This window comes from Balaenoptera musculus, chromosome 3 (assembly GCF_009873245.2).
Source record: "Balaenoptera musculus isolate JJ_BM4_2016_0621 chromosome 3, mBalMus1.pri.v3, whole genome shotgun sequence".
In the NCBI taxonomy this organism is placed as follows: Eukaryota; Metazoa; Chordata; class Mammalia; order Artiodactyla; family Balaenopteridae; genus Balaenoptera; species Balaenoptera musculus.
In genome coordinates, this window is record NC_045787.1 from 64,670,419 (window position 1) to 64,742,507 (window position 72,089).

The following is a 72,089-nucleotide window of genomic DNA, read 5'->3' on the forward strand; positions in this document are numbered from 1 at the left end:
AAATATATCACAGCTTCCTCAAGCTTAACACCTGAGACACTGAAATTCTTTCTTCTTTCATGACCTTCCCCAAATCCTCACCTCCTTCTATATTCTTTCCTTATTTATCATGCACTCAATCAATAATCCAGTTGTTCAAGGTATCCTTCTCTCCTTTTTTCATTTCCCTTTATCCTAGCATTTCCTATATCCCATCAATTTTCTCCTTCTGGTAAAATCATACTTTCCTGTATAATAATATTAACTTATTTAGCACTTGTGTTGTTCCAGATCCTATTCTAATTGCTTTGTATGTATTAATTCATTTAACCCTCACAATGACTCTAAGAAGCAAGTACTATTTTAATCCCTATTTTACAGCTGAGGAAACTGAGGTACAAAGATGTTATATAACTTGCCATATAATATCATACAACAGGTAACTAAAGGAGGAAGGGCTCGGACCCAAGTGAGTAACGCCAGGGCCTATGCTCTCAATCCGAGTGCTGTTCTGCCTTCTCAAATTATTTATTATATACATTATATACATATGTATTTACATATACACACTGCTCTCCATCCTCACCACTTAGACAAAGCTCTGACCATAATGTATCTGAATGATTCCTCCTCCAGAGTTAAGTTCCTAAACCACAAATGTGCCACACTCCTGCTTAATCTCAATGGATTCTTAGGAATGATTCTCAATCATTTTCTCAACTGGTCATTCTCACAGATGTGTTGCTGAATTTGAGGCAACGTGCACGTGTTTTGCCTTATTGGTTCACCAGGGCTAATACTGTGGCAGTGACATCTATCACACGGAACACTGAACTGAGGTGATCATGAAATGATGGAGAAGGGGTGTGGGTTGCTAAGTAGCCTAGAGAAATGTTAAGTTGGGCCAAGGAAAGCACATGTCCATGGAACACGAGGGAACTTTTCCATCTTTGTATAATCAAGGCAGGATGCAGTTCTACTCAAACAGTTGGCAAAAAAGATCTGCCATAAATATGGATGCAAGTTCATTTCTCTCAGGTGCCACCAGAAATCCAGTATACAGACAGATGTGAGAAACTCAGACCTGTTAGGAAAAGCAAGTCTAGAGGATAAAGTTCAAAGTCCTTCTCACATCGACAATGCCATTTGTCTATTCTCTGGTCCCATCTACCAACACCCCACTTCTCCCTTCACCCCAAACTCTGCTCCAGCTGTAAGGACGTTATGTCTGAGCACACATTCCTGCTTCATGCCTCCCCGCCTAAAGATTCTATCTCCTCTGCCTAGACGGCCCTTTCTTGTCTTTCTGGAAGGTGTGTTTTTGTTTTTTAGGGTTTCACTCAAAGATCATCTCCTGTGCCTCCCCTACGCTTTACACTGCGTAGATGAGCTACTATTCTCCCCTATACTGTGTTCATATACTCACCTAAATCAAATTCTATTACAGTGTTTCACAGAACATCGTAATCGTTCATTCTTATGTCTCCCTCACTAGACCGGGAGCTCCTTAAAAGTAGGGTCTTTGCTCTGGTCATCTTTATATAGCAATTCCAAGCATACTGAATAACATATTGTAGATGCCCTATAAATACTGGAATGAAGGAAGATACACTGTTTCTAAACTATTTAGTGAATCAGGTCACAAGTGTGTTGTTTTGGCTGAAATGACCTGTATAGCACATTCTCTTTGGCTTTATCATTTTTATGCTATGAAGGAGAAAACACCAGAAAGCTTTATTTCAGCTAGTTGTCCTTTTTCCTCAAATAACATGGGAATACCTATTATAAAAAGTGCCAGTAAAGGGCCAGAGATGCTTTAATGGAATCTGAGGATGAAGGAAAGGAGTTTCCGTGTGCCAGCAACTTAATATTTTCCTGCTTCAGCTGTTCTGCCAGAGATTATAATTTGGGAACTGATCTCAAGCTGAGCAGAGGAAAAAACGAGGTGCTTAACGAAAATGGCCAAATGTCATCAACAGCTATTTTGTGAGAGGAGCTGTGTCAGGAGCCATCCCCAGGTAAAATGGACTTCTGCTGAATTCCAGCCATCTGCAGGCTTATGAAGCCTCACAATACATCTCCTGAGGGAGCCTTTCCAGTTTTGTGCTTTTTCTGATGCTAAGAAATCAGACCCTTGTGATTTACTACAGGGCAGTTATAGGGATGAAGTCAACTATTTCCTAGGAAATCTAAAGACTGAGATGAGAAATTCAGAAAATAAAAATATTTTCTATATTAGAAAAATATATATCAGAAAGCTTGAAAAGTAGAAAAAAAATAACTCTGCTTAATAAAACGTAGAGTAATGAGAGTCTGAAAATCCTTTTGTTTCCAGTATATTTTTGAAATATCTAAGCTATATTAGTTTCCTTTTTTGCCTGGGGAATTACAATATTGTGACTGTGTGAAAGAGTATCATTCTAAATAAATATTGTTAATTTCATTGAATATATCTTTGAAGGTTTAGTGTTTTGATGTTTGAGGTCTCCATAGCATATTATAGAGAAGGAATGTAACACAGAAGAAGGATTAAAGGGCTCCAGGTAAGAAATGCTAGAGTCTGGCTTTATCATTTACAAATTCTGTGACCTTGAGCAAGTCATTTAGTCCCCGCAAAGTTTCAGGTACTTCATCTATAAAATAATTTTTTAATAGTGTTTTAAAATTAATTTATTTAATTTATTCATTTCTGGCTGCACTGGGTCTTCGTTGCTGTTCATGGGCTTTGTCTAGCTGCTGCAAGCGGGGGCTACTCTTCGCTGCAGTGCGCGGGCTGGCCATTGCAGTGGCTTCTCCTGTTGCGGAGCACGGGCTCTACACACGCGGGCTTCAGTAGATGTGGCACGCAGGCTCAGTAGTTGTGGCTTGCGGGCTCTAGGGCACTGGATGCATAATTAACTGGTAATCTCCAGTGATTCGCAACAGTAATACTTGTGATGTTAGTTGCAGATCAGGAGGGCAGAACGAGCAACAAACCTGCCATTGCTCTAAGGACTCGATGGAAATCCCAGTGATTTTAAGATATCATACAGCAGTACAAAAAAAAAGATTAATCTTATTAACAGAGAAGATAGTGAGGGGTTAGAGGTGGTAACATCAGAACAGAGACTCTAACAAATTTTTGAAAATCTGAAAGGGTATTAAAGGCAATTGACATATGAAATAGAACACAGCAAAATGCAGGTCCAAATCCACTAATCCCAGACTGCAGTAGAGATGGAAGTGGGAGTCAGTTTTCCCATTGGAGGCCCCAGGCTGAAGGTGGCAAATAAGGAAGAGTGTGGGAGAGAGAAACAGAGCAAACAAAGATTATCTGGAGGTCTGTGAACCAAATCACTGCCCAGTGTACCTCTCATCTCTCCTTCCTCACACCAGAAATAGAAGGTCAAGCGACCTAAATTGGTTGAACTGCTAAGGCTTATGTTGTGGTATACAAGTTTGAAACCTCTTTGTCCTAGCATTTAGAGAAACTACAACCTATCAGCTGATGTCCAGATCACTCACCCTGAAGCAAATCATTTTATTTGACACACCCTTGTCCACATACATAAAACTGTCAGTCAAATTTCAATGTAGTGGAGGGTACTTTTTGGGAAAAAACCTATTCACACACCAGCAGATGACACTTATACCAATCACTTAAAATAAAGAGCCTCATTCTTTTTTTTTTAAATAAATTTATTTATTTTATTTATCTATTTTTGTCTGCATTGGGTCTTCGTTGCTGCACACGAGCTTTCTTTAGTTGTGGCGAGTGGGGGCTACTCTTCGTTGAGGTGTGCAGGCTTCTCATTGCGGTGGCTTCTCTTGTTGCGGAGCACGGGCTCTAGGTGTGCGGGCTTCAGTAGTTGTGGCATGCAGGCTCAGTAGTTGTGGCGCATGGGCTTAGTTGCTCTGCGGCATGTGGGATCTTCCTGGACCAGGGATCGAACCCATGTCCCTGTATTGGCAGGAGGATTCTTAACCACTGCACCACCAGAGAAGTCCAAGAGCCTCATTCTTTATTCTTAAAGTGGTTGAATAACAAAACATATAGGAAAACTAGAAGCACAGAAGAAAAAGGACAAAATAATAAAACAGAAAAATCAACTTGGCAGAAAACAGAAGAGAGTTTAATAACAGCACTTTATAGCACTTATTTGATGTCAGGCGTTGTTTTAAGGACTTTATATATATTAACTTACGTATTCCTCACAACTACCTTGCCAAGTATGTATCATCACCATCCTTATTTTACAGATAAGGAAACTGAGGCACAGAGAAGTGCGGTGCGTTCCCAAGGGCGTCCAGCTGGTACGTGGTGGAGGCATGATTCTAACAGGGGAGCCTGGCCCCAGAGTTTGCTCTCTTAATCAGTCTGCCTATTCTAATTAATATCCTACTGTGATGTGAGAAGACGTTATATTCATGTAATAACAATAGAATGCAGTATTTTAAAGGAATCTCCCCCAAAGTTGTTTAAAGATACAGAGGCAATCATGAGCAAGAGATACCGCAGCTCCAGTCTATTTGCCCAGTTGCCAAAGTGAATGTACAGACATTTTAGAAAAATTTTGAAGTACTCGGTTTAAACCATCCTACACAAGTGGAATCCATCCTAATATGGAAAGGTTGCCACAGAAGGAAATACCACAAATTTCCTTTGTAAACCTTTGCAATATTTAACAACCCACATTATTAAGAAATTCTTCTTTATATCTAACCTAAATCCCTCTTGCTACATTTTTAAACATTTCCTTGTTTCCTTATTTGGTGGAGATGGAGAACAGCTGGCCAGCATTTTGCATATTTCATCTTTAGGCCAAAATAATGGCAGTTGTTTTAACTCTTCCTGGAAAGCTGTGCTCTCTATCCCTGGAGTCCATTTTCTTAGATCTCTTCTGAATCCCCCTTCCATCTTCTCTTCAGTTTCGATTCACATTTAGGGCCCGTCTGGGAATTGAGCAATGCGAACAAATTAACTCAGTCCTTTTTCAACATTATCAACACCAATTTCTAATTTGGAAACAACACTGTTAGAAGTACTTGAATTCATACTGAGTCATAGTGAGTAAGTTACATCCTGAGAACACTGATAATGAAAGAGAAATTATACTGACGCCTCCAGGACATGGGAACATTATTAAGGGGCAACGCGGACAAGAGGGCAGCAGGAAAGAGCAAACCGTGGGTGTAGAGCAAGGACAATGAGTTGTGTTGGATGGGGCTCTGCTGAAAGGGGGAGCAAAGCTACACTCCTGTGTCCTGGGTGTGCGTGCTTAGGGAGGGAAACTCTGTGTGTGGTGAGGCAACTGGGTCACTTCCCCGGGGTGAGAGCGTCTGCGCACAGCAGATGGGAGCTGGCGGAGGTGGGATGAATGAGCCATTTGAATGGGAAACACCAGTTCTGAGGATGACTCTGTCTTCCGGCTGCCAAGGAGAGGGCTCTGCTGCTCTGATGGGGTGAGAGCAGGTGTAGACGGTGGTGGTGTGGAGAGACTCGGCCAGGCGAGGGCCTCCGTGGAATCCAGGACCAGTAACACCTTGTGTTTGCCCAGCACAGGATGGCCAACAAAGCACTTCCACATTCTTTTTTTTTTTAATAAATTTATTTATTATTTATTTTTGGCTGCTTTGGGTCTTGCTGTGCGTGGACTTTTCCTAGTTGCAGCGAGCGGGGGCTACTCCTTGTTGAGGTGCCCGGGCTTCTCACTGTGGTGGCTTCTTGTGTTGCGGAGCATGGGCTCTAGGTGTGCGGGCTTCAGTAGGTGTGGCATGTGGGCTCAGTAGTTGTGGCTCGCGGGCTGTAGAGCGCAGGCTCGGTAGTTGTGGTGCACGGGCTCAGTAGCTCCGTGGCATGTGGGATCTTCCCGGACTGAGGCTCAAACCCATGTCCCCTGCACCGGCAGGTGGATTCTTAACCACTGCGCCATCAGGGAAGTCCCCCACATTCTTGATTCATGTCACACTTCGCCCTGTGATGTTAGCAGGCCACACATATCATCACTGCTCTACTGGGAAAGAGAGGCATGCACAATCACATGACCAGAAAAAAAGTGAGGAAAGCCCCTTGCCTTTTTGCCTCCTACTCTGGTGCTCTTTGCTCCACACCACCCTACCTTTCCTGTGAGAGTTCTCAGGGCAGGTATCAGTGAGCATTTTGTTGAGATTCTTCTGTAAGGAAGAGGGTGCTGCTTAATTAGCTAAAGACTTCCGGTACCTGAACCCAAGATGTGCACAGAGCATGCTCCATAAACACTGAAAGGAGGTAATAATTAATATGATGAAATGGCAAGGAGGAGGAAGTTGTTTCATTGGCACGTTGAATGGTAGCCTGTAGACTCCCCTCAAACAACTGATTACCCTCAGGAGACACCGTTTTCTCTGGTTCAGGATTGGACGAAGCTACCTTAACCACTGTTATACTCCTTGGTGAATAAACACTGAACAGAAAGAAGACAAGTTCTTTAAATACATGTGCTCTTTAATCATGTAAAAGAATATATTCAAAGTATTATTAACGTTGTTTCCTATTCACAATACCCTAAAACCAAATATTATCCCCATCAGGGTAAGCTGTGTACATTGAATTGTTCATCAGTCAAATAAGAACTGAATACTGTGTTGAAACCAAAGCAAAATTAGTTTTTTTTTTCCCACGGTAAGAAAGAGCTTCTTCTTCCCACTCCCAGAGTTTCCACACAGATTAGAGAATGGTCTATTTTATTTTAACAAAGCTTTTGGCAAAATGTTAGCCAACCACAAATGTGGCCTCCAAGCCCAGGCACCAAAGAAACTGATACTGTTCCTTTGAGAAATACATAGTTTGTCCAACAGATGAGAGAAAGTAGAAAACCCTAGTTGTGTAACACCTAGTAAATTAGTAAATCCAACTATCCCAATTATAGTGTGAAATTTCTCATAAATCAGCTGCCATTAAGTCACATTACACAATATCACTTTTTATTTTTACCATATTTTGTGATGCTTCCCAATATAAATTAATGGCTAGCTTAGTGTGCTCAGTTGTTTATTCATTCAATACTCTTACAGGAACATGGAAACATTCGGCCTGTACAAGTCAGTTAGACCACATGCAACCGCCGGTAAAGAGCAAGACAGATACAGCTGGTCCCTGCTCCACAGGGCAGTCATATAGGTGGCCAGATCCAAATCTTCCTGACCAATCAGAAAGAACAGCTATTAGACATCTTGGAACCAACCATGGAAGTATAACTATGAGCAACAGAATAGAAAACTCATTCTAAATCCCATGAGGCTATCCATGGAAAAGTACAGAAACTTTTTGTTTTGTATTTGACTTCATAGTTCTGCCATTTTAATCAAAAATGTATTCTTGGTCCTAGGAATATAACCTCTCTAAATGATATTCCTTATTCTGTACAAATGTTCTTTATGTATTCTGATTACTGTAGGCTTAAAACTTCAGTCATGAGATGACGGTGTTTATGGTGGTTTGTGGACCTACGTTCTCCATCTCATACATGTGTGAAGAATATTCAATCTTATTTGCTCAGGGCGTCAGTAGTTATAATCTGTCTACACAGTGTATCAAGACATTCATGTATCTTAGTTCATGGTGTAAATAAGGCCAGGTAGTATGTTTGGTCCCTCTAAGAGTCATGCATTTTACACAGTGACAAAATGCTGCTTGGTCACCCTTGAATAGACCACAAAGGGAATTGGGCATCTTTGGATGGTTCATTCCAAGACCTATTGCCTGCCAATGAAAAATGAGCTCTTGGGATCCACTAAATGGGGGTTCTGTTCCATTATGTTCATCTGCAACCTTCTAATCTGCTTGTGTAGCCATTGAAATGTTTGTCCATTTCACACAGCCAGTGACCTCACAAGGAAGGCCCTTGGAGGGACCAGGAAATCAGTGTGGGTCCAGAGCTTCCACAAAGAGCCATCTTCACTGGCTGCACCACTCCTCTGTCCTGGCCTGGACTGGGTACCCTTTTTTGAACTTAGGCTGGGATGGCAGATTTCTCATCCCCTGTGATCATTTTTCTACACAGCTTTTATTAACTGAGCAGAGCAGAGAAAAGCAACTTGCATTACAGCCAAACTAACATGTGGTAGAAATTCCCTGAGGGATTAAGGTGAACATGCTGTCCCCTCCCTCTGAGAGACAAAGTCAGGAGAGTGACAAATCTGAGTTCTGCTTCATTACGCAAAATATACAATCCCCAAGGGCTTTATCTGAAAGGAATCTAAAGACTAATGAAATATCATAAAATTCCACCCTATAAATGAAGAAACTGACAAACCAAGAAGTTAGCAAAGTGATTAATGTAGGTCAGTGGTGGAATAATGTATTAGCTTCTTATTACCATGAGCTTAAAATATAAATTTATTTTCTTAGAGTTCTGGAGGTCAGAAGTCTAAACTGAGCTGGCAGCGTTGTGTGCCTTCTGGAATCTCTACAGGAGCTTTTAGAGGCTACTGGCATTCCTTGGCTCATAACCCCACAGTCCCTCTTCAAAACCAGCTATGTAGCATTATCAGGTATCTTTCCTCTCTGACCTCTGCATCTCTTGTCACCTCCCCTTCTCTGAGTCATCCTCTTACAACGACCCTTATGGTTAATAATCTCCCGACTCAAGATCTTTAACTTAATCATGAACGCAAAGTTTCTTTTACTGTGTAAGGTAGTATATTTACAGATTTTGAGTATATGGGGTGGGGGTCAGGGGGGAGGCAGGATATTATTCTGCCTACCACAAATAACAACCAAAAAGTTTAAACCTCATTAGTGGCTAAGGATCTAGCAAATACATGTGTTAATTTTGTTTTAAAAAGTTTAATAATTATTTACTAGATCTGGGATACTGTGATTGACAAACATGGCAAAGCAAATAATAGGCCTGAAATTATCTTTATTTACTTTGCAAAGGTATATTTTAAATGTAATTCGCAAGTAGAGAAGCCTTCTTAAGATCCTTAGAAAGAAAAAAAAAATTAAGAATAAAACTGTGCTGACATATAGGAAACAAAGACCTCATAAGCCCAATATTTTAAAAAATGATCTTACAAATCAAAAAGAATGGGATGAACAACACAATAGAAGACATGGATAAAATGAGCAATTTACATAATAAAACACACAAATGGAAAATGCATATATAATAAGAAATCCTGTTTTACTTCTCAGATTGGCAAGATTAGAAAGATAGGTGAGGGCTTCCCTGGTGGCGCAGTGGTTGAGAGTCTGCCTGCCAATGCAGGGGACACGGGTTCGAGCCCTGGTCTGGGAGGATCCCACATGCCGTGGAGCGACTGGGCCCGTGAGCCACAATTACTGAGCCTGCGCGTCTGGAGCCTGTGCTCCGCAACAGAGGTCGCAATAGTGGGGGGCCCGCGCACCGCGATGAAGAGTGGCCCCCGCTTGCCGCAGCAGGGGAAAGCCCTCGCGCAGAGACGAAGACCCAACGCAGCCATAAATAAATAAATAAATAAATAATTAAAAAAAAAAGATAGGTGATAATAATCTTTCCAGTGGCCTACAAGGCCTGCATGACCCGCCTCCTCTCCCTCTCTGATCCTTCTCTCTCCCTCTCTGATCTGATCTCCTTCTCATCTCCACCTCACTTGTTTGCTCCATCCAAAAAAAGATGCCCTTTCACACACTGTAATAAAACAACCTTGCAACATCTACTGAAACTCAAATCTATATACCATTTGACCTAGCAATGCACTTACAGGAATTTAACTTTCATAAATATTTACACAATGAGGTTATATTACAAAAGTGTAACTAAAAAAACTTGGAAACAACCTAAATGTTCCTAACTAGAGATTTGGTTAAATAAATTAATGTAGGTTCATAAAACAAAATACTATGTGACAACTAATTTGAATGTGTGCGTGTGTATGTGTGTGTGTGTAAAATATTTCTCAAATATACCGACACGGGAAGATTTCTGAATTGCGTCATTTAACACTAGTAACGTGTCTATTTTAGTCCTTCAGGCTGCTGTAACAAAAATATCATAGTCTGGGTGGCTTATAAACAACAGAAGCTTATTTCTCACATTTCTGGAAACTAGAAGTCTAAGGTCAGAGTACCAGCACAGTTGGGTTCTGGTGAGAACCATCTTCCAGGCTGTAGGCTGTCCGTCTTCCCATTGTCTGCTCACACAGTGGAAAGAGAGATGAGAGAGCTCACTGGCATCTCTTTAATAAGGGCACTAATCCCATCCATGAAGCCTCTGCCTTCTTGACCTTATTACCTCCCAAAGGCCTCTCCTCCTAATACTATGTCATTAGGGGCTAAGATTTGAAATTATGAATTTAGGAGGGGTACACAAACATTCAGTTCATAACAATGTATGTTATGTATTATATACTTACTCATTATACTTTGTATTACTTATAAAACAACTGTATCCTAATACATGTCCTTTCCAAAATACCTGAAAATGGCTGTAAGAGGAATGAATATTGTTTTCCATTTAGCTGATTATTGACATATATAAACTGTCTTAGTCCATTCGAGTTGCTCTAACAAATTGCCACAGAATGGGTGGCTTATAGACAACAGAAATGTATTTCTTACAGTTGTGGAAGCTAGAAGTCTGAGATCAAGGAGCCAGCATGGTCAGGTGAGGGCCCCCTTCTGAGTGGCTGATTTATCATCATATCCTCACGTGGCAGAAGGGGCTAGAGATTCTCTGGAACCTCTTTTATAAGACACTACTCCCATTCATGAGGATTCCACCCTCATGACTTAAGCATCTCCCAAAGGCCCCATCTGGTAATACCATCACATCACTTTTGGGGATTTGAATTTCAACATGTGAAGTTTGAGGGGACACACACATTCACACCATAGCATAAACCCAGAGGAAACATTTCTTCAAATCATTTTTTTTATTCTCCCAGTCAGAAAGAAAAGACCTAGCAAAAACTGGCTTTGTCAAAATATTGGAAAATCTCATTCCTTGTAGTCTCTGTTTTACTAGTCAAAGTCACCACCGTCTGTTATACACATTATACTCAAAGCCCTTTGGATGTTTTCATTACATTACATACTACATAGAGAAGACTTAGGCATCCTTAGAATTTTTATAAGCATATGTTCTTCCTTCCTTATGAGGAAATGTAGATCTCATTAAAGTAAATTTTTCTAAAATGAAATATTTTAATGTATAAGCTTAGTGAGACTGCATCTGAAAGCCACAACTTTTGCTACAATCTTAAGTATGACCAAATTAACCTACAGCAAATTTTATTAAAGACAGAGCAATAACAACTTTGTCTTATTCTTTAAGAAAACTCAAAGACAGTGGTCTCTGTGTAATTTCTTCTAGTTTTCACATGTATATTATTTTTGCTCTCACTAAAATGGTTTCTAATCATTAGTGTCACCAGTTAAAATTATTTTAAATAACCAAATTCTCTAATTTTACATTTAATGGAGTCATTTCCAAACAATCATTTTCAAGGTTGTTTTTAACTTTTTTTTTTCTGCAAATCCATACATGCAATGTTATAGACAATTTCCCTCTGGACAACATCCTCTTAGCCATGCATGTTCAGTTTGGTCTCAATGTCCTAAAAAAAAAAAGCACTGTATAAGGTCAAGTTGAAGCAGATTAAATTTGAATTAGAAGCACTTCTGTGTTAACATGGAAGTGTTAGTCATATTTTCCCCCTTCTACTCTTGGAAATCAAAGAGACAAGACATATAAAAAGAACCCACAAACTCCATTTTGGCAAAACAAGGTAGCAGATTTAAATTACAGTCTCAAAAATAAATGTGAAGGCTACCAAAAGCAGCCAAGACCAGGCAGAAGCCACACATAAAACATGAGGAAAATAGCAAAGAGAGTCACAAGATGATCCAATGGCAGCAGATTTCAAAAAAACACACTTCCTGCAGGCGAGAGGTTCATTGAGAGGTGAGGAAGCTGTATCCATGTTGGCAGCAATGGATGTAGGACCTGTGTGAGCAGGGCTGGCAGCAGAAGTTTTCATGAACACAGTTAATTAGAGAGAAACAGAGAAGGCGGGGTTACATAAAAAACACCCAGCTAAGCCATATTAGAAGGAAGAAGTCTGTCTCTGAGGAAGCAGAATAGGAGAGAGCACTGCATTAGGAAGCCTGAAAAGCTACAGTTGTGTTTCTTCTCCTATAGGAGCTTTCTATGAAAAGTTGCTCAGGAAAATTCAAGTTGTTCATTAATAAAAGGAATTGATACAGTATTGATACAAAGGTTACATAAGAGAAGATATGGAAAATAGCACTAAAACCTTCAAGTACGAGTAACATTCACCAGAAGATGTTGCCACAAAGCAAATGAAAGTTGTAGCCAAATGCTTCATTGTGAATTTAAAAATTTAATAAATCAGTTTTCTCTATGAAAGAAAATCATAAAGCGGAAATAAGTAAGTAAATAATAAAGATATGGAAGACTGAAGTAACATGATGAATAAGACATCTCGTCAAATCAACTGATAAAGTGCTATGCAAGAAGAAATTTCTGACTATGGTAAACAAATGACTAACCTTTCTTTATATCATTTAAACATTTTTTCAAACATCTGTTTATTCATTAGATTATTTAGTTTTCTCAACAAAGAGAATTATTTTTAAATAGTTAATATTTCTGTTTGGTTTACCATCACTTTGAGGAATTTGGTGCACCTAGGTCAGTGTTTCTTGAATTTCAGTAATATAACATTTTAAATGAAGAGAAAAGTTTTTGAAGCATTAATGTTAACTATAATTTTTATTATATTCTTTAATTGTACATATACCAAAAAATTAACTGTAAGCTCTGTTGTCTCACAGTTGTGCTACAACTATAAAACCAAAGCAGACAAATCAATGTAAACAAAATTACAAAAATGAAAAAGTCAAAATTGAAATTAACAGTTTATGTGATAAAGTACATTGTGTGGAAATGAAGTCACCATTCACAAGACCAATGGAGAGTTCACATGCCAACACCTCTGCGGGCCTTTTGAAGATTCAAGTTTCCTTCCAAGTCTTTTTCAATTTCAAATCATGCCTAATGATGTAATTTGTTCTTTACTTAGTGGGAAGCCATCATTTCTAAATTAAGTTATCTTTTGTTCTTTTTCTAACTAGCACACAACAATGACAAAGTACTTTTTGGTGCCAATAAGAAAGTTGAAAAAAATGCAACTGTAAGCACGAAAATCAGATGGTGTTATTCAGCTATAGTCATTCAGAATAGCAAACTAAGCTTCTACTAATTTTATTTTAGCTTTTTGTTGAATACAAAACAGAACTTTGAAAGTTATTTTTAGTGTTCTTTCAAACCCCTGTTTGAGAAACATTATTCTAAATTTTTAGAACACTAAACATTCCCTATAACCATCTCTAGATAACCATACTTGGTATGTTCTTGGCAAGCCAAGTGTGATTTTATAACATCCCAGAATTCTTGCTGCCTGAGTATCACATTACACACAAGAGTACTGTTTTGTGGCCTCGTTAGAAGACTTACATCAGTGTGGAAATCTCAGGAACTTAATGTTTCACCTTTTCTGAGAGTAATAAAGACTCCAAAAACTCAGGGTATGATTCTTTAGATTTAAGGGGGAGTCAATTAGAAGACTTCAAGATTCCAGAATACGTAGTTAGGGGTCAGAGTCTGAACCCAGTGGACAGATGGAGAACTTTGGAGCTGGGAAAGAATGAGAACATTAAGAACTATAAAGACATATAGTTTCATCTTCAGTACATATTACATACTATAGATGTAGAAGGGGATATATGCAAATAATCAATGATAGACTCAGAGTCACCCCAAAAAATAGATTGAGATTCCACCAGTCTCTTCTCCAAGCACTGAGGCTATAGAGCCTCTAGGCTTTCACAAGGTGCCCTCCACATAGAAAATTCCCCTGGATACAGGAACTCACAAATCACTTGCTGGTCACCGTTAAGTTTTCAAAGATGCCTCTTTATGAGAATTATCATACCCTCTTCTTTACCTCCCATACTTTCTCTGTCCACTTGTTCTAGAAAGAACTGTTCTGGAAATCCCTTCAAGGTACTGTCTTTTCTGAAGGAAAATGGATAGCAGCAGGTGCTTGAGAGGTGTTTTCCCCATGAGAATAGACGGGAAATATTCCAGGTCTCTCTTCAAAAATATAATAGAATTAAGTTAACATTTAAGGTGTGACTAAGAGCTATAGGCAGAATCAACTCGTTCTTGACCATATTCTACATGTGCTTGTAACTGACTATAAAAAAAAAAAAAGTGTGCTCAGGTTAAGAGTTCCAGGAACTGGTTAGTCACTGCTTTCCATGCTTTGTCATGGAGAACACTTTTAAGCAATGAGAAAAAATAAAAATACTGATCCTAAACCATATTGTTTTTATCATAAAAATATGGTAAAAACAGAGCCAGTGCAGTAAAAGTGAAATAACTATACAAATGTTATCATGTGACTCTGGTTTATTGAAGGAAAACCTCAACAAAACTATCATGTCTAGATCCAGAATCTAGGTTTCCTAGTCATAATGCGCTATAACTAACAGAAGTGAGGATTTATCCCTGAATTTGCTTAAATTTGCTATACTAACTTAGCTTTTTTTTTTTTTTAATGGTGTGTCAAAGATAGGTTTACTCCCTTTGGGCTTTATCCCCAAATTATGGTATTTAGTTCAGTGCTATTCCCAGCCTGTAATACACTAGCAATAACGTGTGATGTACTGCTAATATCCTGGAGAATTCTACTGGCTGTGTCCTTGAAGCAATGTAGCAGCTTAGCACCATGCATGTTGCATAGTTATGGATCACACATGGGAGCAAATATTATCCTGTTATCTTTTGTTCTACTTTAAGTTTTTTCATCATGATGTCTCAAGAAATTTTACTATGAACTGCAAGTTTTCTTCTTTTCCTATTCTAGATGAGTAGATATTATATGAAACAGGTGTTTTCATATGCATAAGTACACACATATACTTCTCATCACCACAATCATTTTAAATGTCTGGACGATATACTCCCCCTGCACTTTACTCTTGGAAGTGGTCCTTGCTAACTAAGAAAATAGCTTTGGTTCATGTATTAGTCTGCTAGGGCTGCCATAACAAAATACACAGACTAGGTAGCTTAAACAGCAAAAATTGACTTTCTCACAGTTCTGGGGGCTGGAAGTTTAAGATCAAGGTGTCTGCAGTATTGGGTTATCCTTCGGCCCTTTTCCTTGGCTGGCAGATGGCCATCCTCCTGCTGTGTCCTCGAGTGGTCTTCTCTGTGCATCTCTGGTGTCTCTTCCTCTTCCTGTAAAGACACCGGTCCTGTTGGATTAGGGCCCCACCCTTATGACCTCATTTAACCTTAATTACTTCTTTAAAAGCTTTGTCTCCAAATACAGTCACATTGAGGGTTAAGGCTTCAACATGTGAATTGTTGGGGGCATACAATTCAGTTCGTAACGGTTCATAACCTTAAAGAGATAATGGGCAGGTGTCTCAGTAATAGATAAAAACAGCCACACATTTCTCCTCTAAAGTCTCCAGATCTTTTCATGATATGTATAATCTTAACCCCAGGGTACCGCATCATGTCATGTGACTTTCCAACCAACGTTATAATGGACACAAACACTTCCAGATGTTCACTGCTGGCTGAATCAGCCTAGAGCTGGATTCATGAGCCCTTTTCATGCCAGAGATTGGAGAAATAATTCTGTTCTGTGCTCCAACTGGATCAATGCATAAGTGGCTGGAGTTATTTCAACTGGTATCATTTGGTCTAACCAAAAATTAAAATATGGCCTCATGAAACCAACAAACAAGCAAAGAAAGTTGAAATTATTCAGGTTAGAGGCTATAGACCACTTTGGCAGCATGATCTCTGATGGAAGGAATGCTCAGGCAAGCAGATAGAGCGTCTCTAATTATGAGGGTGTTATAATATCACTGTCCTAACAAGTGTCCTTTAAGTTACAACTAGAAAGTCTCCTCTTGTGAAAATGGAAAGTTTGCTGGGATTATTAAATTTTCATAACATGGTAGAGTTAAGCCACTTGTTCTAGAGGGCAGGGACTGGGTAAAACATGAAGACAAGGATGGAATCACTCAGTAGCCTGACTGAAGTCAGGAGAAGAAATCTGTGCTCTAAAATAAAAAATTTTCTCTGAGTACCCAAAAAATGTAAACTCTGTAGACTCTTTCTATCCCTTATCAAAGTCCACTGGAAGATACACAGTGGACAGACCAGGTCAGGAAAACAGAAAAGAACAAAGGCAAGACTTCAGTTCCTCTTTATTAACCACCTGAGTTTCATTTTGAAGAAGAAAAGAGAAGGAACCTCCTCCAAAACAATTTCACCATTGTCGGTTACTCTTCAGATCTCAGCCTGATTCTCTCTTCAGTTCTCTGAATCAGAAAAGAGCCACATAAGACGTGAGTGCAAATAAAGTCACACAGACCAGTAGGCTGAATGTTGATTTGGTGTAATTAGGCAGTCCTGAGAGCTCTCAGTAGAAACTGCTTTGATTTTTGACTTTTAGAAAGTTGTTCTACCAGAGGATTATTATGGTAATTGAAATTAGGAATAGAATTATGGTTGGACCCTAAATAACACGATGTGGATGCTAAGGCTGCTATTTAGCTGTTACACTGAACAATTTGGAACAATGGGAGGGACAGGGTGTACTCGTGAGGGGCTTTAATTTTAATTGTGGGATTGCCAATTTGTTAGCCTTTCACTGTTTCCTTAAAGGAAATGCAGGGTCTTAAGGAACTTGCTCAAGACCTATATTCAAGTAGAAAATTATGAGCTTCACTTCCTAAGGAGGAGATATTTAACTTTTTCTTTCTTTGAGGGTAGTTCACATTCACAGTTCTCAAAATCTCTGCTACAAAATGAGAGATACTCTATGATGGATCAGTTGTAAGAGCTCGTTACTTTGGGAGCAATCCGTTCTACAAGTGTTTGTGTAACCCATTTTTCTGCAAAAAGGGGGTACGTAGGGTTGCTACTATAAAGACATGATTTATAGGCAAATGTATGATAGAAGATGAAGACTAAAATTCGCTTGTCATAAAGCATAATTCTGACAGTTAATTTGCTCTTCATCTGCAGACATTTGAATGAATGGATATCAATGGCAAAGAGTTGTTATATATCTTCATTAGATGATAAAGAGGATTATTATGATAATTGAAATCAGGAGTCACAAAGAATCAGATTAGAAATTAGAGTCACAAGGAGCAAATCAGTGAAAAGTAGGGAACATTTGTTTTGAAAAACAGAATAGGCGTGGCCTGTTATGTTTTCCCCAAATTGACAGTGCATCTCACTTTTGTCCCTACCTTTTAAAATAATAAAAAAAAAATACATGCATGTTGTGATATTAATACACAACAAAGCTAGGGGAGAGTCCTTGTTATCTCAGCCTCTGAGAGAGAAGCACTATTAACAGTGCAGTGTGTTATTTTTTCAAATTTATTTTATGTACATACTATCATATTACTATTGCTGTAAGAATGGGGGTATATATAGTACATGTTGCTCTGCAATATTTTGTCACTAAACATATCATGGGTGACTTTCTATGTCTTTTGATGAGAGAGAAATGTACAAATCACAAGACACGTGCTAATAAATACATTAAAAGTTTTTTGGAACAAACACAGGAAACTATAAACTGTGCATTGCTCTACAAAGTGAAAATAGAGATGAGGACAGTGACCGCAAGACTTTTAATTCTCCATTTTGTTTTCTTTTAAGTTATTAAAGTTTTATTTATAACCATGCATTATTTTTTATCATGGAAAGCTAGAAAAGCAAATGAGCAAGAAAGGGAAAAAGAGAAAGGCTAAATTTAAAAGGATAAAGTAGAAAAACAACCCAAGTTGCCTGGTTGTGATTTTTGTACTAAAAAAAATAATGAAAGATCAAATATTTAATCTATTAAATCTTTGGCTACTTCTAGAAAAGTCCATAAGCAGTAAAATTTTATCCAAACTCCCAGCGCAAATCGTTAGCTCTGGTACAAACTAAATCGACACCCCTCTCATCCTCTGAGATGTGTTTTCATCGTGAGCTGCCCGATCGTGCTTTATTCATGTACTCTCCATGACAGGGAGGGATAATTCTAATACAAAGCATTGTTTTTTTGTGGCCAAGCTAACTAATGACTCTAATGAACGGAAGGCCCAGTAAATTCCCTGAGAAGTTTGATTTCTACAGCCTACTTTTGGGTTCTTTTTTATTCCAAAGTAATGCCTGGACCCAGTGGAGGGAAATCTTTGTTTATTTCCTTTGATCTTATTAAGAGCTCATTTAAAGCAAAGGTCCCAACTGGGGACCTGCATGTGAGGACAAATATACTAAAAAGTATGATTTCTTGGCATTGCGCATCTTTCCCGTACATTGCACAGCGTCTCCTCTATGAAGACTCCAGGGAGAAATTTCCTTCTGGTCTCAAGAACAGTTGAAAGCACCTGAGCAATTGATTTGTTTTTACATTATGGACAATGTGGATTTTCCAATAAGGCCTGTTTCTGGTTTTTATATTATTTAAAATATGTAACCTAGATGTCCCTAGATCACACTAGCCTAGGGGCACAAGTGAGTCACATTAAGATTAACTCCCAAATACTACTGGCTGATGGGCCTCAACCCATTGCAGAGAAGACCCCATGCTCCAAGCATTTCTGCATATCCCTCAGGGGGAATCACATGCATTTACATTCATTGATTTTTAAGTAGAAGAAACCAACTGTGTTAGTTTAAGCAAAGAATAACAAATTTATTACAAGCATTAGGACATGACCCGTAGAACCTAAGGGCAAGAATGCATCCTTGCCTCAGAAAAGACTGGAACCAGAGATTCCAGTGTCATCAGGATGTTCCCTCAGCTCTGTTTCTTGCTGCCTAATACTCTCTCTCTCTCCCTCTCTCTCTCTCTCTCCCTCCCCCACCCCCAACCCCTCTCTTTCTCTCTCTCTCTCTCAGCTTCTCCTGCTGATCCAACTCAGTAACAGAAAATAAAGACAACTGAGGGCTCCCAGGTTTATATGATGCACGCCCAGCTACCTGGAAAGAGACTGAAACATATTTCTGGGTCCCAATTCTGAATTTCTGGGGAAGGGATTGAGAGCTGATAGTCACAGCTTGAAGAGAGTACTCACCTTTGTTTGCTCCAGCCCACTGTGGCAATGGTGACAAGGACATGTGGCCTTGCAATGGCCTTGTGGCTAGGTGGGTGGGAGAGTAGTTCCCAGAGAAGGGGATGAGCAGAGCTATGGTGACAGCAGAAGACAGCTTCAGGGGAAAGAGACTGCCCTCTGGGTATGGCCACCCTCCCCCATGGCCCCAGAGTGAGCTGCCGGGCTCATGCAAAACTCTGCTCTGCATTGCTCATCTGATCCAATTGCTGAGCAGTTTTAAAAGAGATTTTTTTAAATGAAAGCAATATTTACTGAAGATGTGACCTTTGATACTGCTGATTGGTGAAAAATCTTTCTGGAAGAAAATTTGGAAATAGGTATTTAAGAGCCTTAAAATGCAAAGATCTTTCGACCCATTTCTGGAAACTTATCTAAGAAAACAGACAGATGTATGTAGAGGTTTATCACATAACGAAATTGTTTATAGTGGAAAATTGATATGATGTTAAATTGTTATAGTAGTTGGATAAATTATAGCACATTCGTATCATGGACTATAACATCCATCTAAACATACAGTGTATTTATTGACCTGGAAAGATGGTTGTGTATAACAATAGATATGAAACAGAACAGAACACCCAGCACAATGTTAAATAGTCATTTCTGGTTGAGCAAGTATACTTGATTTCTATATATTTTCTCCAGATTGGTTTATTTATGTTTTCTAATTTGTCCTCAATAATCATGTCACTTGTATAATATTTTTTTAAGCTTTTGAAAAATCACACTAGTGATACAACACATAAACATTACCCCAGCATTAGAAATAAATATGTTTGTACATCCTTCTTTAAAAAACAGAAAGGACAGCTCTCATAGTTATAGAGACTATGCTATGTAGCCCTCTGTATATTAATTTCATAGTCAGTATTCAAAAATAGGAGAAGGAGGGTGAGAATAAAGAAAAAGTGCACAGAGATCTAAGGAAAAATCTCTCTTTAACACCTTTTTCAGCTCTCCATCCTTTCGTGGTTCTCCAGCAGGGGTGGTACCACTCCTAGGGGCTGTTGGGAAATATTGGGCAGAGGACATTTTTGGTTGTCCAGGGATTAGTGAGCATGACTGACATTTAGTGGGTCGAGGGAAGAGAGGCTGGCTACCCTACAAGGCTTGGAAAATCCAGAACAAGAAAGACTTGTCCTGCTCGAATGTCAATCACACCCTCCACGGAGAAACCCTGCTAAACTAAACCTCTCTGAATAAAATCCAAGGCCTTCACTCCCTAACCCCTGCCTATTTTTCTAATCTCCTCTCTCCCAGCTTCCCTTCCTGTTTTATACCCTGCTCTGTCCCACTTTAATTCCTTTTTCCTCTGTCCCATGCCTTAACCATATCAAATTTCTGGCAATTCTCACAGAGTGCCAAGAAGTATTATGCTTCTCAGCTTTCATTTGGTTTAGATTATTTGCTCTGCCTAGAATACTCCTTTCATAAAGTCCTACTCATTCTTGAAGATTCAGCTTAATCATCTCCTTTGTGGAGCCTTTTTTGGATCATAATTCTTCCCCTTTTTTGCCCTCATTGTTACCTCTGTGCTTCGCTATTGTAACACTTAAAACACCGTAGAGTATTTCATCTCCGTATTCTTCTACTAGAGGTACAAGTTCCTTGTGGGCAAGGAGGGAATACTTATTCATGGCTTAACCCCAAACAAGAGGAAAAAATCTCATGTTGCTCAACAAATGCTTGTTAGCTAAGGGAAAAAAATGGAAATCAGCTTGTCTTTCTGTTGCCATTGAAAAAAAATAGAAAATTAATTCAATCAGTAAAAAAAAAAAGGTTTGATTTCTGCCTTCAAATTATTTTCCATTTCAATAAAAATAATGTTGACATCTGCTTCATTACCATCGCACAAAATGATTGGGGGAAAAAAAGGCAGGAAAATATATTTATTGGCTCCAAATGTGTCCAAAGGCTTAAATGCTAAGAAATCCACATTTGTGTATTGGTATGTTATATATATGTGTATCATTCTATTTGTAGTACAGTTTATTCTATTATAATGTAGACCTGCTGGCAAATGCAAAGCAAATTTAGGCTAAGAAGAAATTTCAATAATCTTTATGATTGAAGTTCAAGGAACTCCGAGGAGATTCATTTTTACTGACAGTTGACTCTTTTTGCTTACAGAACATATGCTATGTTATTGTGATCACTGAATTTAGGGAACTGAGCTATAAAAACATATTGAGCAAATTAAAATTAAGAGTCAGGGGCCAAAGAGAGTGATCTCACTTTTGTTTTACGTGTCTTGATCTTTAATGTTAAATGTTTTCCCCCTTCTATTAATATAAAGTGTTTAGAAATATATTAGTCATTTATTAATAGGGCATCTATGTTCATATTTTAGGAGACAAACACAGTTCTCTATTCTAATTAACAACTTGAAGCAATTAAAACATCAGATTTGTGAAGGGTGTCATAACCATCTAATGTTTCAACTGGCTATTTTATTCCACATCAGACATCACTCTTCCCCCTTGAAAATGATATAACTACAATGTACTAAGCACTGTGTATGTTACTGTGGCAGAAGCAAAAAAATAAGAATCTGAACCCTCCCTTCTAACTGTTCAAACTTTAGTAGAAGGAAGAAAATAAACACATAGATAAAGTAAAAAGAGTAATGGCAAATCAGAGGAGAATCTTCTGGTTGCAGGAAACGTGAGAGCATCTGAGGTAAAAATTGAAAGGTGGATAAGTTTTGGACTGCTTCATTCATGTGGATGAAGACTATGACAGATTCAAAAGAAACAGTCCTTGCAATCATAAAGATTTCACAAATAGTAAATTATTTTATTTGAAAATTAGGATGTATCTGTTCTTTATTTTAAAAATTATGAGTAGGATTTTTGCTTCAGGTCAAAATGGAATAACAGGGACTGGATCTACCCTCCTGCCTGAAACAACCAAAAATCAGAAAATACCTGAAACAATGGTGTTGAAGACACTGAACATCTATCAATAAAATACAATGATTCCTGAGAGATGGGAAAGAAATAAAGTGAGCAAATTGCCCCAGTTTCCTGCCAGGGACCACAGCACAGAGAAGGAGAACTTGGGCGGAGTACCGCAGATTCCCTGAGTTGAGGAAATAATGATGAGAGTCTGGGAAAATAAAAGCAGCAAGAGCTTGAAGGACAGAAAAACAAAGGAGAAAATGGCACAGAAAAAGAACTCCGGAGGCTCTTCAGAGTATCTCCATTGAGTATTCAACAGAGTATTGATAAGTGCATGCATGAGGAAACCACCCGGAGCTAGGGAAAAAACTACCCCCAAAATAAAAAAGAATAGTACATGGCACTCACCCAGGGCAAGACATATTGTCTGTCCCACCAGTCAGACAGAAAAAACTCATAATTCAGAGGGCATCACAGAATACTTAGAATAGTCTTACTTCATGAGTGAACAATTAGTCCTAGTTTAAACATGGATCTAGTTCTGTTAACAAATCTTAAAATCAAGACCCAAAGGGATCATACTGTTTCCTAAGTAACTTAACAGCACCCCAGAACAAACTTCAAGAATATTCATAGGGGGCTTCCCTGGTGGCGCAGTGGTTGAGAATCTGCCTGCCAATGCAGGGGACACGGGTTCGAGCCCTGGTCTGGGAAGATCCCACATGCCGCGGAGCAACTGGGCCCGTGAGCCACAACTACTGAGCCTGCGCGTCTGGAGCCTGTGCTCCGCAACAAGAGAGGCCGCGACAGTGAGAGGCCCGCGCACCGCGATGAAGAGTGGCCCCCGCTCGCTGCAACTAGAGAAAGCCCTCGCCCAGAAACGAAGACCCAACACAGCCATAAATAAATTAAAAATAAATAAATAAATAAAGTGAATGATTAAAAAAAAAAAGAATATTCATAGGAATATAAAAATGTCTAATGCCAAACGCCAACTTGACCTAATTAATATATGTGAGATGTTGCTAAGGAAAATATATACCCCTAAATGCCTATATTAGAAAAGAAGAGAGGTCCATCTTGGAAAAAGAAAAGCAAATGAAACTGAAAGAAAATGATAAATACGAGAGTATGAGAGTGGAAATCAATGAAAACCCAAAGCTAGGTTTTTAGGGTTTGTTTGTTTTTTTAGGAAGATCAAGAAAAGTGATAAACTTCTATCCAGACTGATTAGGGAAAAAAAGAAAATATAGATATTACTGCTACAGATATTACCAATATTCTGACAAGATTTGCTCTTCTTTTTCAGTGAAACTGTTACTTCTTACTTGGTATTAAATGCTAAATGATCTTTGAACACAAGTATTTTCCTACTTGTCTTGCCTCTTATTGAAAACAGAAATGTCTTTACGTTTGTGTGTACGAAAAACATTTAAAATATATAACAGATTGTCTTATCAAAGAAACTGAAATCTCCCAGCACCAGGAGATTATGTCTGAAAATGAAACTGCTTATGACTACCATCATTTCAAAAAATAATTGCTCTTCATCAAGTGACAGTAGTTGAAACCTGATTTTTCTTTGAATGTACATATGCTTTACCTCAAAAATCTATGACATGTTACTGTGAATTGAAGAAAGTCTTTAAGTGCTCAGGGCTCAAGTATAAAAATATGTCCACATTTTCCTCTGATCTTGAGATTGACCTGTATATCTTCTAACTGTGCTCTAAACATTTCTATCCATATTTGATTGCTCCAAAAAAAAAAAAGAAAGAAAGAAATCCTCTGAGATTAGTTAAATAACAGGCAATCTGTTTAGGGTTTATTTCCGTCTTTTGGGCTTTATGAGGATGGAAGAAGCTTGTGATGTAAATTTCTCAAGTAAATATTCCTTGATTAGCAAAATGAGATTTCTCACCAGCATTTTGCTTTTAACATCAGAAAGAAAGATGAAGGGAAGAAAGGCGATGTTTATACAGGGAAGCTGGGCAGTTGTTCAGGAATGAGTTCCAGATGCTATGGCCTTGAAGACCTTGGCTTCCATGGAAGGCCTTGTGTCTTTCATGGTACGAGAAGCTCAGGAGGATAAATTTCCTTTCAAAACCAAATAACTCAATCTCTTCAGTAGTTGCAGCTTGATGGAAGAGGGTTTATTTACCCTGTCAGGTAATGTCAATACACCTAACAGGACCATGGTGCAGGCAGGTTATCAGAGAAATTGGAACATCTCCAAGGAATCTAGATGTATATAATATCAATTTATTATAGATTCTGCTGCTATTTTCATTCTGCTGCTATTTCATTCATGATGCTAATTTATCACAATTCAAAAGAATGAGAAGTTTTCTGTAAGCTTATGTATGAAAAATGGGAAAATCCAGAATTTTTTGGATGATGTAAATCTTCAAAAAATTTTTGAAGATTTTTTCCTTAAAGAAGAGTTTAATGGCTCTATAGGTGCTTGTTAAATAAAAGATTATAATAGATACAAACACATTGAAATGGCAAAGATTTAATCCTATGAGAAACTTTCTGTGAATTACATCTTTTCTACTATGAATTTTGTGTATATTATTAGGTTTATATGAAACATTCTTTGTGTGACTCTATAATTTTGTTAAGAAGGCTTTCTGTTATCAATTTTATAGACCTGCCAAATCATGACAAATTTACTGAGCAGCAACTGTGTGCAGCACTGACCCTTGAACTTGTAGCTCATCCCTCATCTCTCAGTTTCCACCACATCTCCCTGACAATCGATTCTCCAAACAAAAACAGTCAGAATGATCTTTTCTAAATGTAAACAATTCATATCTTACTCCTGCTCAAGACCCTCCAATAGGTTTCCATCACATTCAGAATAAAACCCAAACTCCTTATTGTAGCCTTAGAAGTTTTTCATATTCTAGACCCTGCTTACCTGCCCAAAGTCCTTTCATTCTTCTCCCCATTCACTCACTCTGCTCCAGCTACCTGCACCCAATCAGCAGTGGGAGCAGAAGTTTCTATTTTTTGTGCGCAAACATGGAGACTTGGTACATATTGCACATTAACAAATAACATACATTCAAAGGAGTTATTCTGCAGGTATAGAATTTAAATATCCCTGGAGAGCATTCTATCCAGCTTTTCCTTCTAGGTATGGACAACGTACACTCTTGCATTCATTTCCTCTTTATAGATCATTGTTATGATGGATACTCTGAAGAAGGAGATAGAGGGAAGAAGGAGATAGCTAAAAGTCCTCCCTCAAAACAGTTTTTAAAAATTGGTTTATTTCTTATTTTATGTTACATAGATCTCTTCTCAGTGGTTTATGTCTGCCTTCACAGATTGAGATTCATTCCATAGGGGAATGGAAATAGTGATTTTGAGAATCCTGGCCACATTACTCTCATATTATTTACATTCTGACTGGTTTGCATTTGCTTACATATGGGGCCAGGAGAGGAAGGGGCAGTGTCAATTTGCCTTTAGGTTCATTTCTTCCAACTGCAAATATGAAAGATACCTGTCTCCACATTTGTATTTTAACATGATCTGTTTTGTTATTTTAAGTTTCCTATACATTAAACAGCAAACTCCATTTTTCAGTTCAATCTCCACCACCACTTCCAACTGTCGATTATTGGGTACTTGCTTAGAACTGGAATCTGATCTACGTGGTTTAAATGAAGCAGCTCACAAGTGTCCTGCAAGGTCAAATCGTGGTGGCCCTTTTACACTTGAGGAAACTGAGAGTTTAAGTGGTTTATCCAAATTCATGCATCCTATAAATACAACTGGACTGAACAACCAGGGAACTTTCTTTTATCTTGGCTGGTAAAGTATTTGTGGCTGGTTAACTGGTTACCTAACAGCTGGTTAGAGGTTAAAGTGCAGTGCTAATGAGCTGAAAGTCATAAACGGGAAGTTTAAGTGCAGGCTTTCCTGTGATTCACAACTGAAAGTTCAACATTTAACCCTAGACAGTCAACATATACTGTTATTCACAAGGAGGACAGAGTGAAGGATGGGTGGCTTAGTATAATTCCATCACAAATACAGGAAGCAGTACTCAGAAAACATGTTTCCTGATGAATAGCCAAAAATCATCCTCTTTTTCCAAAAACAACAATAAGTTACATTTAAGCTAGGAAATCATTAATAGTTTTCACTCTAATAGCCAGACAATGGAAAAACCAGAGAATGGTTGAGCTGGATGCTATCAGCAGATCTCTCTGGTACAATCCCTTCATTTGACAGATAAGAAAACAAATTAAAATTCAAGAGCAAGGACAGGGGCAGGGATTAGTGGATTATTTCCCCAATGTCTCTAAACCAGAAGTACAGAGCAGAGAGTAGAACTTGATTTCTCTGACTCTTGGTTTATGGTTCTTTCTACCAAACTAGGGAGAGGGTATGCTGTAGCCCCAGCCTGAGCCTGAGAGAAATTATTTTCTGGCTACCTCCTGAATGTGAAGAACACATAACTAACCTGCCTCCAGATGTAAAAGAGAGAATGGAATGCATTGTTTCCCTTAGGGAATGGCCAAATCTAGAGAACAGTTTTTTTTTTTTTTTTTTTGATTCCCATCGAAAGCCTTTACTTTTCCCTTAAAGCTTATTGAAATTTACATTTCGAATTTTTCTTCCTTTGCCTCATTAGTTCCCCTTTCTTCTGCTCAGAATCCTAAACCACACCATTCTCTGTGGGCAATGATCCCAAGGTTGTCTTTCATGGATAAAACACCAACCCGCCTCTCCTAATGTCTGTGGACACTTCAAGAACAGTGCCTGTTCCTTGTAGATTTCTTCTCTCTCTTCACATAGAAAATAAAAGAAATTCTCTAGAAAGAGATTGACTTTCATGGAAATACTGATTTCTAGCATATGTCTCTCTGTGTAGGTAAATTCTCCTTTCACCTTTAAATTGTGTAACTTGGCAGGATGTTGACAAAATAGCAAACATGGAGACCAGGAAATTGTATAGAAAGAAAAATAAAGTAAAATAGGAATCTAAATATTTAGTATACATATATGATTCACCCTGTTTTCAGCCAGTTCGAGTCAACTTTTTATTCTTTGACTAAATTGAAAACGAGTGAAAAGAAAGCAATGTGATGGTGTAATACAGTTAATAAAGTCTTTTGTTTACATCACCATCACACTTTTAAATTATACTTTCTAAATTTGACTTCACATCTCCATGATACCTAATGAAAGCTGTAAATCAAGTAGTTGTGTAGATTTTATTCAGAATTATAACACTGTACTCTTAATATTACTCGTGAGCTTAAAACAACTATGATGGAATTCTTTGTGATTTATTTAGACCAGTGGTTCTCAAATGTAGTGAGCATCAGGGTCACCGAGAGGGCTTGTTAAGCACAGATTGCTGGGCCCCCATCCCCAGATTTTCTGATTCAGTAGGACTATGTGATATCTGAGAATTTTCATTTGTTAAGAAGCTCCCCGGAAAGGCTAGTCCTGCACATTTTGAGAACCACTGATTTATACCAATACAAGTCTGAAATTCTTTCTTTATGTTGGTGTAAAGAGACACCTTAACACACAAGCAACCTCAGACACAGACCATTTGGCAAGAATCAGATTTGGATTTTTCAAGTGTCTGGAGAAAATTATTGTGGACAATTTCACTTTGCCTCTTTTCAGCAAAGTCTCTTGATCCAGGTGAGCCTCAAGTGACTCCCAGCCAGACTGTCAAATCTAATCCCAAATCCTAGGGTACTTGGAAAATACAGTAAAATGTTTGTAAATGCAATTGATCTTGTGAATACATAACAAGTGTCCTTAGAAACTAGCAGTTCATAGCTCAAATTATGTAAATGCTGCTCAATGTTCATAATGTGAAAATGAGAAATACTGAAAGAAAGAAACCCCACTCAACAGTTTGGTTATTAGGAACTACCTGGGTGGCACCCTTCATTCAGCCTTGTTCTCATCCTGAATGAAGTCAGTCCCTTTGCCCAGTCGTCAAAACAAACATTAGCAAGACAAGAAAAGAAGGAAACAATGAGGAAAGACGTAAATAATTACCTTATAGCTACTTGTAACATCGCTGCAGTTTTTATGCACAATAGAAATAGTCCCAGTTTTTCTTCCATTAAAAAAAAAAGATCTGAATCGTAAATATAAATCGTGCTCATTTACTTCCTCCGTGACAGGGTCAGCTTCAACAACACAGCTTGCCGAGATTTATTGCGCTAGGCAACTGTTTGAGATCCGTGGAAGGCGTTTGGGGAGCAGATAAGCACAGCCTAACTAGAGAAACACTAGGTTTACTTCGGTGTGGTCTGGTTGGATATTCATTCTTCCTGGACTATTTCCTGAATGGAAGTAATCTATTTTGCAGTGGGTCTGAGTACCTTTTGTGAGAGACACTCTATGTTCTGAACCGTAAGTGGGAACTTCAGGCTCCACTGCCATCAGGCCTCCCCTGAAAGGCCAGTAACAGCTATGAAAGGACTTGATAATTTAAGGTGAAAAGGCATGATTATGAGTCTCAAAACCCTAAGTGCCAAAAAGCATTTAAACAGGAGAAGAGTGACAGGCTTGTCAAGCAGTAATGCATCTGTATTTGCATCTGACCTGAAAGCACTTTCAACATCTGCAAAGAAAAAAAAAAAAAAATCAACTGAAGAAAAGTTTTTTTGGAGCAAAAGGTCACCTCAGCTCTTCAGTTGTCACCCAAAATTAGACGTTGTTTGGAATAAGCTCTGTCTTTAAGGTTATATATTTGTTTTCTTGAAGGATAAAGTAAGAGCAGGAGGGACAAAAAGAATGCATTTCATGTCCTTTTAACTGCAGTGAATCCACAGGCACTGGTTCAAAGATGGAGACTGAGCTGTCTGTCAACTTGGGTAGACATCTCCTTTGTCAACACTTTTGTCACCAACTTCCGTCTGGTCTGCTCGTAGCATTTGTAATCATTTCTTAGTATAAGGGGTTGGAAAAAGTTCTCAGTTTCATTACATCAACCATAGGTCAAAGTCTCCGTTGATAAAGTGTGGATGGTAGAAGCCAAAAATATTTTAACCTTGGACTTTTTATTTTGTTCCAGCATAATAAACCTATGTATGAAATCAATCGAATGGGTCTTGCAAAGGCCTATGCCAATTAGAGAAAAAAAATTAAACGTTTCTCTTACTGTTATCTGCCCAATATTCTCAACTGGCATTGTGTCTGTAACATAATGTGGATTCACTGGGTTTAACTGGGAATTTGAAGGTAATCTTATTACACTGTATATTGTAAATGTTGTAAATTGATCAAATATATATGCCTTTGAGCATATATATTTCTCTTAAGAAAGAGAACTTTAGAGTGATTTTACACTATTTTCCAGATATGCTTAAGTCCATTTTCTGTTGTAATTAACATAAGGAGAGCTCTCTTGAAGCTATTTACAGAATGCAGTGTCTCTAGGGGTTAGTAAATTGCATGCTTTTGAAGTAATTTCCTAAGGAAGAAGCTTTTATACCTTACGATGAAATCTCTTGGACACCTCCCATGGAGCTACAGTCGACTTTCATATACAACATAATGACTACATGTCAAAGAAAGAGTGATAAACTGTACGTCTTCAAAGAAATAGGAGCCCACAAGCTTGCTTTCTTTCTTTCAACACATTTAACATAAAGTTAGCCCACAAAGACATTTGAAAATATATTTTCTTTTGCAAAGATGGGCGATTGTTTTCAACATTACAAAGCAACTGTAGCTTCCTTGTTTAAAATGTTTTGTTTATTACTGTTTTGTTGGGGAAGAAGAAAATTCTTCAACAAAGTAAGGATTTTGTAAAATATAGACCTTAATGAAAAATCATATTATGTTTTATGAAGAAAACAAGCAAAAAAAAAATCTCTTGTTCAAAGTTCCCAGGAACTTAATAATTATAAGCTATAATATATATATATATATATATAATATATATATATATATATATATAATTTATATATATGAGCCCAGATCCTATATATCAGAACTTTGGAAATCTTAGACATTCTTCATGTTTTCAACTAGCATCATGATGCAGCTCTGTCCTATCTTCTATCTGTCCTTTCTGCAATGCTTTTTAATTTATACTCATTAGTATAAATGAGTGTCACTGCTATTCATGAAATGTTTCAATATCTGAGGGTAGCTTAGTGTAGATACATATGTATATAGTTATATTACAGGTCTGAGAGTTTTGTTTTGTTTTTTAATTACTGAGCTATTCTAAGCATAACCAAATACTGTAAAAGAAGGTTTTAAGAAATAAATTATTCTGCTAAAAGCAATTTATATAAAAATATAAAATATTTTGAATGACCTTGCTCAATAGTAAATATTTCTAGCCATAATAGGAGCCAGAGAAATAATCATATTTTCTTGGGAAATTAAGTCAAAATAGGATAGGTTTTAGCTTCCTGAAATTTAAAAAGAAAGTTATATTTGGGAAACTGGGCATCATAATAATATTATATTAACTTTCTGTAGTGCTTTTTGAGTTTGCAAAACACTTTCAGATATATTACCTTTTCTATCTTCATAATAGCTTCATAAGACAGACAGTGCAAGTCATCATTTTCCAGATTGGGAGATTGATGCCCAAATTAGTTACTTGTCCAGGTTTATGCAACTCTCAGCCATGCCTCTGATTCCAGCCAAGTCATGGTGAACACTTGAGTATAGATTTTGACCCATTTCCTTCTGCCAGTGCCCATCCTCAGATATAAGCTCCTGAATGCTAGCTTCCTTCCAGGGACTTCTCTGACTCTCGTGTGGGATGTCCGTTTCAAGGGAGTCCACCCAGCATTGAGTTGAGCCACGAGAAGCATGAGGGAATAAACACCAAGTGGGGCAATTCTCAAAAAATGGGGAAAGGCAGACAATGGATAAAGCCTCTTCCTTTCATGCTCTGTGTGGACAATTCTGAGAAGCCTTTTGGAAGTTTTGTGTGAGCCTTTATAAGGCTCCTGAGAAGACCAACGCAACATAGCATTCTCCAACACCCTTAAAATAGCATTCTCTCCTTCCATTTCCCCTCTGCCTGGTCTCCAACTTCTGTTCACATCCCCAAATAAACTACCCTGTCTCAGACTCTACTTTCCAGAGAGAATTCAAGTTAAAATAGTCACCTACATAGTCACAGTAGGTGGTGGGAAGTAGTATGGTTTTGGACCTCAAGAGAGGAGTAGACATTTGAGATACGTAGTTGGAAATAATTGTTTAAAAGTAGTAAGTAAGGAATTCCCTAGCGGTCCAGTGGTTAGGACTCCGTGCTTTCCCTGCCGAGGGCTCGGGATCAATCCCTGGTCGGGGAACTAAGATCCCGCAAGACGCGCATCTTGTCTAAAAAAAAAAAAGTGTGTAAAGCCTTAGGAGTACATGGTAGAAGAAGAGAAAGAAGAGGGAGAATCCTGAAAAGAGAGAAGAGCTACAGACAGAATGGTAGGGAAGAGCAACATCAACAAGAGACATAGAGGAAAAATATCTAGCAAAAGAGAAAGAGAAAGAATAGTCAGGGAAGTAAGAAAACCAGAAGAAGGTAGTCATGGAGGCCAAGAAAAGAATTTCTACAAGGAGCCATTTTCCACCTGGTTCAGTGCTGTGTTCCAAGATGCCCAACATGAAAGACTAAAGAAAAGTAAGAAAGATACAGAAAGGGGAAACAGTGTGCTATACTGGACACATGTTTAGTTTTTGTTGCACTACAGAGTATAGCACATGAGCACACAGACAATTCCAGTGCTTCTTCCCAGTGGCTGGTAGATGACTTTCTAATTGTGACCTCCTATAGCCTCAAGCTGAAAAACACACTTCACATTGGGTATCTCTATGTATTTTCCTGAGCATGCTTTACAAAATAAAATGCCAGTTGTCCAGGGAGCTTATCATCCTATCTGGATAACCATAAAATGATCTAGAATACCATAGCAAAATAATTTTTCAAGATTATTAGTTTTCTTCTTAAAAGCATTTGCTGCAATCCTACATGTGTGTATGTGTGTGTGTGTGTGTGCATTTAAAAAGTTTGGAAAAACATATGCCAGCATAACAGTGGCAATCATAGGGTGTTGGGATTACTGGAATTTTTTAGTTTTAAAAAATATTTTTATTTTCTGAGATTTGTGGGAAAGGTATGTTTTTCTCTTAGAATTAATACAAAAACTATCAAAAAAATTTTTAACCTAAATTGAATTATGTAAAAAATGTTTCCTTCATAAATTGTTGGCTACTTAAACCATCTCATCTTCAATATGTTGTCAACTCTTCTATTTGCAGCCCAGATAAATGGGGTTTTCTTCCAAAGCAGTTACCTGTAGATGGAGGTAAAAGTGGTCCAGAAATGTCTCCCTGCTGGCTTAGTGCAAATAGATCAAGGCAGGAAAACTGCACACTAATGCAGCTCTTGTTGTCTGTGGATTAAAAGATATTAGTCCTTATTGTAAATATCTGGGACATCAACTGTGTATTAATTTTCCCCTTTAAGGAGAGGTGTGAAGGGAAACTGACAAAATTTAATCCTAAAACTACCTAATTCTGAAACAGAGGTATTCTCCTTAGAAGGTGATGGTTGGATTTATTTTGGGTTTTTGGTTTTTTAATTTCATTTCTTTAGGCTAACAGATGTGTCAACTTTCATGCTATCATATGAAATGCTGAATGGATTCAGCAGAAGTTAGTTGATTTTCTCTGATAGGAACCTGAAATGTTTTCTCTTTTGAGGGTTTGGAGTATATAAAATTGATTATAAGAAGGAAAATTCTTCAGCAAAAGGCTTTAATTTACAAGAAACAACTTGCATCTCCAAAGACATAACTTTGAACCCTGCTAAAGATTTGGTGTTGGGTGAGCCCTGAGGGCAATAAGAGTCTTTCTGGTTTACTGTGCAGGGCACCAAATCCCTTCCATCAGTGGTTTCCAACTCCTCAAGGTTAAGAACTCATTCTACCAAAACTAAAAAAAAAAAAAAAAAGACAAAACTCTCTGTAATAGTTGCTGATTAGGGAAATATATAATGTCAGAGAGCTATTATAAATTCATTATGTCTTAGAAATAAATGTTTTATTTTAAAAAATTCCATCAGCATCCACACACATTCGAATATATAAGTCATTTATCTGGGAGTCTAAACAAAGAAAGCATCAAAAATGGAAATTTCCAATTTTTCTCTATGACCATATTTTTTTTTAAATCTCCATTATAATAGTTGAAGGAGAATTTGTTATAATGCATAATATGCAAGGAAGACATCATGCTGTAGGAGCAGATGAGCAATATTGACAAATGTGGTATGATTCAAACAGGTGAAATGCCCACACATTGGTCTTGCTGTTTGTATATTTTGGCAAGTAACAAATGTTTTAAAGATTTAAACTGCAATGGTTAAAGTGCTTATTTTTATGCATCTTCTTTCTTAATCTATATAACAGAAAGAAAACCCAAAAGAATACATCCAGAAAATTTGGGGTATACTTGTTTTGAATTGACATATCTAAATTTTGGAAATGTCATTAATTTGAAAGTGGTTATTTCCATCTAGTCTGAATAAACACCCTTCTACTGGGAAGATGTATGTGGAAGGGTAATTTTTTGAGATCTTAGCATCTGTTTTGTTTACTTTTTGATCTTTCCCTCCCTTGCATTGTGATCATGAAGCACAGTGTATCAGTAAAGACCATGAGTAAGGACTCTCAGTCACAGTGCAAAGTGAAATCACCACAAAAGCTTACTGATTGGCTTCCCTAGGAAGTCCAAGCATGGCTAGAACCAAAGCTCAAATGTTGCTACCTGTCTCTGCCTATCTCTGCTCTGCTTTTCTTTGGACTGTTTCCATTGTCTTGTGGGCTCCCGCCCCAGCTCTCAGCAGCTCCAGAAAAAAACCCTCTATCCCCATAGTTTCATCTATCCTAGATTGGGTCTTACTGGCCTGGCTTGGGTCTTCTGTGCATCTCTTACCAATCACTATAGTTAAAGGGATAAAATACTCTTATTGGTCAGGATTGGGTTATGTGTCCAGCTCAGCAAAAATTCTTCCCATATAAGCCAAACAAACTAATAGTGGGGAAGAGTTGTATTCCCAAAGGAAACCAAGGTGCTGTTACCAAAATAAGGAAAAGTTACAGGGCAGACAAAAGCAAATATATTCAAATCTCCCTGTCTCAGGAATTTTTACAGAGATGAAAGCAGATGTTGCTTGAAGACCACATTCCGGCAGGTCCTGAGCCCTTAGGGATCCAGGCAGCCTGGAAGCCAGACAGCAGTAAGCCTTGCAGGGAGACCAGTGAGAAATGCAGGGGCCTCCTCAAGCTTCGGTGCTACACAAAGACTGAGGACTCTGATACAACCAAGGGGAAGGAAACCCAGTGATGATTATGACAGAATTTCCCATCAGCCTAGTATGTTGGGTGCTTGGTATTTGATGACTAAGATTTATGTGACCACCCATATTATTCAGGAAACAGAAAGTACTTAGAGCGTATGGACTCATGCCATCTTTGAAAAACTATGACACTCTAGGAGCCTGTGAGCTCTGCGTTGGAAAGTACATTCCAGATCCACTTCAGCAGTATTATGCATAAACACACTGTTGTGAAACAGATCTCCAGAACTTTTTCATTTTACAAATCTGAAACTATACCCACTAAACAAAAACTCCTCTTTTCCTCCCCCCAGCCCCTGGTAACCACAATTTTACTTTCTAGTTTCATTCCATTGTGATTGAAAAAAATACTTTGTGTGATTTTAATCTTCTTGAGTTTGTTAATATTTGTTTTGTGGCCTAACATGCGGTCTATCCTGGGGGATGTTCCATGTGCACTGAAGAAGAATGTGTATCCTGTTGTTGGATGGAGTGTTCTGTATATGTCTGTTTGGTCTAATTGGTCTTTCCTATTGTTTAAGTCCTCTATTTCCTTATTGATCTTCTGTTTGGTTGTTCTAATTAACCTTTATAAGTCTCAGTTCCTCATCTGTAAAATGATGAAAAAATCAGTACCTACCTCACAGATTGATATAAGGATTAAAGAAGCTACTCCTCATTAAGTGTTAATACTTGACATGTAGTAACTGCTCATTAATGTCAGTTACTATTATTAATCCCAAAGAAAGCATGAAAACGTCAGAGTATATCCATCACCATATTTCAAACATCAGTGCAAGATGCTTAGCCAAAAGACCGAAAGGTACAGTTAGTTGAATTACTGAAGGACAGATTTGCCAAGCAGTGGAAAAGAGGAATATTACAAATTTTGTTTGTATTTATTGTAACCCAGTTGTCAGCTGGATGCCTTCCTATCTCCACCTTCAGCCATCTACCTGATCAAGAAGTCTCCCTGCTCTCATCTATATGCTCTCATCACAAGATTTAGGAATACTTGACATAAACTCCTAATTTTCATGACCCAGAAGGGTCCAGAGCCCTCCCCATACTTTCTACCAATTTGTAACAATTTGAATTCTAATATTTTCCCTGAAACTGTATAGGATGCCTTGTTTCAGCCTCTGCTGACCTAGATCCAAAATTCAGTTTCTTAGCTGATGTCCACAAAAGATCAATTTGAGCTAACAATTTCATGCATTCTAAAACTTTCCTAAAGTTTCACAAGGTCATGGGAAGAGGTCACATCCCACTCTGCCATTTTGCTAGACCTACCCTGTTCATTCTCTCCTTCCTTTGCTCCAACCTCTCTAGAGTAATAAGCAATCCTTACTCATATCCCTTGGAATGAACTTTTTACTTTCAAGTACAATTATCAAGATATATTTTCCAAGCAAATGTAGTTTTCTTATTGAGGAATTCTGTTGCAAATGTTAGACAAATAATATTTTTAAGCCCATGACATTCATTTAGGCTCCATGATATGCTCCCATTAAGGAGACAGAAATTGTACCCATTCTTCATAAAAGTTATAGTGCAGGAGCGAGACCTTTTTTTTTTGGCCACACCGCATGGCATGCGGGATCGAACCCATACCCCCTGCAGTGGAAGCGTGGAGTCCTAACCACTGGACCACCAGGGAATTCCCAGGAGTGAGAGCTTGAGCAGAAATGCTACTACCTAATCTACCGCAAATGAAATAATATTACATCACAGTGTACCAATAATGAACACCAAGAATGTAATGAATCTGCAAGAATTTTAAAGCGAAATATTAATATGTTTAAAACTCCAAATTATTACAACTATCTAAGTGTTTATAATTGCAGACTTACTTTTATCTCTATTTTCAATGCTGATATTTTGTATAATTTGTATTTATTTCATTAAACTCTGGGGATTGCAACTAAGACAAAGAACGTGATTTTCTGGCCTATAGGAGATTAAGATTCCTTCAAATTATCTGTGTTTCCAAGAGAAGATAACTCTGAGATTACAAAATTATTTACTTAGAAAGTTAATAATAGATATAAACTCCAGGAAGGCAGGAACTTTTGTTCACTAAAGTATCCCAAGCTCGTAGAATAGCATCTGGCAGGAACTCACTTCACTTTGGAAAAATTAATTAACATGTAATAATTTATAGAACTTCATTTATCCAACTTACATTTATTATGTGCCTATTTTATGCATGGCTGCTTCTAGGTGAATTAGACTTTCAATTTATCCAATTTTATTTTATTTTGTTATTATTATTTTTATTTATTTATTTTTGGCTGCGTTGGGTCTTCGTTTCTGTGCGAGGGCTTTCTCTAGTTGTGGAAAGCGGGGGCCGCTCTTCATCGCGGTGCACGGGCCTCTCACTATCGCGGCCTCTCTTGTTGCAGAGCACAGGCTCCAGACGTGCAGGCTTAGCAGTTGTGGCTCACGGGCCCAGTTGCTCCGCGGCACGTGGGATCTTCCCGGACCAGGGCTTGAACCCGTGTCCCCTGCATTAGCAGGCAGATTCTCAACCACTGCGCCACCAGGGAAGCCCCCAATTTTATTTTTAAGGTCCCCAAATATTGAAACTTCCATCACTTTCTTAGAGAGATTAACAGCTCTTATAGTTAGGAAGCTTTGCCTGACAATTAAATATTTTATTTTTCTTTTTATTCTTTCACACAGCTCAGTCCTTCAATTTCCTTCTCAGGTGATCTTTACTAACCTACGTGCAGCATCTTTTCTGCACTGTATGACTTGTGCTAAACAAAGCATCATGTTCCAGATGTGAACTCTTGAGTCATTTTGCAAGGAGCTATCAGTTCTCTGTTAAGCACAATAATTAAGTGTAGTTTTCTGTGGCATTCAATTTTTATATTTTTATTGACATAATTGCTACTGAGAATTACCTTTCCTTTTTTCCCTTCATTTGGAACTTTTTCAGAATGACTGTCTTTTGTGTTTTCATCAGTATATTACTAAAGCTAATATCTAAAAAACTTCTACAGCTAACTTAGAGAGTCATTTTACCTACATTTTCTCATGTAATTCTCCCAATAAAATCTCAGTGACATAAATATTATTATTATGGCCACGATATAGGTGGAGGATGGGGTCACATAGCTATATTGAACTGAGATTTGAATCTGTCTGTTGTGACTCAAACTCTTAACCACTCTGCTATTGTTGTCACATGATAGATCGAGTTTATTTACACTTAACTACTTTTGGTTTAATATTTAAACTTTCCTTAACTACTTTTGGTTTAATATTCAAACTTCTGTGCTTAGTTGGTCTATATCTCAGGACGAAATCTTGGGATGGAAAGGTTCTTATTTTTCTCCACGCTCGGTACAATAATACACGTTCAATTTGGAAGTAGATGTTTGTTGGTAGCCTATCAGGTATCCATTCCCGTCTTTCCCCTTCCTAAGAGCAACCAGATTTTCCTCTGGGGGATCAATCTTCCCCCATTGTGCAGCAAGCATATGGTTTGAATGGAATTGACCCCACTTCCTGCTCCAGGTGTGGACTGTGGTATCAATCCACCTGTTCATCCAATCCCTGATGGTTGAGGAAGGAACAGTCCTTTAGATTAAAGTCAATCAGAACATGACATTCATTTGACTTCAGAGACTGGTTTAGCTTGGTCCAGGATGAAATTCAGGTGTTTATGATATGGTGGAGGGAAGAAAAACCCCTCTTGCTTTGGATAGTGTCCCGTATGCCAGTGAGACCTGGAATTGCTGCAACTGTTTGGTTATCATGATGGAGGCCAGTCTAGACAAACCAATGCATAGAATGAGACTGAGCCAGGTGAACTGATGGGAATTTCAGCCAACTTCCTGGTTAAAACATGACTGAAGCCCACTCTGTACACATGAACTAATAGTTATATATGCCAATAAATTTCTTCTGTCTTTTGTTGCTTGGAACTGACATCATCCAAACTGATAGAACTACTCTCATTTTTATTTCTTCTTAATTTTCCTTTTCTTTTACTTGACCAAGAAGTTTCTCTCAAATTTCTACTTTTGAAGGATATATTCTGTGTTGAACTTTGTCCTTGGAATAACATAAATTTTAAAAACTCATTTAAATTAGTTTCTAGATTTCTCTAATTTCCTAGTCGTTTCCTTTTTTGGTGCTTTATTCACTTGAAATTCTTTCCCTGAAGCCCATTTATTAGTGTACTGAATTATCACAGTTCAAGGTCACCGTAACAAAGTTGCCTCTTAATTTCACATTGCCAATCAATTAGTTCCTGCCAGTAAGCTGTAAATATAATATAAATATTCCTGTCAATAAGCTGTGGATACAATATGGCTTTGCATCCATTCAGACCACAAAAACCATATAATCTTAGTGGTGGAAGGAACCTTAGAGGTCATCTAATCCTGCTTAATTATTTTACAGATTGGAAAATTAGAGCCAAAAGAAATTAAATGACTTGCCTAAGGTCACACAGCTAATGGTGGGTCTCCTGTGATTCCTGGTTCTTTCCATTAAATCATGCCTCCCCATGTGCAATGAAGCCTACCAAAATTAAGTAAATATAACCCAGTATTTCAGGAGACTAGTATAATTCCGTAATGTCTCATGTAACCAGTGTGCCATAAACCTTGGAAGCAACATAAAAAGGGCACTGAATTGAACTGAATTGATTTTCAAGTCTCAGTGGAAATTAATATAATTTTCTGTGGTTAAAACTCTATTTGAAATTTGATAATCACTGAAGATTGATTTTTAATACATTTTGGATCATAAAGTTGACTTCTTAGTGCTAAAAAATTTCACTGAAGATACAATGTAGATTGTTTTCATAAAACAACAGAAATTTTAAGTATGAAAGAACATGATTTTGGGTGGACTCTTCTTTCCCTACTTGAAGACAGTGATATTTATATATTAAAATTATTTTTCACATATTTCCTATAGAGCAGATACATTCCTCTGTTGTTCTCCTCATCTGTAGCATGGCTCTCATCAGAATCAGCCTGGGAGAGTTCTAAAATTACAGATTCTCAGATGCATCTAGAACCAGAAACTCATAAGGAGAGCTCAGATATCTGTATTGTTTTAAAAGTTCCTCTGGTGATTCTGCTAGTTGGTCAAGTTTAGGAAGCACAGCTCTATAGCATTCTATAAAATATGTGTCTAGAAATGTTTTACTGTAAAAACAAAACAAAACAAAAACTCCAGTGCACAAACACACACACTCATTCTGTGAACAGCGGATGATGACTACAATACTTATCAAGATAAATAGTCACATCTTCTGTGTTGGTGAAAATAAGCATGCAAAAAAAAGCCGAATTTCATTGACTCCAAGATACCATTGACTGTAAGATGCACCATTATTTATGTACCACTTGGGGGAAAGGAAAGTTACTAAGCTGACATGCCATCAGCTGTAACATGCCTTGTGATTTCAGAGATGATAAAAAACATGCATCTTAAAATGGATGAAGTACAGTAAGTTCTACTCTTGTAATTGGAGTTATAATGGTGCCTGCCAGGTTGAAAGTGAATAAAAGAGGGAGATTAACTTCTAGAATATTAGGATAAGGGGAAACCATATTAATGATCCTAGCAATGCTACTAAGAAATCTCTGTGGATCTTATAAGCATCAACTTCCAAGGCTTTTCTGATAACCAGAAATCCATCCTGCTGAGATAGGAGCTCCCATGACGTCTTAGGGAGCTTTGGTTAAAATTGGTGGCGGGACAAGGCCCTTCATCTACAGATCTGACTTGATGTACACCACCTCCACCCACACCCTGCCCCCCACATTCTTCTCAGAGGAGTAACAGAGAAGCAAAGCATTGAAAGCAGAACATGAAAAAGAAAAAGAAAGTGACTGTTCATAAGGGTGGCACTCAATTTTTATTGTGCATTGAGGTGAGAGAATCTAATTTTCAAGGGTTTCATATTATTGTTGCTTGGACCAAAATTGTAGTTGTATCTTCTGTTAGGCTGCTCAACTTGGTTCCTATAGCCAACTCTAGAAATGCTTTTAGTTTGTCTCACAAAAGAAAAGCCAAGATTTATTGAACGTTTTTGGTGTTAATAGGTGAATAGTTACTGAAAAATATGGACTGAACTTATATTCTAACCAAAGTAAACCTCTTATCCTTCTCCCTCCTTGATATTTATTGTAAATAATGATGCATTTGGATTTACCTGTCTTCTTTGTTTCAAAACTACCTATACTAATTTCATGGACATAATATCCTTTCTTGTTTATAATATTAATGTCATATATTTTAGCATTCCCTCTGGCTGCCCTGATAACTCGGTTTCCTTTGGTCCTGAGGATACCGCCTCCATTTATGCTGTTGGCTTTTCTTAAGTGTGCCTTAAGAAAAGGATTTTTTTGGATTGTGCCTTTATGTTTACCATTGGGAGTCCTTATTAGATTGTCTTGACACATCTATTCATGTAGTTTCTTTGGGAGAACGTGGGCACTGCTGTTGCAGCTTGCATGCCACACTGCTTTTAGTGAGAAAGGGGGTAGGGCAAGGTATGCCACTAGGCAGTAGCTGTTTTCGTGATCTGGGGTGATTCCTCCTTTAATCAGAGTGCCCGTTTTCGTTGTCCCTAACTGGAGGCAGACTTTATGTTTAGATTTTGTGGTCCAAGGTAGGAACATGAATAGAGCTCAACATTCATTTCTACTCCTTACGACTGACTCCAAATAATGATCCTATCCAATGTCCCAACTATGCTTGGCTTCCTCTCACTCTGTCTGTGACCCACCGCTAGTGCTCCCCTGCACGCATCCTGGCCCACAATTTTTCTATTCAACGTGATGTCATCTGCTTTCTAACATTCATGGGTTCATCACAGGTTTCAGTCATCTGAGTTTTTTTTTGTTTGTTGTTTTTTTTTTTATAAGATATATTTAGCTGTGAAGTCAGTTTATTTTATTTTTTTATTTTTTTAAAATTAATTAATTAATTAATTTATGGCTGTGTTGGGTCTTCATTTCTGTGCAAGGGCTTTCTCCAGTTGTGGCAAGCGGGGGCCACTCTTCATCACGGTGCGCGGGCCTCTCACTATCGCGGCCTCTCTTGTTGCGGAGCACAGGCTCCAGACGCGCAGGCTCAGTAATTGTGGCTCACGGGCCCAGCCGCTCCGCGGCATGTGGGATCCTCCCAGACCAGGGCTCGAACCCGCGTCCCCTGCATTAGCAGGCAGACTCTCAACCACTGCGCCACCAGGGAAGCCCCAGTCATCTGAGTTTTATGTCTTATTTTCATTAGCAGTTTATATATTTATTTTATGTCTTATTTTCATGAGCAGTTATATATTTAGGGTTGAATGTCAGTTTGCCAGATTGGAAGATTGGAGGAGGGGAAAAGTCAGGGTATTTCCCCTCCGTTTCCTCTGTTTTTTTTTTTTTTTTTTTTTTTGGCATCTCTAGCAATAGTTCTGTTTTCTCTGTGGCTTCAATACCCATTTACCCCACGTTTAAGGATCCTAGACCAAGGCTAGACCAATAGCTGTATGGTTCTACCCTCTAAGCTCTGTTCCCAGAGCTTGTAAATAGTGGTTTCCTGCTATCATATGCCTTTTATTTCTCTTGCCATCTCCTCTTTTCCTTGTCTACATTTATTTATTTATTTATTTATTTATTTATGGCTGTGTTGGGTCTTCGTTTCTGTGCGAGGGCTTTCTCTAGTTGCGGCAAGTGGGGGCCACTCTTCATCACGGTGCGCGGGCCTTTCACTATCATGGCCTCTCTTGTTGCGGAGCACAGGCTCCAGACGCGCAGGCTCAGTAGTTGTGGCTCACGGGCCTAGTTGCTCCGCAGCATGTGGGATCTTCCCAGACCAGGGCTCGAACCCGTGTCCCCTGCATTGGCAGGCAGATTCTCAACCACTGCGCCACCAGGGAAGCCCCCTTGTCTACATTTTGATTGTGTGGTAACCAATCACCTGTACTAAATTCCTTTCATTTAAAATGCCTGGGACTTTCCTGGTGGTGCAGTGGTTAAGAATCTGCCTGCCAATGCAGGGGACACGGGTTCAAACTCTGGTCTGGGAAGATCCCACATGCCATGGAGCAACTAAGCCCATGAGCCACAACTACTGAGCCTGTGCTCTAGAGCCCATGAGCCACAACTACTGAGCCCACGTGCCACAACTGCTGAAGCGCACGCACCCAGAGGCCGTGCTCTGCAACAAGAGAAGCCACTGCATTGAGAAGCCCGCTCACAACAACCAAGAGTAGCCCCCGCTCGCCACAATTAGAGGAAGCCTGCAAGCAGTAACGAAGACCCAACGCAGCCAAAAATCAAAATATAAATAAATTTATAAAAAAAAAATAAAATGCCTAGAATGGTTTGTTTTCTTGCTAGTCCCTAAATGATAGAGTGGAAGACCAAAGCACGTTCTCAATCCACCATCTTAAAATAAACATTTAGAAATGTTAATAATATTTTAAGAGCACAGTTGAAATGCTATTTAAAATCATCTAGGAAACCACAGATCTATTTTCTGTACCAGGTCCACAACTCCCTAACTGAGTAATTTGACAGAGCAGTTGGGACCATTCTGGTTGTTACATAGTCCGCCATTTCCAGGTATACCTGCAGTTGTGCTTTAGTGACAATGATTATTATTTATCTAATACTGTTTATTTCCATTTTTATATTTGCAACCAGAAAAACTGTTTTCAACCTGCACTGCACCTGTTTTTATGTTCAAAAGAATTTTGATGTCAACTCCAGCCAGCTGATGTCAACTCATGGCAGTCAGGTGTTGCCATGCTTGCCATGAAAGACATTACTTCAGCCACCAAAAGCCTTTAATTGTCTACATATTTTAATTTCTTTGGCGAGCACTTTGCCCATTTAACCCAAGAAATCAAAATTCTTGTATTTTCTTTGTCCAACGAGAATTTCCTCCCTGCATTGTCCTTGTCTCATGGCAAGTGAGGAAGAGACAGTTACCAAGGAGCCACTGTATGCAACTCATATTTCTCCAAGGCCCTTTTCTTCTCAAGAACCATCAGTAGCTCTTCTCCCAATTTACTCCTTGCTTTCAATTAAAATTTTAGGTTTAGATCAGTAATTACATATTACTTTATATAGAATGATTTAAGATTACCCATTAACAAGTTCAACATGATGTTTTTAAACAAGAGATTTTTACAAGGCCTAACTTCTTTTTTTCTCATGAATATTTATACCTCTGAACTAAACACAAGAGCTTTAAGTCATCCAGGTGATGGTTTGTTCACAGGTAGTTGTAATTAAAGCAAATCTATTTTAAAGTGACCTTCCATATGTGGACACATCTTGTACCTGAATCATAAACATTCATTATAATTAAATAGGACTGCTAAAATTTTCAGTTTGGATCTTCCTTCTCTAAATTTCTAAAGCAACTCAAATTTTTTTATAGGCCCTGAGAAACTGCAGTTTGATAACTGCATAGCAACTTTTGAAAAATAGGCCTCTGACAAAGCAGATTCCAAACACAGTTTCACTAGAGCTTTAAGAGGACCATCATTTCTTTGTCAAATCACACACAAAAAAAACAAAACCCTCAGTCTAAAATATTCCATAAGTGTCGACCCTTTGAAGATGGATGAAGAACAGCTACAAGGCAAGAAAACAAAGTTTTCATTTCTTCTGGAACTTAGAATAGCTGCTTCTTCGTTCTGCACAATCTCACCCACTAGCAGTTTCACCCACTGGTCTGACTGAGGCAAAATAAGTCATAGGCTGTATCTCAGATATTTGTTCTGACGGTCAATGTCTTACTTCTCAAACAAGCTAAAATAAGGCACCATGAACTCTCTACAAAGGAAGTAGACAATATATATATCACCTCTATACTGGTTTTCTCACCCTTCCCCAGATTTCCATCTGGAAGCACCATTTTCAAGCAAGCATCACAAATATGTGGAGGGCCAAATTGGCTGGCTGTGTAAGTACTTATGCCTCAGAAAACCCTTTTATTCATGGCAAGGCTGAATTCCACTAGGACAGCCAATGTGGGCACATTTAGCATTGGCTTTTAGTCCTGGCTCATTCCTTCCTGCCTGAGTTTCTGAGCCACATATACTTTAATCATTCCAGAACACTGATTCATTGAAAAATAAACACTGAGGTGATAATTAATTAGAAAGGCTGCATATTCCTCTCCTACAGCAAGTTGAGTCTCTTCCTGCCAGAAATTAACTGTCAGGAAAGGAGGTGTGTAATATCCTTATGTTTGGTTTACATTGGTTCATTTTTCATCAGATTCTCCAAGCTTTGACACCTGTGGCTTAATATTCATAACATTTTGCTTGGATTTTTGACTTTATTCAAAACCCATCTAACTTCCACAACCAATTGAGACAAACCAGATGAAAGATTTCAACCACATCCACTCATCAAACCAATTTGTTGCTGTTTTCGTAGGTTTCTGATTCCCCCATCTGTGTGGCTTGGTTCATGTGAGGCCAAATTCAGAAATGGGTGGGAACATATTTCCTAACTAAAGGAGTGTTAATCATTTCCACTAATAGAGGGAACCTTTTTTATTGCTACTTTACTGATGGAATCTCTCCCCCAAGGCAAGAAACAATAACAAAATCCCTTCTACCTTCCTGTCTCAAAAGAATTATAATCTGTCTGGGAAACAGCCATCCCCAAGAGATGTTTATTGAATGCCCTCAGGGGGTGGTACTCCTCTGGAAATAAGCAGCAGGTCAGGAAAGAGTAAGCACTGCACTTGGAGGCTCTGGGTTCCAGTTCTGGTCTGCCATTTATGTCCGTTCTGACCTTGGAGAAGAACAGTCATCATTTACTGAACAGCTCAAATTTGCCAGGTATTTTCCATCCATTTAAAAAATGTCAAAAATGCTACAATAACGATTAAACCCCCATTTTATAGACTAAAATGAAATAAGGCACAGAGAGGTTCAGTGACCTGCTCAAGCACTAATAGCTAGCTAGTAATTTGCAGAGCCAGGAGCTAGCCCTGGGTTTGATTTTTCAGACTCCAAAGCCTACTGCCGCTTCACTATACTATGACAAGTAATTTTCCTTTGCTGGGTTTTAGTTTTGATTTAATCTGAAAAAATAAGATGATTGGGCTAAAACTTAAAAACCCCTTTGAACATGGATACCATATGATCCTATAATTGAGCCTAAGCTTTAAACGTGTAGAGATTATAGTTTGGTTCAGTTCAACCCAAACAATACACATATTTATAAAATAAATTTGGGCGGCGGTGGGGAGGGGCGGTATGAGATTAAGGGTCTGGTATTAATCTGGGAAAGCTTCCGGCCTAAAGGGTTTTCATCTGGTACAGGCAGGAAGAGACACGATGTAGGATGGCAGATGGGAGGAGGTCAGCTCCAGCTTCCGAGGGTCTCTGGGAAAACACGGTCGGGGAGGATTCAAAGTAAGAGAACATTAGCAGGTCTGACTGGCTGAATGACAGACTCTCTGGATCAAGGCATCCATGCTGAGGAAAAGGAAAATGGGTCCTTTACTCAGTATTCTTCCCTCCATGGGAACTCAATAAACATTATTAACTGACCAGCTGAGGTGAACTGAACTGCAGAATTGCTTTGAAGCCCACAGTTACAAGCTATAATTGAGAAACTGTCAGGAGATTCAAATTCATGGAAAACCAGGAAAGAATAATGTTTCCATGTTTCAGAGCTTGCCAAAATATAGTTTCCTTTCTGCTGTTCATTTCCTCCCCTGCTTATAATTCATTTTTTAAAACTTTTCCATCAAGGAGAAGTCTATTTTGTAACTATGCATAATTAATGTTTAGCATCTTTCTTTCTTTTCAAAATGTTGAGAACTGTAACTTTTCTAGTACCCTAGGGGGAAAGGGGTGCTAGTTGTAAAGACTGTTCTATTTGTTTTCCCTGATAAAGGACCCTATTAAGAAAGGAATTCCAATATCCACAGGATCACTAGCTACAAAATAACCATAAATAAATGCAGGTTGAGAACTATAGCCCAGCTCTGTGCAGTGAGTTCTTCCAGTCTTTTTCCTCTAACACTGTATTAATCATCGGCTCCTGAGTGGCTTGAAATATGCGATCTTTGAACCTATAAAACAATCATATATACTATATGCCAGGCACCTTTTGCTAGACACTTTATGTATATTACCTTTAATCTTCGAAGCAATTCTTTAAGGAAAAGGAGATGTCAGGGCAGAGTAACATGCCCATGGTGGTAAAACCAGGTCCCAACGCTGGTCTTTTTGACGTCAATCCCTTTCTCCTTCCCCTCTGCACCTTACAGAAGACAGGTATCGACCAGCAGGTACCTGTGCTTGTCCTTCTGACAAAATCACTGATGTGATCTTTAATCATTCTTTCAGAGTATCTTTGGACTAGTCCTTTACAGAATCATGTGAAATGTGCCATAAAGCACAGCCACTTATACCCAGATATGTCCCGCACCTTAGTCTGGAAGGAAATTTTCCATTTTGAAGTTAATGGGTGAAATTTTAAAGAAGGGGCATAGGTGTGAAGAACTGTTTACCAGAAAGTTAAAATTACTGTTTAAACAGACCTCTTCGTTAAGAAATAAAGGCAAACCTTGGGATGGGTGAGATCCTGCTACATTCTCACGCAGATTAATAATTGCCTTACAAATGGAGCACAGCGCAGCGACACTCAGTTGCTCCAGGTGAATTTCCTGCAAAGATAAACAATGACATGGGCACTACTAAAATCAAATGCATCTGCTTAAACATATATGCCTATATGCCCATAAATGTGTGCATATGGTATATTAGGTTGTTTTCATTTGACCATTTTTTTTAAATAGTTTATTTATTTTTATTTATTTATTTTTGGCTGTGTTGGGTCTTCTGTGCGAGGGCTTTCTCTAGTTGCGGCGAGCGGGGGCCACTCTTCATTGCGGTGCGCGAGCCTCTCACTATCGCGGCCTCTCTTGTTGCGGAGCACAGGCTCCAGACGCGCAGGCTCAGTAGTTGTGGCTCACGGGCCCAGTTGCTCCGCGGCATGTGGGATCTTCCCAGACCAGGGCTCGAACCCGTGTCCCCTGCATTGGCAGGCGGATTCTTAACCACTGCGCCACCAGGGAAGCCCAACAATTTTTTAATTAATAAAATTCACTCACAATTTGACTCTCTAAGGAAAACCCAATGATTGATCATCTTCTAGGTTATCTAATTAAGTAGGTCTAAATAAAAGTTTGCTTTTCTCAAAGGATCCATGTAATATAAATATTAAGAAAAGTACAGAGTGGATTTGTCAGCTAACTCATCTTAAGTGAAGGAACAAGAGGTCTCGGATATCACAATGATGTGTTCATTTCACTTCGTTGAATAAAAATGATAGATGCCATGGCGATTTCAACAAACAAAGCTAAGGAAACACAGTGTGAGGGCAGCCCATGAGGAAATTAGGAGAACATGGAGAACAATCTTCTTGATCTCCTGATTTTTGATCCATTGCAATTTATTATGTATCTTCATGCTCTTTGAATCTGTGATTCTCTGTGAAAGTTGTTTCTTTGTTCTTAGGGCAGAAGTTAGGTGCAAATACTAGGAATGAGACAGAAGTAAACCGATGTGGTTAGCCCATGAGCTCAGGGCTAAATCCCAAGCTATAACTTTTTCAAGTCAAAACAAATGTGTAAACTAAGAAAAAATGTCTTGGTAAATGCCACCAACCCAGCTATTCCCACAGGCACTCAGAAAGCCTCAGCTACAAAACTACTGCAGAAGAGTTGAGTATTTGGAGCCATTAGCTGGGATAGCCTCAGTCAGCAGATAGCATTTGGATCAATAATCACTCCAAAAATAATCACTCCAAAAGCAGTCAAAGGCTTCTTATTGTTTACAGTAGATTTATTTGTGTATTCGCGCACTTACTTTTGCCACTAAAATAGCAAGTCTTTTGTTCAAAGTAGAAAACTGCCATTATTTTATTTATTTCATGCCTTCATGATTAATACATTGTCCTCCTTCTATGGCACCACTAATAAACTTGGTATGTTCTTTTTTGGCAAATTCTTTTTTTTTTTTTTTAATTAATTAATTTATTTATTTATTTATGGCTGTGTTGGGTCTTCGTTTCTCTGCGAGGGCTTTCTCTAGTTGCAGCAAGTGGGGGCCACTCTTCATCGCAGTGCGCGGGCCTCTCACTATCGCGGCCTCTCTTGTTGCGGAGCACAGGCTCCAGACGCGCAGGCTCAGTAATTCTGGCTCACGGGCCCAGTTGCTCCGCGCCATGTGGGATCTTCCCAGACCAGGGCTCGAACCCGTGTCCCCTGCATTGGCAGGCAGACTCTCAACCACTGCGCCACCAGGGAAGCCCCTTGGCAAATTCTTGAAGATAAAAATTCAGTGAAGACAGAAATGTTAAATTTCTTGAAATCAATTTGGACAATTTTTCAGTTCTTTTCTCTGTAATTCCTCATTTTTCTTGCTTTTTAAAAAACATGACACAAAGTTTAGACTCAGAAGAATTTTATTTTCAAATTCCAAAATTTAATTAGAAAACCTTCCTTATTAAACAGTAACTGGATATCAGTTTAGAACCATTTTCCCCCAAAGGGCTGGCAGTATACGTGGGAGTCTTTGAAATTTTCTGGCACATCAAACACCTAACACCTTTAGCCTTTCCTTTCAGGGGAAGAACTTGCCCATAGAACTGTTTCACTACAGTTTTATTAAGCAACTAGTGACAAATAATATTTTTATATCAACCCAGGGAGGTAATCTAAGTACCTTGAATTATTGGCTCACTGTTCTGAAAATGTTAAACATATATTGCCCTCATGTTTTAAAATGTATCCTAAGAAACAGATTTGCCTGGTCATCGCAGTGGACAATCTCTAGAGTGTGGGCCACATTCACAGAAGTAACTGCTATAAATGTCTGATATCTAGGTTATTGGTAACCTCCACCAGTAGCATACAAATGAACTTAGTTACAAAACAGAAATGGACTCACAGACATAGAAAACAAACTTACAGTTACCAAAGGGGATTGGTGGGGGGAGATAAATTAGGGGTTTGGGATTCACATATACACAGTACTATATATAAGAGAGGTAAACAACAAGGACCTACTATATAGCACAGGGAACTCTACTCAGTATCTTGTAATAACCTATAATGAAAAAGAATCTGAAAAAGAATAGATAGATAGATATGTATAACTGAATCACTTTGCTGTACACTTGAAATTAACACAACATTGTAAATTAACTATACCTCAGTTTTAAAACTGTAATTATAAAGAAGAAAACCAAACCTTCACTTTATGGTACTGGATTAGGCACCACACAATCATGCGCAATAGACACAATCTGTTCCTGCCACTAGCTCCAAAAATAAAAATGACTGTGTCTTCATGTTATCACATATAATGTATGTTAATTCCATCAATGTGATTTGAGTCCTGATTTCTAGTCTGCCTTAGTACAAGAAAAAAAATGAAAAAAAAAATTGTGTTGACCAGAATTCTTTTCAGGGAAGACACTGAAATTCTTCAGAAAAATCTTTCATAGACTCTTGGGATTAAAGGTACAAGTAAGGCTGCTCTTCAAACTGTTCTGCAAGACCAAGTGGAAGAATTTCCTGCTTATATCAGAGAGGTATGGACAGGAGTGGAAATTAAAGGAAAATGGAAGAAGAGGAGAAAAAAGAGTGCTAACAAAAGGCTGTCACTCCACAGTGAGACACCATTCACCTAATATCTTCCGTAAAGTTACAGAACCCCAAGCTGCTTCAGTTCATGTAGATGAATCAGTAAATTTATTCACTTTTTAACTTAGTTATTAAAACAGGTGACAGGAGGGTAGCTGGGACTGCAGGTTTTAACGGAGAAGTGAAGTAGACAAAGAAAGAGGAGATAAACTTTAAATCAAATTTTACTAATACCCCAAGGGGAAAATAGGCCCCAAATGGAGTATGGGTTGCATATGGTTTTTCCAGACCTTTCCAAACACTGCACAGTGAGCTTCCCAAGCACAATAAATAGTCTCATACTGTATATAGAAAACTACCTCCTGAAGGACACTGCCGTTTGCCCTAGTTTCATATGAACTTTTTTACTGAATATTCCTATATCATATAGACTTACCTTTTATGCCTATAATCCTGATATTCTTCAATTACAGCAGAGTTATGGACAAATAGAGGTATTTCAGGTGTCCTTTTACACACAGATTTCAAAATAATGTACATCTTTCAAAATGTTTAGAATTTATCATGAATTACATATTTTCAAAGTATGAAGATGAAGTAAATTATAAATTCTCTTTATGCTATTACCATGTGGCAGTCCCCACATGGGGGCTGATAAATAGAAATGCTTGTCACCCTTTTTGAATGATATGGGGAAATTAGTCTTGAACAATGCAGATTATTCAAGGTAATTGGGAATGTTTCTTTGGCATAGAGTATGATCGCCCTGCTGTTAAAGAGATTGGAAAAAGCATCAGAGAGTAGCTGGCATGAGATATGGAACTTGAATGGCAGGACTATAACAGGCAGAAATGAGAAGATGTCATTTAGAAAGAGGGAAGACATGGGGACAAGAAATCAGATGTGTTTGGGGGAAGAGCCTACAGTCCCATTCATCTGTAGGGTGAGGTCCAGGAGTCAGCCTTGGGAGCCAGCTCTTGGCACGAGTGTCAATGTTCTCATGATGGAACAGCGGTCAGCTCCCTCATTGAGCTTTTTATGAAGCAGGCATTGACAAGAGGAAAGCAGAAAGGAAGAAGTCGGAAGATGCCAAGTGTTGACTACAGCTGGCAAATGGGTGTGATTGGGATCAAAATTATTAATGTATGACTGTTGCCAGCCTTTCCCATCCACCAACTGGCTCAAGAGGAGTCTTGCTTTTCTATGTCATTTCTTCCCTTTCTCCAGCCACCTAGGAGGCCCTTGCCTTGTCAGTTTCATTCTGTATGTTCTCACAATCAAGAATGGAAAATAGACAAAAGAGCACATAATCAGAGAGGCAGAAGAAGGCCTGTGCCATTGTTATTGGAATATAAAGGGATACAACAATCTTCAGGAAAACCCAATACACAAGCTGAAAACAGCTTTCTTTTTCTTTTTTTTTTTTAAATCCAAAGCAAAGTTAGATAGTCAGAACCAGAAGTTTAAGGAATATCCTCTGCAGGGGGTAGCTCAGCACCATTGTAATTTGGACATAAATATATATTATATTCATTGGTTAGTGGGATCAGGGCTATTATGGTAGGCATAAATAACAGACCGGGGAGATTTTGCTTAATTAGACAAAGACTAGGGAGACATTGAGGCCTCCTGAACAAGGTGGTGATGTGATTAGTATTCTTCTTTAGGAAGAATTATCTAACAGCTTTATCCACATAAATGAGAGAGGAAAAAAATTGAAGCCAAGTAAAATCAGATAGACTTTGCAATATGCCAGGTTAAAGGTAGTGAGGAACTAAAAGGGGAGAGTGAGGACGGAAAAGAGAAGATGGCAAGGTGTTTGGAAAGCAAGCTCAACAGTACTGTTATGAGAGGAAAAGGAAAAGAGATGACAATTTGAAGTTGGAGGCCTCAGAAATTGAGGGAATAGAAGTGCCATTAACAAAAGTGAGGATACCAGAAGGAGAAGCTGACTTCAGGGCAGACATCATTAGCTCATTTTTACATACGTTGTTTTTTATGTACATCTGGGTGAGAATGTCCTGTGGACAAATGGAAATGTAAGCTCCAAGAGGAAAGGCCTGTGTCTGTCTTGCTCCCTTTGCCCCATGGTATCTCTGAAGCCCAGCATATAACAGGTGATCAATAAACACTGCTGTATAAATGAAGAATGAATGAAAGTCTACCCAATTCTCTGAGTTCTTATGATACATGATTACAGTTTTTCATGCTTGTTTCTCTTTATTTATAGATTTTGCTTTATACACATGCGTCTTAGATCTCCATTTCTGAGTGCCCTCAACCCTTGTTTGTTGAATTAATGTTAGTAGATGCTCTTTAGTAGTAGTTTATGTACAACCCCATTCACAATTCTCATCTGCTTTTAGCATATTCAAATAAGATAAAACTCACTAAACGCCATATTAATATAAATAGAGAAATATACATATCCCTAATACTTATTTTAAGAAAAGAGCAACACATATAAGTAACTACAGGTATAACTACATAAATAACCATCAGCATTTCAACATTTGGTTATTCTATTTGGTTAAGAGCTTACTTGAAGTTGTCATATATTACATTTCCTTTCAACTACAAAGAGCCTGAAAAAGACTGTTGGGCAACAACTTGGAAAAGATTATTTCAAAGGTAAATATGGGTCCTGGTCGAAGATGGCAGCGGCAGCTGGAGCCCGGGTTTCTCACCTACTTCGTGGCGCTCCCCGGGGTGGGAGTGAGCTTGCTGAACGTCTTCCTGAAGTCGCACCATGAAGAGGAGGAGAGACCCGAGTTCGTCGCCTACCCCTATATCCGCATCAGATCCAAGCCCTTTCCCTGGGGAGATGGTAACCATACCCTTTCCATAACCCTCATGTGAATCCGCTTCCAATTGGCTATGAAGACGAATAAAGAGAACCTGGACCACTACACAGTGAAGACCACAGCACTGGTTTGGACCATTACTCTGCACACATGGACCAGAAAATTGTACGGGACCTTAAGCTCACCTTCTTGTACCCAGTGATGACCATTATACTTGATGACCATTATACTGATCTTCCGTCCCTTTGCTTATAGCAGGAGATGGCTTAAATAAATAACTTAGTCACGAGCTGAAAAAAAAAAAAGGTAAATATGTTTTAATTTCATGAATGGCTGGAGATTCCCTATACTCAGCAGTAACATATGACTCACATTTGTCCATGGCACAAACTTGTAGAGCAAATACAGATCACAAAACTGACTGTCTCACAAGGCTCCTGCGATACAAACTTTTCCCAAGGTCCTCTCTCTCCTCCTGCAGTGTGTGAGGGCCTTCATAAGGAACATGGTGTTTCTGTTTCAGAAAAACTGCACATCTCATATTCTATTTTAAAAGATTTGACAATATATGAGCAGTGTATATATTTATATTGAAAAGGTCTCTTTGGTCATTATGGTTGATTCACTGGAGATGTTCCTCGTACGCATGGTTTAATAGTAAAATATAAGTTCAAAATTTTAATCTGCAGTGATTCACCCTACCCCTTGGACTGAGATGGCTTCATGAAAGTTAAATTTTTTTTTTTTAAAGGCAAACCTTGAAAACAACATCTGGTGTTGAGTTCAGAAATTAGAACCAGATATGCTTCCTTATCCATATTTCGGTTCACATGAGTAGGCTGCCAGAATGGTGAAAGGGAAAAGGTTTGCTAATTTAATTTTTGTCTTGTTTTTGAAGAAATAATAGAAATATTTTAATGCTCAAAGTAGTTATGGGTCTTTTTAAGTATACAGACCATCCCTGAATATACATAAAGAAATATTAGAATTAATATAACTTTTAGGTAATAGTTAGCATTGTAACAATTCACATTCAAAGGATTCGCCAAGGGTTTCCTCTAAGTAACAAGAGCCAAACAGTATAAAAGCCTCATAGATTGCTTTTAAAACCAGTTTTCCAAATAATTTATGGTATATGTGTTCCCCAAAAAAACTGAGACAGCAAATAACTATTTGATTCAGCTATATTTCGAGCATTAGTATACATCCCATTCAGAATGCCAACATGAAAGAGCAACTAGAATTTTTGTTTTCTAAAACTTCAACAATAACTAAAGGTATGCACAGAAATGTTGGGGATGGTGATTAATAGAATTCTAATTTGGTGTTTACAATTTACCAAGCACTACAGAGCCTATTTTATTTTGCATTTATAATAAGCTTAAAGTAAACCAAGCATATATTGTTATTTCCGTTTAACAGATGTTAAAATTGAAATCTTCAAACATAATGTGTTACATAGTTACTTTTGTAGATCCAGTAAGTACTAGAACCTAGATCATCTGTATCTTAGAGCTTTTTCTATTATTTCATAATACCTTTCTGCGTGATGAAAATCCAACAAACTGTATCCCTAATTGGCTGGTATTTGAAACCTAGGTTGCAACTGTGCTCAATTCTAGAAAAGTCTATCTGAGCGAAACATCAGCATTAAAAAACAGACATACTAACATTGCACTTGGAATATCTGTGTGGTAAGGAATCCATTAGATCCGGAACTCATTACTTTGACAGGATATCTCTATTAATGAATTTTTCTAATTGACTTTGTAAGTATGATTTTTATCTTCTACTTTTCTTCAATTGTTTTACATGTAAGTTTCTCCATAATCTTTCCATTTCAAGCAATTCTACATCATGAAAATATGTCCTTTGTTCATCCAAGTGTAGAAAGGGTATAAAATTGTCTAATGCATATGCTACATCAATAAGATTTATTTTCCTTTTCTGGTGGGGTGGGGGTGAAAAGGCATCTTTTAAATTCTGCTCTACATCTTACAAATGAGAAAATTGAAATGGAATGTTTCCCTTTTTTAAAATAGGGTTTTTCTTGGTGGCATAGCCCTTTGGCTATTCTGTTGAGGTCAAAGTCTTATTCCAGCACTAGATTATCGGGTTTCCCAAAATGAGCATGAACCCTGGAACATTTTGCCTTTTTCTTACTCCCTCCCCAAATAATGGATAGTCAATCCCGTCTCTTTATACGAGATTAATAGCAACAACAACAACAATAATAGATGTCTTTCATTATAAAATTTAGTGTTTCCAGGTGTGGAAAAACAGTAAGAAGGGATGAGAAAATTACAAAATAATGATAATGCATACTTTTTTGGTACTTTATAGTTAATACAATTTGGCTGACTCCTCAAAATCTATGATGTAGACAGTGAAATTTGTATTCTTTCCATGCTCAAGAGATAGAAGTAGGGGCTCAGAGAAGATAAATAAGGTGTGCAAGCTGATATGCTCAGTAAATGGCAGAGGTGGATTAAGAATCCAAGCAGCTCTGCTCTGCTACTGATTTGCAGTGTTTATGCTACCAAGTTCTCTAATTCTGAAACTACATTAACTTTGAATAGCCAGATGAGACAAGTGCAGACCGGTCTGAAATTCAGGAGCTCTGAATTCCTATCTCCACCCCATTTGGCCTGATTTAGTATTCTCAAGTAGCATGACATCACAGTTAAGTGCATGGGCTCCAGAGGCACCCAGACCTGGCCTTACATCCCCATTCCTCCACTTAACATCTCAAGGAAGCTTCACAAGTTAGTTTCTCCAAGCCTTAATTTCCTCATCTGTAAAACAAAAATTGTTATGAAACTTAAATATAACAAATGTAAAAGTCTTGGCCGCAATAAGTATTGGATAAACCATTGCTACTAGCACTTCACTTTATGCTGATTTCTCTTTTCCCATTAATACATATATTTCTTGGAGGAAAGAAAGTGAAAACCCATATAGGTTTCATCACACACAAAATGCTGACCACAAACAGAGAGCCCTCCCCCAGGCACTTACGTTCTACCTCTTGGACACCTTGGAAGTATTGCAAAGGTTCTTGAATCCAGATGTACAAGAAGAATTTCTTTGAACTGAATAAGTAGTATGTCTTACAGAGCTATGTGACTCTATTTCTTTTATCTCTAGGGTTTTGATCTCATAATAAATAAACTGAAAATTTAATAAAAAGCTTTATTGAATTCCAGTATAGATTTTCTTGATCAACAGATAGTTAGAGTATTACCATAATTGTAGATGGGGTAGGAAAGCATTGCTTTGTGAAAATATCTGACATTATTCAAAAGGGATGGGAATCAATGTTAGCTTTCAAATCTCAATCAGCATGAATTCATAAGTATTTCTAAAATCAGATGGTACAATTTGATACTGATTCCTAGAGGCTAGAGAATTCCTTTTAATTTATGGCTTGGATTCATTTCCTTGAATGTATCCCAACAACTAAAAAAAGATCATGTTTGATGAAATAATCATAGTTAACAATGAATGCCCTGTTTTTTCCTTGTCTCCTTTTAATTCTATAACCATTCCAAAAATGTAGGATTGGAATACAGTAGTAATAAATGTAAAGGTGAGAAACTCAATTATAATTCCAAGGGACTCATTCAAAGACACCCCAAAATCTTTACACAAATATTAGGTGTTGATAACTGCATTAATATACTTATGTACATAAATTCAGAGTATTTCTGTATCATTTACCATGTTCTCAGTCACAAGTAATAGGAAGCTCAAAATGGATTAAACATTAAGGAAACTATTGGCTTTCATAGCTGGAAATTCAGAGCTAAGGTGAACTTTGGAGGAGGCATTATCCAGTGGTTCTGGTTGGGTTCCCCAACAGTTTTCTCAGCTCTGTCCCACTCCTCTGGATGGAGCAGAATAGCTTCAGAAGATACAAACCCCACAACAGCAAATGACCACAGCCAAGAGAAGAAAAAAGTAGCTTTCAGAACTCTCTCATAAAAGAGAGAAAACTTCTTTCTGAATCCCCCAGCAAATTCCCCCTCAAATGTGTTTGGTTGAAATTGAGTTGCATGCTCATTTTTGTTCCAGTGTTTGAGGTGGTAGAGTGATGGAATTATGGCCACTCAAGGTCAACTTTCCCTGAGGTATTTGGCTGCGTAGTAAAAGGGTAATGAATGAAACAAAACTGAGATTCTCTTGGGAAGGAATAAATGGAGAATATGTACCTTTACATAGGCAACGATCAGTGTCTTCTGCCTCTTTCAATATCTACCCATTCATTTTTCTAAGAGGTATTAACTGAGATAGTTAAGATCCTGAAACACAAATACTCCTTCTGATATACTCTTGGAAGAAAAGTACAAATATTTTAAGTATTAAATAAATTGGCTTGAGCTATGAAATTCTTATATTGCCGGCAAGCAACCATGTCACAAGTCATGGACAAGATTAAACTTTAAGTTTAATGGCTGGAATAAATCCAAGTATAAGAAAGGAGCACTCTGCAAATATGTTTCATGCTCATACAATGGTGCATATCACCTCTTAAAAATGTAAACCAGAAGATTTCATGCAAACTAGCATTAAAGAGGAAAAAACAAGTTTTCTCATAGAAAGCACTCAGCTTTGGGATAGGCACTTAGGAGTGGGATGGTATTAAGATTCATATAATGCCAGATACTAGTATGATCCACAAATTAATTTTAACCAGTGATCTGTCCAGAACCCAATAACAAAAATACTTCCCTGGAAATGAGATTTTACTTACAAAAAGATTTATATATGACTGTTAATGTTTACCACGATTTTTAAAAATGAAAAATGAAGATTTTCAGAGGTCTAATGAAGCCAAGAGGAAAATAAAGACTTTCTGGAAATGGTGTTTTGGACAGTGTTGACTGCATCAAAGTAGGAAATATTTTTTTTATTTTAGAATTTCTTTTTATTCATGCCCTATAATTGTTCTTAAAGCACTTACAAATCTCTTCCCCAAAGAAGTTTGGGCTTTTCTTTTTTTTTTTAATATATATATATATTTTTAATGTGACTTTGTTTGGAAATAGGGTCTTTTAATTTATTTATTTTTGGCTGCATTGGGTCTTCGTTGCTGCGCGCAGGCTTTCTCTAGTTGTGGCGAGCGGGGGCTACTCTTCCTTGCGGTGCATGGGCTTCTCATTGCAGTGGCTTCTCTTGTTGCGGAGCATGGGCTCTAGGTGCATGGGCTTCAGTAGATGTGGTGCTTGCGCTCAGTAGTTGTGGCTCGCGGGCTCTAGAGTGCAGGCTCAGTAGTTGTGGCACACATGCTTAGTTGCTCCGCAGCATGTGGGATCTTCCCAGACCAGGACTCAAATCTGTGTCCCCTGCGTTGCCAGGCGGATTCTTAACCACTGCACCACCAGGGAAGCCCTGGGCTTTTCTTTAAAACTAATTTAACTTTGAAAAATTATTGTTTATATTAATTGATTAAGTATTTAGACAACAGGTACTATACCTAGAAAGAATTAAAATGCATAGTCCTGCCCTCAAGAATTTAAAATCTGTTTGAGGACATCAATCCAAAAATATAAGAAACAATTAATAAACAAGAAATGATAGCATTTAATTAACCACTAAATTGTGAATCAAGGCATAGTCATATAGAAAAGACCAGATGAGGAAAATCATGTACTTCATAGAAATTACAGAAGCCTTATTAACATAATACTAACATCTTTTGAATACTCACCATGTACCAGATATGTTTAATAACATATAATTTAATCCCACTACAACCCTATACATTCTAATCATTATCATCAATATTTTACAGACAAAGAAATTGAGGCTTAGAGAGATTAACTTGCCCAAGTTGAAAAGTTAGTAAAAAGCAGAATTGGGAATTGAGCCCATATAGTCAAATCCTACCATGTGGTTACTTAGTTACTAAGGTATTCTGCCTCCATGGAATATGACAAACTTGGTGAGCACTTTCAAGACTTAGAGGTCCTTCTAAATCAAGGAGGATAGAGAGAGGTATTTTAGGAAGGAGGACCAACACCAGTGAAGACATAGTTGCCAGAGTGTCCATGGTATATATTAGGGCCCTTGAAAGAAACTGTGCAGACTGAGTCTAAAGTTTGAACCAAGTCAAAGAGAAGAAAAGATTGGACAAATTCAGTGGAGTTGGGTTATAGAGATTAACAGAGGCATTGATGAGTTTTACAAAACAATTTCTCAATATAAAATAACCGTTTGAGGGACTTCCCTGGTGGTGCAGTGGTTAAGAATCCGCCTGCCAATGCAGGGGACACGGATCCGAGCCCTGGTCCGGGAAGATCCCACATGCCGCAGAGCAACTAAGACCATGCGCCACAACTACTGAGCCTGAGAGCTACATCTACTGAAGCCAGCGTGCCTAGAGCCCATGCTCCACAACAAGAGATGCCACTGCAATGAGAAGCCCGCGCACCGCAATGAAGAGTAGCCCCCGCTCGCGCAACTAGAGAAAGCCCGCGCGCAGCAACGAAGACCCAATGCAGCCAAAAATATAAATAAATAAATAAATTTATAAATAAAAAATAACTGTTTGAACTCTTTCCTCCCCCTCTTTCTCTCCCTCAGCTGCATCTTCAAATTCCAAAAGACTTGAAATGAATCACCAGAGACCACCCAACATCTTTCAGACATTTAGATTAAACTCAAAAGCATAGAAGTGTTCTTAATAGCTGAAAGGTTAATACTTTTCAAATCCTGGGTCAGCCTACCCCAGGGAGAAAGCAAGAGACATCCTGGTGACCTGGAAAGCCCACAGGCCCCCAGGTGACCTTCCAGGGACGCTCCTCCACATTCCACACATTTTGCAGTCTAGCCTTGCCTCGTCAGTTCGAAATGGAATGCAGGCTCACACCGTGTCAGAGCGGAGGGTCTCCTAAACTGAAATGGAAATAGCTCTAAAACTGGAATAGCTTATACCTGCGTGTTTATAAATACATGATTAAACTCTGGGATAAAAACTGGCCATTGTGATTGCCTCAGGGAAAGATAGCTGGATGGTTGGGGAACATTCAAAGAGAAGAGATTTGCTTTCCTTCTCCCTACCAACACCTTGGACTTTTTCAATGTTGAAGGCTATACATGTTTATGCAATATGTCTATTGCAAATGAATTAACTTTTTAGTGGCCTTTTTGCCTGTCTCACAATGCATTCAAAGCACCATTGCCAGCCAAATTCCCAAAAGCACAGTTCCCATCACATCCTGCCCCTAGTCCCAAACCTTCAGTGCATGCCCATTACTAATAATAACTAACTCACAAGGTTCACAAGAATTGATTTACTGATATCTTTTATGTTTCACACCACATTTTGAAGTAGGTTATGCCTCATATGACAAGTAGTAAAATGGCATGTAGTGAATTTAAAAGATTTGTTCAGGGTTACACAGCTAACTGGTAATGCTGCTGAGACTTGAGCTTTTAATACATGCCACTTTCTGTGATATCATGCAGCCTCTCACATACAGCATAATCAGATCAAAACTCTTTAGCCTACCATTGATTTCTAACCTTCCTTAGAAGTTTTCTCATGCAAATCCCCAACACCTATCCTTTGCTCCAGGTAAACTAGTACTTACGCACTGGTTCCCCAAATACCTCTCACTCTTCTATCACTGTATCTTTTCTCATGTTCTCTCTTCCCCCTTAGAATGTCTCCCCACTTCATTTGTCACTGAAAATCTTCCAGTTAACCACAAATGGTCCCTCTTAATGCACCTTTCCCGGATTCCCCCAGTTTTCAATTATTCTCTTCTCAGTACTTTATTATATCTCTCACAAAACTACATGTTAGTCTTAAATTATAGTTGAATTGGTGTTTGTCTTAACCTGACTACAAAACTGTAAACGTTGAGAACAAAGATCATTGCTATCCATGTTCGTTTTTCCAAATATGTAGGAAACTATTTTCACTTATTAGAGGCTCAGAAACATTTGTTGAATTCAGTTTGATAACTGATATTTCTGGAACACCAGGGGTGCGTTGTAAGATGAAGCAAACTTTGGAGAGAACCCAAAAACTGATTTTACAGTAGAGATCACGAACTGGTAGTTTGTGACATTCTGAAAGACATGTGTGTTGTTAGCACAGGGTTTGTTTCTTTGGGGGTTTAATTTTTAATTTGAATTATTTGCCAGCATTTAAAATCAGAAGATCTCATGTAAAAATCTAAATTTCTAGCTTTTCTTGAAAATGGAAAAATCTAGCAATACTGAGCCTACCCTACCACATGACAAAATTGGCTAGAGTTGGTAAAACCTGCCCGTTTTCAATAAGGTGCAGGCTGTCTGGTGTGCCACAGCCCACCATTCATGGTTGTCTTACACCGAGGGGGCCATATTGATTTGTGATACCTGTTGGATGCTATACATTTACGTTTGCAATTCCTACCAGAAGTGCTGATCCTTTTTCCTTCAGAAAAAAGTCCCTAAGGCTCATTACCTCTACCCAGAGCTCTACACCTATTTCAACAATGGCCTGGTGAAAGCAATTTTCTCAACCATCTTTGAAAAAGTAGCTTACCCTCCTCATGTAGGAAAACCTCAAGGAGAAGTTGTCAGTTGTTACATTCAGGTATATTAATGGAAATACAGAGAAATTCTATACACAGAAAGAAAACTGTCGTTTGAACTACAGGATGTCACACTGAGACATTGCCAGGGAAGCTATTTACTAGTGTCCCACAATCGGGGGGAGCAGAATACAATGCAGGTGACAGAATCCCATAGCAAGAAGGGATCTAAAGAAAGGCAATCCAATGCTTTAATTATTTTTATGACATTCCTACCAAATTGATTTTTTAAATCTTTAGCTCTCTGATGAGGGCAAGCCCATTTAAATTTTCACAATTTGTACTTCAAAAGCATTCTTTTTTTCATGTAAGGAAAAGATGATTTATTGTAACTTTCCCCCCTTAGTCCTTCATTTTCCCTCTGGGGTAACAATAATCACATGTGACAAACTTTGTTTATATTTAAAGACAATGGTCATAGTTGCCTCAAAGTCTTCCATTTTTCAGGTGAAACACATTTGGTTTCTGGTTAGTAAGACTCTCTTCACCCCCTGGTTATTTCTTCTCTGTTTCGTTATATTCCATCAAAATTCTTGGCGCCCCAAACTGGCCAGAGCATTACAGGTATTGTCTGGTCCAACAGAGCATAGCAGAGAATACTGAATCACTTTGTTACAATAACTTTATTTGTGCAGTCTTGAAGTTTAATTAGTTGTTTTGGCAGCTACAAGTCTCTGTTGACTCACATGTTGTTGCAGTCGACTGGAACCGAGTTGCACCACCAAGTTCTGTTAAAGCTCATCTTCACCATCATGTGCTTCCACAATTAGCCTTCTGGACTTCGAATTTATCCCCATTAAATCTCATCATGTTTATATTGGCCCATTATTCCAACCTGTCAAGGTCTTTTTGGATTTGATTCTAGAACTCTCTCTCCTTGATTTCTATCTCTGCAAATTTCATGTGTAGTCAATTATTTCCTCCAAGTCACTAGAAAATAAGCAGAGCAAGAAAGGACTTTGCTTCAGGTCCTCCTTCCTGGTTTCCAGATTCAAGCTGGTCCCTCAATATTTTTTGAGAAGAGCCATTTACCTGTCAGTGATCCACCCAACTCTATTGTTAGTTGGGTTTTTTGTTTGTTTGTTTGTTTGTTTGTTTTTATTTACGGCTGTGTTGGGTCTTAGTTTCTGTGCGAGGGCTTTCTCTAGTTGCGGCAAGTGGGGGCCACTCTTCATCGCGGTGCGCGGGCCTCTCACTGTCACAGCCTCTCTTGTTGCGGAGCACAGGCTCCAGACGCGCAGGCTCAGTAGTTGTGGCTCACAGGCCTAGTTGCTCCGCAGCATGTGGAATCTTCCCAGACCAGGGCTCGAATCCGTGTCACCTGCATTGGCAGGCAGATTCTCAACCACTGCGCCATCAGGGAAGCCCTATTGTTAGTTTTTTTTTTATCTGTCTTTAAGAATACTGTGGGAAAAGAAATGTTGAATCCCTCAAGTGCACATGCATACACGTAAATACATACTTTCCTCGGGAGAGGATTCATAGCTTCCACTGGATTGTCAGAAAGTTTCCTGACATAAAAAAGATTAAGAACCGGGCTTCCCTGGTGGCGCAGTGGTTGAGAATCTGCCTGCCAATGCAGAGGACACGGGTTCGAGCCCTGGTCTGGGAAGATCCCACATGCTGCGGAGCAACTAGGCCCGTGAGCCACAACTACTGAGCCTGCACGTCTGGAGCTTGTGCTCCGCAACAAGGGAGGCTGCGACAGTGAGAGGCCCATGCACCACGATGAAGAGTGGCCCCCGCTCGCCACAGCTAGAGAAAGCCCTCACACAGAAACGAAGACCCAACACAACCAAAAATAAATAAATAAATAAACAAACTAACAAAATTTAAAAAAAAAAGATTAAGAACCATTAACTTATTAATTCTCCGGATACACAATATATTAAAATAGTTCTACTTTTTAAATCTCTGATGATCATTATTTATTGAGTGCCTACCTTGTGCCAGGGGAGCTCTAAATATTGAGATATCAATGTGAAGATAATAGACCAATCCTCTGCCCTCATGGAGTTTACATTCTAGTGAGGCAGAACGTTGGCCATAATGACCAAGATTAATAAGGAAGCCAATAGTGTGTTTAATAGTGATTAGTGCTAAGGAACAAAAATAATGTAGAGTGAGGGGATATGAAGTGTTGAGTGAGAAGGCTGAGTCACTGAGATGACATTTGTGTAAATACAGCAGCAAGTGCAAGGCACCCTGTTAGCAAAATTCTTAGTCTACCCAACGAACAGCAAAACTGCAACAGAGTAAGCCAGGGGAAATAGTGGAGATGATTTAGGAGAGGATTGTGGGTAGGGAAGCCAAAATGTTTCTCCGACGTGGAGGGAGTTCCCCCTTAGGGTGCAGCTGGAAATGTGGGAGAGAGGTTTCTTTAGTTGTCACAATGACTCTGGGACCCTACTGGCACTTAAGGGAAGCAGAGACACTCTGTAGGACTCTGTTTTGTATGGTGGAAAACTGTTTTGCCCATTGGCAACAATGGGCTTTACTCTGAATGAGATGGGAAGCCATTAGAGATCTCAGTGCAGGAGAGTGAGTGGTCTAACATATTTATCAAGGCTCAGCCTAGCCGTCGTGTTGGAGGTGAAGAAGACCACAGCAGAAGCACAGAGACCAGTTAAGAGGCTGTCACAATAATCCATGTAGAAGATGATGATGGCTGAACCGGGGTGGTAGAAAGGAGGAGATGACAACTGGTTGGATTCTGAATAAATACTTAAGATTGAGTCAACAGGTGTTGCTGATGCAGTAGAAGTGGCGTGAGAGAGAAAGAAGAGTAGAGGATGAATCCAAGATTTTAGGCCTGATTAGTATCTATCGTTTGGAAGGATAGAATCGTCATTTGTGGTTGTGATGGAAAACTCAGAGGGAACACAATTTTGGTTGGAGGCAGAGGGATTAGGAAGAAAGGCCACATGGCATAGCCACTTAGACTGATGAATGAATGCAAGTATATAAGGATATGTATTGTATGTAGATATAGTTACAGAGAGATAAAGATACAGATATGAGTACCGACACAGAAAAAATATAGAGATGGGGATGTAGGAAGAAATCTAAAAGAGACCGAAAATGTTAACACCAGCTATCTCTAGCTTTTTACTTCACATGAAGATTTTTCTCTTACACGTTTCCTAGATTATTTACATTAAGCATGTCTTAATTTTGTGAAATGTAAAAATTTTGAATATCTACAACACTCATTTATGAAAGCGACAGAGCTCTGATGTGATTTTTCTTTTCAGTAGACTCTACTCCTCCCTCTCCAACTGCCTAGGCATCAGTTAGCAATGGACTCCCCACTTGCGAGGCCACTTGTAGGGATTTTAAATCTCAGCCTTACTCTACTGTGGTCATTATAACCATGCAATACATTTCCAGACCCTCAGGATTTTCATTTCGAGGAGAAATGGTGGAATTGTTAGCAGCTGGATCCTCTTTGAAGAAGCAAGCCACACATATTTATAGAGCTTTGGGGGATTGTAGGAGGAGCGAAACAATTGTCACTCAGGTCCCCTTTCCTGGCAGCACCTCAAAGGTTACCAAGTGAGAACAGCAGTGCCCAGCTGCCCTGAAAATCCAGAGAGAGTGAAATTTAAAACTTGAATTGCCTCTCTCTTCTCATTATGTATTATTTGTCAATCATGGATAAAAAGTGCTTTTTGCCCTCCAGCAGCTAGCCCTGGGGTGCACATATCACTCAGTGGTGCCACTTTCTTGTGGAACATGGCAAGAAAAATCAATGATTACACCTTTCTTTGAAAGGAAATGTGGTCTTTCTTTTCCTCATTTTTTTTTCTTTTTTCATTTTAACCTAATGGCTTAAACTAAGAAGGCAAGTCACTTAGAAAAATATAAATAGACTTTGTTGTTATGGTGATAGACATCTTAGATATGGAAATAACGTGTATTAGAACACATACACTTTCCTTTTTCCTATTGGAGCCAACATGTCTGAAATGTACTGAATGACTACAGCCTGGTGGGAGAGGGATACTGTACTCCTTTGTACCGGACCTTGCAAATGAGCAATAAAATGCACATTATCACTCTGTATGAAATTCAGACCTTTAAAAATAGATTCATTTTGATGCCCGCCTTTCAAGCTTGTTTTACAACATCAAAACACATCGCCCTCATTTGTACATTTCACTCATGTGACGATGGAGTGCTTTTTAAACTTTTTTAGCACCATTTTAGGACTCAGTAACTTTTTACTGTACTATGCAGGGAGTGAAGATACAAAACTCAAATACGTTTTCAGTTGATGTGATAAATACATATTAAGCCATACTGCACACAACTTTCTGTCTAATGTTCTTAAACAAAGTACCAAAGCATCATCTCAGTTATTCAAGCACGTTCAAATAGGAAACATTAGCATCTGTTTGTTTCTAAAATTTGCACCTTTGGCTTGTATAAAGGAGAAAAGTCCCAACAGAGGCAATGCTGAACTTTTTTGAAGATTTATTTAACCAGGAAAAGTGCACTAAAGGCATCAGTTGTCACAGTTTTATTCTTTTGTAAGTTAAATACCACTCACCAAACAATTCAAAATTGTGGTTAAAAGTACACATTTTACAGGTGAATCAAAATGCTAACATAATTGATAACCTACAATGAAACAGATCCTGTTAAATTAAGATAAGACGATATTGTCTCCCTCTCATTCTTTTCTTTTTGTCATAATTCCACCTAGGCATAGACATTGATGCCAACTGGAAAAATCCAATAATGGAAGCCCCAGCAGGTTCAGCTTCCCCTTTCATGCTCTAATTTACATGGAAATGTGAGGTGATCACATCTGTCATATATTTTACAGAATGTAGGTTTGGGCAGTAAGGACAATACAATAGTTTGGACCCACCTATTTCTCCAAGCTTCGTATTTTCTGTGGGCAGGATATGCACCCTGCAGTAAGCTCAGGTTCCGATGGAACACACTGAACTGGCTGGGCTTCTGGCCAAAGCTGTGCATTGCCATGGCATTTCATATGGTTTCCACCTGAGTCCTGAAGGATGTCTGTCTGTACCTATGAATGTATATATGCAGGCTGCCACCTCAGCTGGTTCTGATTTACACCTAATTCTCTACAGGATCCCTAGAAGCCAACTTTGTACAAGTTCGACCTTCAGAACAGATCTGAAATCCCAGTTTTGTCTGGGATTCAATTTCAAAATGAGGATGTCTTTCCAAGTTACATGTTTCCAACTATTGTTGATTATTTGGCCCCAGTATCTATCATGTTTAATATTGTACATTCCTGAATATCTAGACAGTGTAAGAGAATTGGAACTTAGAGGACCAGCACCGTGGAATGGGTGGTTGTAGAACATCTACAGTTTCAAAGTGTGTCTCATTAAAGAAGCTTCCAAACACGTGAGGATTTTGTGGTGGTCCTTGGCAACAAGTATCTACTAGTTGCTTTTAATGCTCCTCTTTTTCTCTTTATACCTCTTTACTCTTCCCAACTGACCCATCAAAACTGATAATAAGTCAGCCAAACTGAATGCTTCCCCTTGCTTTGTTGATTGTCTCTGAGTTCCCAATTTTATGCCTTTGTTCTCCTGTCCTTTACATGGGCTACCTTTCTCTTTTTGCCATGTGTTCATAACCTCACTAATCATAAGGCTCCATTTACAGCCTCTTCATCCATGAAGACTTTCCTGACCCTGTCAACTGGAAATAATCCCTCCTTTATCTGAACTTCCATAACTCTGATGGAGTGGTATCATCATCATCATGTATATACATATATTATCTCCCACACTAGACTATAAGATGCTTGAGGGCAGGACCAATTTTTAAAAAAATTTTTTATTGAAGTATAGTTGATTTACAATGCTGTGCCAATCTCTGCTGTACTGCAAAGTGACCCAGTTATACACATACATACATTCTTTTTTTAAAATTCTTTTCCATTATGGTTTATCACAGGATATTGAGTATAGTTCCCTGTGCTATACAGTAGGAACTTGTTGTTTATCCATTCTAAATGTAATAGTTTACATCTACTAACCCCAAACTCCTAGTCCATCCCTCTCCCTCCCCCCTTCCCCTTGGCAACCACAAGTCTGTTCTCTATGTCTGTGAGTCTTTCTGTTTTGTAGTTAGTTTCATTTGTACCATGTTTTAGATTCCACGTATAAGTGATACCATATGGTATTTGTCTTTCTCTTTCTGACTTACTTCACTTAGTATGATAATCTCTCGTTGCATCCACGTTGCTGCAAATGGCATTATTTCATTCTTTTGTATGGCTGAGTAGTATTCCATATATATGTATATATGTACCACATCTTCTTTATCCATTCATCTGTTGATGGACATTTAGGTTGTTTCCATGTTTTGGCTATTGTGAACAGTGCTGCTATGAACATAGGGGTGCATGTATCTTTTTGAATTATAGTTTTGTCTGGGTATATTCCCAGGAGTGGGATTGCTGGATCATATGGTAATGCTATTTTTAGTGTTCTGAGGAATCTTCATACTGTTTTCTATAGTGGCTGTACCAACTTACATTCCCACCAACTGTGTAGGAGGGTTCCCTTTTCTCCATACCCTCTCCAGCATTTGTTATTTGTAGACTTTTTAATGATGGCCATTCTGACTGGTGTGAGGTGGTATCTCATTGTAGTTTTGATTTGCATTTCTCTAATAATTAGAGATGTTGTGCATCTTTTCACGTGCCTACTGGCCATCTGTATGTCTTCTTTGGAGAAATGTCTATTAAGGTCTTCGAGGGCAGGACTAATTCATCTTCCTATCACTCAATTGTTAGAAAGATGATAGAGTCACTCAAATGATTTGTTGAAAGAATAATGAATGGATAGATGAATATTCATTATATTCAAATATAAAGTGACAGGAGGACTTAAATACAGGCAATAAGTATCATAAGAGAAGGCTACAGTGATAAAAAGTATTTAAAGAGGAAAGACATTTTCAGGGCCGGTATTGCTCTTGTGTACTGTCTAGTTAGTGCCAACATCACCACCACTGTGAGCCTCAGAAGGACAAACACCTGATGGTCCTCATTCAAAGCTACATCCCCAGACCCTAAGCACAGTAACTGGCATATAACAGACACTCAATAAATGTTTTTTTTGAATGAATAACATGCTGAATTTTTAAAAGCAAAGACTCTTTATATAATGTAAGCCTCTGGGCAAGAAAGAGAAATTTTAGGGACATCAGAAGGAGGAGATTAAAAAAAAAAAAACCTAGAGCATCTTAAGGCAAAAAACTAAAAATGTTCTCCCAGTTTCTACCTGTCTGACCTTGTCTGAGCCTCCTTGATCTTTGACTTCTCCCCCTGTTCAATGTCAAGTTGATGAGACAGCCACAAATGATAATCTGTGTAAACTCAACCACTCTCTCATTAGCCCAGAAACAGATGAAAAAAACTGATACCGGCTCTTGAGAGTTCTTCTGTAGAGCACTCTCTTATTTCCAGAGTAGCTCCAAATTTGATAAGATCCAAGCCTTTGGAGGAAAGATTAGCATCAAGCCCAGTGGGGATTTTTAATCACATTAAAACAAGATAACATTATTATCTGAGAGAAAATTAATCCTCACATCTAGGCCATGTTATTTATGCAACTTGACACATGGGTATTCTTTTAAACAGTTATCTGGTCCATTTCATTTCATAGGCTTTATTGCCTTGACACCTAAATATCTTTAATTTATGAGCATTCAAATGTTTCTTGATTAAAATAACTAAAAACTTTATTATTTCTTGCTTCATAAAATAAGTCATATAATCAAACTCCTAAAGAGAGCATGTTGATATCATATTTCCAGGTTTATAACATCAGGTACCCAAAACTGACAACATAAACAAATTCATTTAGTTCTGCACTTACAATTTAATAGTAGCTGGAAGAGATCTACAGAAAATTACCTGGTGGCTGGTGCTCATTCATGAAGTGAGGAAGAAAGGTGGATGCCTGTTTGAATGAACTTTGTAAAACAACTAACTGCTTGTTTTGGTATCATAGCCTATTTCAAAATATGCAAAACCTTTATTTATTTACTGAACTAGCTATTCACAGCTCTTTCCACAAATGACTTTATTTATTTTTTTAACATCTTTATTGGAGTATAATTGCTTTACAGTGGTGTGTTAGTGTCTGCTTTATAACAAAGTGAATCAGCTATACATATACATTTATCCCCATGTCTCCTCCCTCTTGCATCTCCCTCCCACCCTCCCTATCCCACCCCTCTAGGTGGTCACAAAGCACCAAGCTGATCTCCCTGTGCTATGCGGCTGCTTCCCACTAGCTATCTATTTTACCTTTGGTAGTGTATATATGTCCATGCCATTCTCTCACTTCGTCCCAGCTTACCCTTCCCCCTCCCCGTGTCCTCAAGTCCATTCTCTACATCTGCATCTTTATTCCTGTCCAGCCCCTAGGTTCTTCAGATCCTTTTTTTTTTTTAGATTCCATACATATGTGTTAGCATACGGTATATGTTTTTGTCTTTCTGACTTACTTCACTCTGTATGACAGTCTCTACTTCCATCTACCTCACTGCAAATAACTCAATTGCATTTCTTTTTATGGCTGAGTAATATTCCATTGTATATATGTGCCACATCTTCTTTATCCATTCATCCGATGATGGACACGTAGGTTGCTTCCATGTCCTGGCTATTGTAAATAGAGGTACAATGAACATTGTGGTACACAACTCTTTTTGAATTATGGTTTTCTCAGGATATATGCCCAGTAGTGGGATTGCTGGGTCATATGGTAGTTCTATTTTTACTTTTTTAAGGCGCCTCCATACTGTTCTCCATAGTGGCTGTATCAATTTACATTCCGACCAACAGTGCAAGAGGGTTCCCTTTTCTCCACACCCTCTCCAGCATTTATTATTTGCAGATTTTTTGATGATGGCCATTCTGACTGGTGTGAGGTGATACCTCACTGTAGTTTTTACTTACTTACTTACTTACTTACTTATTTATTTATTTATTTATTTATTTATTTATTTATTTATGGCTGTGTTCGGTCTTCGTTTCTGTGCGAGGGCTTTCTCCAGTTGTGGCAAGTGGGGGCCACTCTTCATCGCAGTGTGTGGGCCTCTCACTATCGCAGCCTCTCTTGTTGCGGAGCACAGGCTCCAGACGTGCAGGCTCAGTAATTGTGGCTCACGGGCCCAGCTGCTCCGCGGCATGTGGGGTCTTCCGGGACCAGGGCTCGAACCCGTGTCCCCTGCATTGGCAGGTGGATTCTTAACCACTGCACCACCAAGGAAGCCCCTCATTGTAGTTTTGATTTGAATTTCTCTAATGATTAGTGATGGTGAGCGTCCTTTCATGTGTGTGTTGGCAATCTGTATATCTTCTTTGGAGAAATGTCTATTTAAGTCTTCTGCCCATTTTTGGATTGGGTTGTTTGTTTTTTTTGATATTGAGCTGCATGAGCTGCTTCTATATTTTGGAGATTAATCCTCTGTCAGTTGCTTAATTTGCAAATATTTTCTCCCATTCTGAGGGTTGTCTTTTGGTCTTGTTTATGGTTTCCTTTGCTGTGCAAAAGCTTTTAAGTTTCATTAGGTCCCATTTGTTTATTTTTATTTTTATTTCCATCTCTCTAGGAGGTGGGTCAAAAGGATCTTGCTGTGATTTATGTCATAGAGAGTTCTGCCTATGTTTTCCTGTAAGAGTTTGATAGTGTCTGACCTTACATTTAGGTCTTTAATCCATTTTGAGTTTATTTTTCTGTATGGTGTTAGGGAGTGTTCTAATTTCATTCTTTTACATGTAGCTGTCCAGTTTTCCCTGCACCACTTATTGAAGAGGCTGTTTTTTCTCCATTGTATATTCTTGCCTCCTTTATCAAAGATAAGGTAACCATATGTGCGTGGGCTTATCTCTGGGCTTTCTATCCTGTTCCATTGATCTATATTTCTGTTTTTGTGTCAGTACCATACTGTCTTGATTACTGTAGCTTTGTAGTATAGTCTGAAGTCAGGGAGCCTGATTCCTCCACCTCTGTTTTTCTTTCTCAAGATTGCTTTGTCTATTCGGGGTCCTTTGTGTTTCCATACTAAACTGTGAAATTTTTTGTTCTACTTCTGTGAAAAATGTCATTGGTAGTTCGACAGGGATTGCATTGAATCTGTAGATTGCTTTGGGTAGTATAGTCATTTTCACAATGTTGATTCTTCCAATCCAAGAACATGGTATATCTCTCCATCTGTTGGTATCATCTTTAATTTCTTTCATCAGTGTCTTATAGTTTTCTGAATACAGGTCTTTTGTCTCCTTACATAGGTTTATTCCTAGTTATTTTATTCTTTTTGTTGCAATGGTAAATGGGAGTGTTTCCTTAATTTCTCTGTCATATTTTTCATCATTAGTGTATAGGAATGCAAGAGATTTCTGTGCATTAATTTTGTATCGTGCTACTTTGCCAAATTTATTCATTAGCTCTAGTAGTTTTCTGGTAGCATCTTTAGGATTCTCTATGTATAGTATCATGTCATCTGCAAACAGCGACAGTTTTACTTCTTCTTCTCTGATTTGGGTTCCTTTTATTTCTTTTTCTTCTCTGATTGCTGTGGCTAAAACTTCCAAAACTATGTTGAGTAGCAGTAGTGAGAGTA